Source organism: Adiantum capillus-veneris, chromosome 16 (assembly GCF_014529385.1).
Source record: "Adiantum capillus-veneris isolate H3 chromosome 16, ASM1452938v2, whole genome shotgun sequence".
Classification (NCBI taxonomy): Eukaryota; Viridiplantae; Streptophyta; class Polypodiopsida; order Polypodiales; family Pteridaceae; genus Adiantum; species Adiantum capillus-veneris.
Window position 1 is genome coordinate 135030218 of NC_140946.1, and position 72089 is coordinate 135102306.

Below are 72089 nucleotides of genomic sequence, written 5' to 3' on the forward strand. Positions count from 1 at the left end.
TATTTGTATATGTAAGCATGATAACTTTTTCCACCGCTTCCCTAAGGTTTTTCTAAGCTCTCCTAACTTTCTTATAATTCTCTATATCTTTTTCCTAATTTTCCCATCAACTTTTAAGCTAATAATCTACTTATTTTGGGCTTAATATTTATTGTATTTAATTTCTCTTAAAGATTTCATTTCCTTTATTTGATATCATAGGTTTGCACTTACTATAATTTTCTAAAAACTTTTAACCACAAAGTCTATTTATTTTAATTAATCATTTGTAAAAAATAAGACTTTTGGTCAATTATAATTTACTAACCTCACTAATTAACTATGGTATAATTATCACAAGTAGATAAGGATATTTTTGACTTGTGGTAATTATCTTATTATTTTTCAACTTAGTTATATAATTTCCATCTTCAATTTTCAGCTAAAATTAGGATAATTTGACTTAAATAAATACTTATACTACTTTTTTAGCCTTGATCTATTTATCACGGCCTCTTTATTATGTAAGATAACTGTGAAAAATAGAATGTAATCATATAGCATGATTTACTAATTTCTCGCTTGAGATTTCCACCAAAATTAGTATATTTTGACTTAGATAAAAATTTATACTACTTTTCTAACCTTGGCATAATTATCACGGCCTCTTTACCCTATAATTCAGCTATGATAAATAGCATGTAATTATAGCAAATGATTTACTAATTTCTCTCTTTAGTTTTTATCTAGAAATAGTATAATTTGACTTAGATAAATAGCATGTAATCATATAGCATGATTTACTAATTTCCCTCTTTAGATTTTAGCTAAAAATAGTGTAATTTAACTTAGATAAATATCTATACTACTTTTCTAATCTTGACATAATTATCACGGCCTCTTTGCCCTATAATATAGCTCTGATAAATAGCATGTAGTTATAGCACATAATTTACTAATTTTCCGTATTTAATTGTCTCTAAAAACAGAGTATTTTTTATAAATTAATTAGCAAAATTAGTTATCTGAGCTTCTCCTAATTATCAAAAACTCTTTAACACCTAAGTAACCATTAATAAATATATCACAGCATTTGAATTCAATTTACTAATTTCCCCTATTTAAATTACTCAAAAAACAGAGTAATTTTGCTTAAGTAATTAGCTAGATTTATTTTTTGAGCTTCTCCTAAGTACCACGGGTTCTTGAACACCTAATTAACCACTGATAAATATATCACAACATTTGAAATGCATTTACTAATTTCCCCTATTTAAATTACTCAAATAACAGAGTATTTCTTCTAGCTTAATTAGCTAATTTAATTTTATGAGCTTCTCCTAATTATCACGAGTTTTTGAACATCTATTTAACCACTGATAAATATATCACAACATTTGAAATGCATTTACTAATTTACCCTATTTAAATTACTCAAAAAATAGAGTATTTTTGCTAAATTAATTAGCTAGATTGATTTTCTGAGCTTCTCCGAATTATCACACGTTATTGAAAACTTAATTAACCACTAATAAATATATCACAACATTTGAATTCCATTTACTAATTTCCCCTATTTAAATTACTCAAAAAACTGAGTATTTTTGCTAAATTAATTAGCTAGATTAATTTTCTGAGATTTTCCTAATTATCAAGAGTTCTTGAACACCTAGTTAACTACTGATAAATATATCACAACATTTGAAATCCATTTACTAATTTCCCCTATTTAAATTACTCAAAAAACAAAGTATTTCACCTAAAGTAATTATCTAGATTAATTTTTTGAGCTTCTCCTAGTTATCACAGGTTCTTGAACACCTAATTAACCACTGATAAAGATATCACATCATTTGAAATTCATTTAATAATTTCCCCTGTTAAAATTGCTCAAAAAACAGAGTAATTATGCCTAATTAATTAGGAAAACTTCTCAAAAAATTATAAGATAATTTTTCTAGATTAATAACTATCTAATTCATCTCTGATAATTACTTCAACTTAATCTAATCTTAATTAATATATTTACTATTAATTCATGGTTAATTTGGCTAATTTCAGTCCTATTATAATAGGATAATTAATTAGCATAGTATTGCTAAGCTTGATTTTAATAATCAACACAGACTAATTAATTAAGAGAGGTTTGAGGAGCATACATAGGACTAATCTTTAATTTATTAACAAAATAGCTTAATCTAACCTTGCTAATTAAGAAAGATTAAACTAATTACCGTTTAAGTTAATCAATTAGAGATTAATCTCTAATGATTTCTGTGTGGTGGTCTCTCTAGAGGAGAGAGAGTGTGTCAAGGCTCCAAGTCTGTGTAAAATGTGAAGCTAGGGGTCCTATTTATAGTTTTTTTGGCACTCTTAAGCTCTCACAGGCTTAAAAAAGCAGTTGCTTGCAGTTCAAGCAGCCCCCTACAGGTCCAAAAACGACCCCTACTGCTAAATGATTCCCTGGCAGGTCAGTGATGACCCTCTACCTGGCAGCTTTTAAAATATCAATTATGCTATATTTTGACCTATTTTTGCTTAATTGGTAAATATCTTGTAAATATCTAGGAGGCCTTTAATAAAGTCTATGCTTAAATGATTACTGCAACCCTTCAATTTTACCTATTTTACTCAATTCACAGTGTAAACTTCTAGGGGTCATAACTATGCTAGTTTTTTTCGGAATTCAATTCTAAAAATTTCTAGCCCGGGGTTTGCTGTGCTTAAGATTCCAAAAATACCAATATTTTCCATGGTCGGACAATTCTACATTGCTTTTTCAATAATCATATCAGTTTGATTAAGCTTTATACAACCTTTAAGGTTTCAGAAACTGGAAACCTTACATCAAATGATAGGTGTACTAACTGTTAGGAAATAAAACGTAGCTAAATAGATAATTGAGTAGATTACTTAATGGATTATAGAGTAGAGAGAGCGAGATTATATACATACACCAGATTATAGAGTAGAGAGAGCGACAGAGAGAGAGTACACACGATATACGTGGTTCACCCAATGTGGGCTATGTCCATGAGAAAGCAGCCACTCAATGGCTTTAGTACTTCAAAACAAGAAGTAGTTTACAAAGGGATTATACCCTTAATGGAGCTCCCACCTTGCTTCACTCTCACCACCTCACACTCACCTTGTTGCATCAACTTCACACTATGAAATGTGTGTAGAAATGGCCTCCTTTTATAGGCCAAAAGGGCTGCCCTCTCTCATGAGAGCCAACCATGTGTAGCCGCCCTTGTGTAGATAAGTCCAAATCGGACCCTCCAATCCGCCCATGTGTGGCCGCCCTTGAGAAGACAAGTCCGCTTTTGAATTCGGCCACCGGCCACTGGCCATTGACTTCCGACCACCGGCCACTTGCCATTGACTACCAGCCATCGGCCACCGGCCAACCGACTATTGTTTTCCGACCACTTTCCGGCCGTCGTCCGGCCATAATATTCCAGCGAGGAAAAAAAAAGGTCTCGGGGGCTTCCGCCCCCGAGGCCCCTAGTTTTTGAATGTGAAAATTTTGGTTTCTGGTGAGTGATTTTCCTTCACGCACGATGGCTTCTCCTCATAATGGGGGCCTTACAAATGTGAGCTTTACCACAGAAAATTACAAGGGTAAATCAGGCTCCATACTTAACAATCTCCCACTTGGAGACTGATCTCCAAACCAAACCTGTGACTGCTTTCCATTCTGGCTTCTTATCCTTGAATGCCGATTGAAGATGAGAAAAATCTCAACTTCTCCTTGTTGACCACCTTTGTAAACATGTCAGCAGGATTTTCACTTGTATGCACCTTTCCTAGCTTTAGCTGTCCCTCTTCCAAAAGAGTGCGTATGAAGTGATATCTCACCTCAATGTGCTTTGTCCTTGAATGAAAGGCTGAGTTCTTCGCAAGATGGATAGCGCTTTGGCTATCACTGTACAAGACACAATTGTCTTGTTTGAATCCAAGCTCTTCTAAGAATCTATGAAGCCATAGAATTTCTTTGCTTGCCTCTGTCATTGCTACATACTCAACTTCCGTGGTAGAAAGTGAAACCACTTTCTGCAGCTTTGAAGCCCAGCTTACTGCTGTGCCTCCAACCGTGAACACATAGCCAGTAGTGCTCCTTCGAGTATCTTTGTCACCTGCCATATCTGCATCAGCATACCCTTCTAGAAAAATATCAGTTCCTCCAAAATACAAAGCATTTGTTTTTGTCCCTTTTAGATACCTAAGTATCCACTTCACAGCTTTCCAATGCTCTTTACCTGGGTTGTCCATGAGCCTACTCACAACTCCCACTGCATGTGCAATGTCTGGCCTTGTCCAAACCATAGCATACATTAGAGAACCTACCGCTGCAGCATATGGAACTTTAGACATATAGGCTATCTCCTCTTGTGTCTTTGGACACATATCCTTCGTTAGTTTAAAATGACCAGCCAAAGGTGTAGAAACTGGTTTTGCATTTTGCATTGCAAACCTTTCTAGTACCTTCTTGATGTAATCTTCTTGAGATAGCTTTATTGTCTTCTTCGTCCTGTCCCTTGATATTTTCATACCAAGTATCCTCTTTGCAGCACCTAAATCTTTCATTGAAAAAGATTTAGACAGCTCCTCTTTTAGGTCTTTGATGTCCTGCATGTTAGCACTTGCAATCAACATGTCATCAACATACAACATTAGGATGATGAATTTCCCATCTCCCAAATTATTCGTGTAGACGCAGTGATCCGAGTTGCATCTTGTGAATCCATGATCCAACATCCATCGATCAAACTTCAAGTACCATTGTCTTGATGCTTGCTTTAAACCATACAAGCTCTTCTTTAATCTGCAAACCATTTTCTCCTTACCTTTTACTTCATACCCCTTTGGTTGAAGCATGTAGATTTCCTCCTCTAAGTCACCGTGAGGGAATGCCGTATTTACATCCATTTGCTCGAGATTGAGATCATGAGCAGCCACAAGGCTTAAGACAAGCCTAATTGAGTTCATTTTTACAACAGGAGAAAATATTTCATTGAAGTCAATACCTTTCTTTTGAGAAAAACCTTTTACCACAAGCCTAGACTTGTACCTTTTCTTCCCACCTTCTTCTTCCTTCAGCTTGTACACCCATTTTTTTTGAAGTGCCCGCTTACCTTTAGGCAACTCAACCAATTTCCATGTTTGGTTGCGATGTAGTGAGTCCATCTCCACTTGCATGCTCTTCATCCATTCTTCTTTGGATTCATGTTGCATAGCTTCTTCGTATGATTCCGGCTCTCCAGAATCTAAGATCAAGAGATGGTTGAAGGAAGGAACAAACCTTTCTGGAGGTCTACTTGCTCTTGTAGATCTTCGGGGAATAGGTTGAGGCTCCTCATTTGGTTGGCATTGTTGCACATTGTCACCATTTGCAGTCCTTGAGTCTTCACCGTCCTCAAGCTCCATGTACTCATCACCTGTTTCTTTTGTTTGTTTTCTTTCCAAGTAATCTTTGTACATATTTTGTTCGTTAAAAACTACATCCCTACTCCTTAAGATTTTACCATCTTCAGGATTCCATAGGCGATACCCAAAGTCACCTTCTCCATAGCCAATGAAGAAACACTTTTTGGACTTTGCATCTAGCTTTGATCTTAGGCTTCTATCTATGTGCATGAAAGCCTCACACCTAAACACTTTGAGAAATGCATAATTCACCGATTTACCTGTCCATGCCTCTTCTGGAACTCCCCCATCCAATGCCGTTGAGGGTGACTGGTTGATTAAGTACATAGGCGTACTTACAGCTTCCGCCCAAAGCTCAAGCAGTAGGCCTGCATGTAGCCGCATGCTTCGTGCTCGCTCCATGATTGTCCTATTCATCCTTTCCAAAATACCATTTTGTTGAGGTGTCCTTGGGGTTGTCCTTGGCCTCCAAATGCCATTGCTAGCACAAAAGCTTTCAAAATCTTGGCTGCAATATTCACCTCCATTGTCGGATCTGAGGCATTTAACCTTGGTACCTGTTTCATTCTCCACAAAGGCTTTCCACCTTTGAAATATGGAAAATACATCGGATTTATTCTTCATGACATAAACCCATGTTTTGTAGTCGCATCGTCTATGAATGTTACATAGTACAATGAGCCACCAAGTGATGGTGTACTTGCAGGACCCCAAACATCAGAATGAACCAACTCAAGTTTTTTAATTTTTCTTTCATTTCCTGATTTTTGAAATTTTACCCTCTTTTGTTTACCATAAACACAATCTTCACAGAACTCTAATTCCACTTCTTTCAAACATGGTAGAAGCTTCTTTGTTTGAAGGATTTGCATTCCTTTGGCACTCATATGCCCAAGCCGATAGTGCCACACCGCACTATCAACTTCTATAGATGTTGCACAAGCTGAAGGTTGCGTGCTAACAGTACACAAGTAAAGTGTACCGACCTTTTCTCCCTTGGCAATCACCAAAGATACTTTTGAGATCTTCCACCGTTTGTTTCCGAATGCAATGTTGTGACCTTCATCGTCCAATTGTCCTGTAGAGATTAAATTTTTGCGAAGAGAAGGAACATGCCTAACATCTTTAAGCTTCCATTCATTTCCGTTAGCAGTTTTGACAGAAACTGTACCTTTGCCGAAAATCTCACAAGCTTCATCATCTCCCAAGTATACATACCCAAAATTACCTTTGGTGTACTAACATGCCTAACATCTTTAAGCTTCCATTCATTTCCGTTAGCAGTTTTGACAGAAACTGTACCTTTGCCGACAATCTCACAAGCTTCATCATCTCCCAAGTATACATACCCAAAATTACCTTTGGTGTAGTCTTGGAAATGTTGCTTGTGTGGTGTCGCATGGAATGAAGCCCCGGAATCTACTATCCAGGAATTAGACACATTGTCTAATGAGAGAATTAGAGCATGTTGCTCTACTTTACCTGCCACATTGGCCTCCGATGTTGGCTTGTTGTCTTGAGACTCTGTCTCCTTCTTCTTCTTGGACCAGCAATCCTTCTTGACGTGGCCCTTCTTATCGCAGTTCCAACATTCAAGAACTGACTTTGTGCGTGACTTGCTCCGCCTTGAGCGATCACGACCCTTTTGGTTTTTGAACCTCTCCTTAGGCCTTCCTCTTGTTTCTACAGACAGTGCAGCACTTGATGATTCTCTTGTGCTTCTCCTTCGTATTTACTCTCTTAGGAGAACACCCACAACATCATCAAACTTAAGAGTATTTGTGCCAGAAATAGAATTACTTACAGCCATCACAAGGCTGTCCCAACTATCCGGTAGAGATGATAGTATAAGAAGAGCTCGCACTTCGTCATGGAAATTTATTTTCACCGATCTAAGTAGACTTATGTTTGTGTTAAATTCATTTAGGTGTTCTGCAACTGAACCATTCTCTGCCATCTTTAGATTGAACAAGCGCTTCATAAGAAATACCTTATTGGATGCCGATGGTTTCTCGTAGAAGTCGTCAAGTGACTTCATCAAGTCCTCCGTGGTCTTCATCTCCGAAACATTGAAGGCCACCGTTGACGCCAAGCTTAACCAGATTGTTCCCAGTGCCTTTCGATCAAGGACAATCCACGCTTCATCTGCCATTGTTGCGGGCTTCTTCGCAAGACCGCCTAGTGGCAAATAGAGGTCCTTCTGGTAGAGATAGTCTTCAATCTGCATCTTCCAATGTTGGTAGTTTTTGCAGTTGAACTTCTCAATCTTGAGCTTCCCTTCCTCCGCCATAACTCCCACTCAATTCAAGGAATCCTTTCCTTGAGATAATTTAGCTACGAGCAAACCTTGCTCTGATACCAGTTGTTAGGAAATAAGACATAGCTAAATAGATAATTGAGTAGATTACTTAATGGAGAGAGACATATTTACATACACGAGATTATAGAGTAGAGAGAGAGAGAGAGAGTACACACGATATACGTGGTTCACCCAATGTGGGCTACGTCCACGGGAAAGCAGCCACTCAATGGCTTTAGTACTTCAAAACAAGAAGTAGTTTACAAAGGGATTATACCCTTAATGGAGCTCCTGCCTTGCTTCACTCTCACCACCTCACACTCACCTTGTTGCATCAACTTCACATTATGAAATGTGTGTATAAATGGCCTCCTTTTATAGGCCAAAAGGGCTGCCCTCTCTCATGAGAGCCAACCATGTGTAGCCGCCCCTGTGTAGGTAAGTCCAAATCGGACCCTCCAATCCGCCCATGTGTGTCCGCCCTTGAGAAGACAAGTCCGCTTTTGAATTCGGCCATCGGCCATAGAATTCGGCCACTGGCCACCGGCCATTGACTTCCGGCCACCGGCCACCGGCCATTGACTACCGGCCACCGGCCAACCGACGGTTGTTTTCCGACCACTTTCCGGCCGCCGTCCGGCCATAATATTCCAGTGAAAAGAAATATTCCGGCGAGTAAAAGAAAAGTCTCGCGGGCTTCCTACCTCGAGGCTCCTAAAGTTGCCCTTGGTTTTTGAATGTGAAAATTTTAGTTTTCGGTGAGTGATTTTCCTTCACGCACGATGGCTTCTCCTCATAATGGGGGCCTTAAAAATGTGCGCTTTTACCACAAAAAATTACAAGGGTAAATCAGGCTCCATACTTAACACTAACTCAGGTGCACTCCCTGCAGTTTGATCAAAAGTCAACTTCCACCGCACACCCACATGAAGGTGTTTCTTCTTGATCCACAAATGTCAGTGATTATTAGACAGAAGAACAATCCATCTAGCACATTCGAGAGTTGGTTTCTCCACTGTGCTATGCTGGAAGTAACTGTCATCATCTTTCCATATAAGAACAACCATCACTGGAGTCTCATATGCCTTGATGTTGAGCAGCCAGCAGTGTGGGTGTTCAATTCAATAAAAGGAACCCACCCTGAAATTAGGCTGTAAGTGTTATGTATCAGAAAGTGTTTCTTATAGATATCTATGTAAATTTGAAAGCCTCAAGCTAACATCCTGATACTCCTTTGTGAAGTTGTATAAAGAGATTATTGCTTGCTTATGGCAAGCTATGTGGAAGGTATGAAGTATACAAGGCCGCAATCAAAGATGTGCCTGTACCAAATCAAACCGATGCAAATTCTTGCGGCTAGAGATGTCTTCTCCATGCAGAATATGTCCTGAAAAGCTACTTTGCATTAAAACCTTTCATGACTAAGGTAACCATTTGGCAATGCATTCAGTCAGTTTTGGTTTTCTTTGTACAAGACTTCTCACCATGTGGTCTTTTAATTTTGCAGAGTGCTGTGCAAAAATACACATATGATTATTTGCAAAGATATCAGGCAAGTATAATACAACACCTGCTCACTATGTCGAACCCCAGAGAAGCTGAAGATAGTGGCTTGGATGACCGCACAATTGATATGACAATACATGACGAGCCACCACGACAAGCCCCTCCATCAGATATGTGGAATCACAACGGGCCGAGGGGGTCATACCAGCCGAAGATGAAAGAGCCACGGATGAAGAAAGTTCAAATGAGGCTATGCAAGGTGCTAGTGTACAAGTAGAGGGGCTTATGGAGGAGACAATGAAAGAGATCATGAAAGAGGCAAGTAGGCCAGCGGAGGAGCTAGGGGAGGATCCAAAAGAGCCCATGGAGGAAACCTTGGATGAGGCAAGGATGGATGAGGAAAGGAAGCCTATGGATGAGGAAATCCAGCCAATGGTGGAGCCCCAAAAGGATATGGATGATGCAAGCCGGCCAACGGAGGGAGAGGAAAATACCTTGGAGGAAACCCTGAATGAGGCAAAAAGAGCCATGGGGGAGACCCTTGATGAAGATGAGAACGATGAATACGATGATGAAGCTAAAACAGAGGATAGCAACAATGACAACAACACTATAGAGACCCAGTATGGACCCTTGCTACCTGTAGATACGGTTGTTCCGGTAATGTCTATTCAAGTATAGCAAAATATGTTCATCTTCTAACTACTTATATGTACTTGTCAACTTTTACAGAGGTTGATTATCTTGGACATCAATGGATTGCTACTGATGCGCGTGCCTCTAGGTATAGCAGGTCCCTTCGAGGATTTGCAAACATTTCGGATGGATACTTGTCGAGTCGTGCTTCGTCCAGGAACCAAAGAAATTATTCAGTTTCTTATTCTGCGCTTCAGAGTTGCTGTATGGTCTTCAATGCAAAGGCAAAACTTGTTGTAAGGTCCCTCCCTAAACCCTAGAGCCATTCATAACTTTTTTCAACATAGAAAATAATTTAGAAAAAGCAAGACCAACAAAGAAGTCATGCGGACAACGAGACTTTACTCCAGAATGAAAAGACAAGAATATTTTGGATAAGAAATTACGTCATCCCTATATGTTCCCAGAAAGATTAAGATTATTTTTATACTTCTTCGTTAAAAAGCCACATGGGAACTGATCTAGATCGAGAACTGGGAGAAAAAGGGATTAACTTGATTGAAAGATAAAGTTAAGAGATAAGAACTAAGAAGAAAATTGGGGTCCAATAGGAATTAAGAAGAGAATTGGGGTCCAATAGCATTTGAGAAGAGAAATAGGGTCCAATAGCATTTGAGAAGAGAATTTGGGATCCAATAGGAATTGAGAAGAGAATTGGGGTCCAATACGAATTGAGAAGAGAAATTAACGTCCAATAGGAATTGAGAAGAGAATTCCTGCTACCATTTCCTATATAAGCACCCCCTCTCCTTTGTAATTTGACACACACACATATTGCTAAGTATTAATGATAGTTATGCATCATTAAATTACATTTCAAAGGTAGATTTACACTCGTAAGCTAAGCTTCAATGGTAACTTTTGCACTTAGATGTAAGCTTTAGTGATTACCTTGTATTTTCAGGTTTAAGCTTTAATGGAAACCTTGCAATTAGGGTTAAGTGATAAGAGTATCTACGCATCATAAAGTTAAGCTTCAAAGGTAGATTTGCACTCGTAAGCTAAGGTTTAATGGTAACTTTGCACTTAGATGTAAGCTTTAGTGATTACCTTACATTTTTAGGTTTTAAGCTTTAATGAAAACCTTGCAATTAGGGTTAAGTGATAAGAGTATCTACGCATCATAAAATTAAGCTTCAAAGGTAGATTTGCTCTCTTAAGCTAAGCTTTAATGGTAACTTTGCACTTAGATGTAAACTTTAGTAACTACCTTGTATTTTAGGTTTAAGCTTTAATGGAAAGCTCGAAAACTCATAAATTATAGGATGACCTTCTAGCTTCCTAAAATGGAAAGCTAGGTACCATAAGAAAAGAGTAGTTGTCTAAGTTCGATAGAAGTAGTTCAATTGGTATTGAAGAGTATTTTTAAAGTTTTCAATTTCAAGTTTGTTTGCAAATACGGGATGGGGGAGATAGGGGATAACTTCGCGGAATTGATCTCTATGTTGTTTGAACCGAAAACTCTACAAGCTTCCATGGAGATGCCCCATGGATGATGGCAAAGGATTGCAAAAAACTGGGAATCGTACAAAACGAGGATTGAACTTTAAAAAATTTGGCATTTCCGAAGAGACATTAACCATCAAATGCCTATGGCAAAAACTTGCTTGTATTTTCTAAATAAACTTGGTTGGTAGATAATTAATGAAAGTAGGAATTAAGGTTGATAAACGAATGAACCTGAAAATTACCAACTAGGAGTTTGAAAAAAGGGATCTCAAGAGGTGATAGGGATAGCCCATTGCAAAACATAGATTTAACTAGGAGTTTTGAAGATTGTCTGAAAATGACCGGGAACCAAGATGGATCTTCTTGGGGTCAATTTGATTGAAAGGCCGGCCCATTGAGAGGATTCTCTTGGGGAACTTGTTGGAGATGGGCCCTTTTCGGTTAGGGCAGTGTAACCGGAAAGTTGTTATACATAGGTCATTCATGCCCTGAGGGATAAGGGATGAATGGATTTGTTTTATTTTTGCCCGGCCGGGTGAAGTACCCGCGATATCTTATTGGAAATCTCCCATAATCCAGGTATGGCCTGATGCCAATAGTTGGATGAGAAGGTTATACTCAGGGAGCATGATGTGAATTTAATAAAGGAAATTTGTTCGACTTGGTTTCTTAAAAAGGAACTGGAAAGGCTAGGAATATAGGGGCTATCCTGTGCATCTGTCACCAGATGGTGCTATACCTCTCGAAATAAAATGCTTAGGAAGGAATGATTAAATTACTTAATGAGCCTTTCCCAAACACTTAATTCTAGGAAATATTGTGAAGGTGATGCCATTTTGATGGCTTGTAACCGATTATCTTGGCCTGAATGGGGAGGTAAGATGATTTGGTTGAAACTAAATGTGTTGCATGATTAGTTAGGAAACTAGTTACAAGCTAATTATAGCAGATAAAGGAAAGGAAATGAATTAAAAATTTCTAAATAAAGATCTCGTGGGAATAACCAGATGAATTTCCTTGTAGGAGGTTATGCAACAAATTGCATGCTGCTTGTTGTTTGATGATGTCTGTAGACTACTGTCTTCCTTAAGTCCAACCAAAAGAAACCCCTTAAAGATGGGAAGGTGCAAGGGATAAGCTCACAAATTCTGCGGATCATTCAAAGACTTGATAAGAATAAGAAAGCAAACTTATGAGTTAGCCTAGAACTTTAAAGTGGAAATCTTTACTCAAGACTATTGTAGACGAAAGACCATTTGCAGAAATTAAAAGTACACAGTAAAGAGAGGTCATTAAAAAATCATTAGCAATTGAAGAAGACAGACTGATATTTGAAGAAAAGAAAATACTGATAATACTCAATTTTTTCAAAAGGGTTATTTCTTCAATTAAAGCCAAAAAGGATTACAAGGGAGGGAGGAAGTAATTATGGAGAGGCAAGAAAGTCTACAACTCATGAAGATCCTCTAATATATGGTCACATAACCAAGTATCGCAAGCGCCACACATGTTAGGACGCTCATGCTCATCCTCTGGGATGGTTCTATGAGAAATAGCTTGATCAATTTCTCGGGTATGAGCTGAGAAGAGAAAAGGACCTCTAAGAGGAAGACTCCAGATGATATCGAGACAAATCTTGGAATGGGGGATAAATTACACAAGCAAGAACAACCTTGCGGAGAACCCAAGATCTTGTGTCCTTTTGACGGAGTAGTATCGAGGGCCAAGTCCCAGAGCTTTTGTAACCATAGCAAGTCGGGTATTGTTGTGGAAATGGTCTCTACCCCAGAGAATCACTCTTGTGAGATGTCGCCATGTCTTTCATATCGTTTGGCCGACACAAGAATTTGGCTGAGGGAAGAGGAGATATTTATATCGCTCTAAGAACTGTCTTTTAACTGTTTCATCTGCACTCTGCAAGTGAGAGATGCATACAAGAAGAACCAAGTCTTCTTACCAAGAAGCCATAAAGACTTTTGAGTCAGCGCTAAAAATGGAAGAGAAGTGTATTATTCAAGGTCCATACCAGCTTCACTGTACTTCAATCTAAATACCCTAAAGTTACTGAACATCTTCAATCATAAGTTGACCAAAGATTCACTCTGTCTACTCTCTAAATCATGTCCCGAGCTGAGGACAGCTCTTTCTTTTTGTTGGGGAGTTTGTAAGGTCCCTCCTCAACCCTAGAGCCATTCATAACTTTTTTCAGTCTAGAAAATAATTTAGAAAAAGCAAGACCAACAAAGAAGTTATGCGGACAACAAGACTTTACTCCAGAATGAAAAGACAAGAATATTTTGGATAAGAAATTACGTCATCCCTATATTTTCCCAGAAAGATTACGATTATTTTTATACTTCTTCGTTAAAAAGCCGCATGGGAATTGATCTAGATCGAGAATTGGAAGAAAAACGGACTAACTTGATTGAAAGATAAAGTTAAGAGATAAGAACTACGAAGAAAATTGGGGTCCAATAGGAATTAAGAAGAGAATTGGGGTTTAATAGCATTTGAAAAGAGAAATAGCGTCCAATAGCATTTAAAAAGAGAATTTGGGGTCCAATAGGAATTGAGAAGAGAAATTGGGGTCCAATAGGAATTGAGAAGAGAATTCCTCCTACCATTTCCTATATAAGCACCCCCTCTCCTTTCTAATTTGACACACACACATATTGCTAAGCTACTTCCATATTTGCCATGCTCAAGATTATGCTTAAGTAAATCAAGGTTTCCATTAAACCTTGCACTTGCTCTCTCCCTCTCTTGAAGGCCAAACCCTCAACTCTCTTCCTCTCTTGAAGGGCAAACCCTTGAGGGTTTTGTAAGAAGCTCCTCTCTCCTTCCTCTTCAGCATAAATCCCTTTCCTTCCTCTTTGAGTTTCACATCTCTTCAAGAAGGACTTCAACCCCACTTACCTCTTGCTTAGACGAGATAATCTTCATTTCTAGTAGGATTAATTAATCCATGTGTTTTAATACTAGGAAGGTTTATGCACATCATTTTAGGTTTAAGCTATAATGGTAACCTTGGAATTAGGGTTAAGTATTAATGGTAGTTATGCATCATTAAATTACGTTTCAAAGGTAGATTTTCACTTGTAAGCTAAGCTTTAATGGTAACTTTGCACATAGATGTAAGCTTTAGTGATTACCTTGCATTTTTAGGTTTTAAGCTTTAATGAAAATCTTGCAATTAGGGTTAAGTGATAAGAGTATCTACGCATTATAAAGTTAAGTTTCAAAGGTAGATTTACATTCGTAATCTAAGCTTTAATGGTAACTTTGCACTTATATGTAAACTTTAGTGATTACCTTGCATTCTTAGGTTTTAAGCTTTAATAGAAACCTTGTAATTAGGGTCAAGTGATAAGAGTATCTATGCATCATAAAGTTAAGATTCAAAGGTAGATTTACTCTCGTAAGCTAAGCTTCGATGGTAACTTTTGCACTTAAATGTAAGCTTTAGTGATTACCTTGCATTTTTAGGTTTAAGCTTCAATGGAAACCTTGCAATTAGGGTTAAGTGATAAGAGTATCTACGCATCATAAAGTTAAGCTTCAAAGGTAGATTTGCACTCGTAAGCTAAGCTTTAATGGTAAATTTGCACTTAGATGTAAGCTTTAGTGATTACCTTACATTTTTAGGTTTTTAGGTTTTAATGGTAAATTTGCACTTAGATGTAAGCTTTAGTGATTACCTTACATTTTTAGGTTTTAAGCTTTAACACTAGAATGGTAACCTAACAGAACATAAAAGTGTCCTTTCAGGGTTTTGGGAAAAAATTCCAAAACCATAGTAGATCCACTCATTTTGAAAAATCCTTTCATGAGCTTATAGTTCAATAACTACTACATATGGAAAAAATGAGAGAATTGTAATTTTTCTCATCACTTGGTCACTACAAGCCTCCAAAGTTGATGGACCAGTGCATTTTGCCCAAAACAGCAATTTCGTACAGTTGATTGCATATAAATAAAAGTGGGGATTTTTGTAGGACATGAGATAAAATGCCCCGTTGACTTCAATGGGTTGGTGACCAAAACATATGGTTGCTTTTGCCTCACTAATTGTTTTTTGAGCAAAAAAAATAGGTACAAAAAAGTTGCATTTTTGCCATTCTGCGGACCTATCATCAAAGTTTCTATAGTCACACTCAATATAGATACTATCTGCATGTTTTATTGGTTCCCTTTGGGCCTTTGGATTCAAAAGGATCCATGGAGCATGTCAAAAGGATAATGGATCTCTTAAAATTGGAACCTTGGGGGCAATGATAAAGTGCTAAATATAGCAAACATGAAAAAACTGGGTTTAGCATTATGACCTCTAGAAACCCATAGAAACTACTCAATATCTAGCCAAGTTTGTAGTCTATAATTAGATATGGTTACTACCTACAAAATACACACAATTGGCCTAAGAAACTAGCAATATTGAGAAAGTTATACTTGCTACTCTAAAATGTATCGTATTCTTCAACAATAAAAAAACTCAACCATCATCATATACTATGCTATATAGCATATTAGGTCCCCCAAAACTCAAGGAAGATTAGCTTTATGTTATACATTACACTTACACAATCAAAATTGAATTTGGATATCAAGAAAGCCACCAAAAAATCATAAAAGTGCTAATTTTGGCCAAAAAACAGGATTATGCATTTCTTGTAAATTGGTCATAACTTTCAATTTTAACACTTAGCTATCCCTACAAGCATCCAAACATTTTGAGAACTATGAAGGCCTAACCTCTAGCCATATAAACCCCACAAACATGAAGTTTAGAGTGGTATAGTTGCCAAAATTTGAAAAAAGGCCAAAAACAGGACCCGTTTTGTCACACAGTTTAGGTTCAAAAATGTTGTGCAAAAGTAATGTTAATGGTGAGATCGATACTCCAAAAAAAATGCTAAGTTTTTTTCAGCTCATAAGGCAACTTTGTGGATATATAGCACCTAGAAATTCATTTTCATACTCTTCAAATAATTCAAGAAAAATGGTCACTTAACAGGACACAAAAGTGTCCAAGGACATAAAAGTGTCCTGTTACCATTCTAGTGTTAATGGAAACCTTGCAATTAGGGTTAAGTGATAAGAGTATCTACGCATCATAAAGTTAAGCTTCAAAGGTAGATTTGCTCTCGTAAGCTAAGCTTTAATGGTAACTTTGCACTTAGATGTAAAATTTAGTAACTACCTTGTATTTTAGGTTTAAGCTTTAATGGAAAGCTCGAAAACTCATAAATTATAGGATGACCTTCTAGCTTCCTAAAATGGAAATCTAGGTACCATAAGAAAAGAGTATTTGTCTAAGTTCGATAGAAATAGTTCAATTTTTGGTATTGAAGAGTATTTTTAAAGTTTTCAATTTCAAGTTTGTTTGCAAATACGGGATGGGGGAGATAGGGGATAACTTCGCGGAATTGATCTCTGTGTTGTTTGAGCCGAAAACTCTACAAGCTTCCATGGAAATGGCCCATGGATGGCAAAGAATTACAAAAACCTGGAAATCATACAAAATGGGGATTGAACTTTTTTTTTTTTGGCATTTTTGGTATTTTATAAATAAACTTGGCTGGTAGATAATTAATGAAAGTAGGAATTAAGGTTGATAAACGAATGAACCTGAAAATTACCAACTAGGAGTTTAAAAAAAGGGATCTCGAGAGGTGATAGAATCTCTGTTACATTGACACTATTTCAACCCGACCATCCAACTCTTTGCACAAAATATCTTTTTTCCTATGCCGCGTCAGCTTACGACCAGCTTGAAAAAAGGAAAAATATGAAAGGTCCCTGTCCATTGACTCTTAAATTATGTCATGCCGCAACTGTAGAAGACTGCATAGCTCCCTTATTGTAACCACCAACATTAGGTCATGCTCTTTATCAAACACTTCCACATCCACAGCAGGATTATCTTCCAAACCTGCAGAAACCTGGTCCATAGGAATGTACTTACCTCTAAGCATTTATGATCACATATACCAAAAGGAGACTAACAGTGATTGGCTTGCAATCATGTACTTGACAACTAGAGTGTCAAGCGCGACCTCACACCGTATGCCAATCTCTTCCTTTACATACCATCCTCTGTCAAGAAGTTTGTCACAGCATGACTACTGAAATGACTTGTAGGTGAACATGGTTTTCGTAACACGTATATTTTAGTTATGAAACAACTCTATGAACAGCATCAGGACAAAAGTTTGCAATTCTAACCAGTTTGGTGGGAATAGAACTATGTAGAGACCTCTGTATATCGTTGTACAGCTTACTTCGTAGTGCCTCCACCATTGTTTCCTCAGAAACTGGCCAGTCCACAGTGTTCCAGTCGTTGGTAGAGGCACTTTTACCAATATGCCATTCTTATTCCCTGGGCAGAGTTGGTAGAAGTGGTCATAGAACAATATTCCTTCATCAGCCAGGCTTTTGCTGGTTCTCCCTGAATACTGTAGAGAACCAAGTGGGCATGAGCGACAAGGAAGAGGACTATCATGCACTCCACAGGCTCCCATTGCTCATAACAAGAGGGATAAACATCTGCAAAATATATAACAAGAGTTAAACTAAGAGTATCAATAAGTGAAAATGAAAAATCTAATGTAGTTGAGATGTGAAGAATGGAGCCACTGCTCATAAGAAGAGGGATAAACATTGCAAAATATATAAGAAAAGTTAAAATGAGAGTATCAATAAGTGAAATGACAAATCAAATGCACTTGAGATGTGAAGAATACTTACAATTGCAATGTGGTTGATGTATATCTGACACATTTTCACCGTTTTCTATCACGTCTGGATGGGTAAACACATGCTGAACAAGAACTTCCTTTACAGATCTTTTGCCGATTTCAACTTTGAAATCCAACACTCTGGCCTTCCATGTTGAGCGGTAAACATTGATAGCACTAGACCTCTTGGCTCTTCTTGGTTGCATGGGGACCCATGAACCTTTGTTTATCCTTTGTCCAACCCATTGGTTCTCTGCACTTATTGAAGTTGATATTGTAATTGAGGATATGCTACTACTTGGCCTTCTAGGCAAAGTGCAGGTGTTGCTAGTTGGTGTGAGAGACCATAAACACCTAGAGCTTCTTGGGCGGGAAGACGTGGAAGCCATAGCTCTGAGAGAAAAGCTTTAGTGGAGGTAGATTCACTTTGAAAGCATCTTAATGGAGGGAAAGTGTTTTACAATTCCAATATCTTCTGTCGGCTTAATGGTCACCCTCCAGTACATTAATGACCATAAGAGAATATCAGCAATGGGACCACACAAGCACCTAACAGCTCGGTAAAAGCAAAGAAGTTACGATGCCACAATCCTAGATTCGTGAAAGTTTTTAAAATATTTTCCTATTTCTTGAGTCTTTCCACGTATTTTCCTACGTAACGTAGCCCTCCTTCTCATTGGATGCGCTCTATTTTCTCTCTCTTTCATATGACCCTCCAAATGACCTCCGAAATTTCCTAATGAGGCCTCTACTAGAGTGGCTAGTGGCACGAAATATGTCCTTAACATAGTAAAACATAAAGGATTTGCACCTTGTAAGGTTTCATATTACAGTAAAAATTGTGGAAGTGCAGGGGCAAAGACATGTAGGCAGGTACATAAAAGATGTTTCTAAAGAGGCCTCCAAAAGGATAGACCGTGCGCTAGAGCTAGACATGGTCCTAACAAAAGTGGTAGTGATAAAGATAAAAAAACACAAAGTGCTCATTGTTGTGGAAACTCAAAACTCATAACTCAAAGTTATGTGGTGATAAATACGAGGTCACAATAGCTAAGAATCATAGTTTTACTTCAAGAATGCCATGCTTGAACACATATAAGACGCCAATTCTTTTGAGGAGGCATGTAATAGTTTGGTCTCACTAGATGAAACCTAGGTACAATTGAAGGCATAGCTCAACACTCTGAAGAGGTTGTGCTTGCTAGTGAATGATTATTAAATATAAAGAACACATGTGAATACCTTACATCAATCAATGTTATGACTCATGATGAAGACAAGGTGAAAGCATGCTTGCATAGTTTAGGGACAATGTACAAGTAGTTCAAGACCTCTATTCATCCTCTAGAAGACAGTTTGGATTTTACAGATTTGGTGTCAATGTTGATTGTGGAAGAGAAGAACATTAGTGAGAGGACCCATCTTCACAAAAGTCAAGTAATGGTGAATAGGTTTTGTACAACAATAGTAGAGACAATGGAAGAGGATGTGGTGCATGGCAAGGAGGTTGTCATGGTTGTGGAAATCAGAACAAGGGTGATCAACATAGACAATGAAAGGAAAACTATAGGTGGTGAAGGAAACTAGCAAGGCAGGGGGAGTTAAAGAGGTCGAGAAGAGGTTGTGGAATATTTTGCAATAATTGTGTGTAGAATAATGGCTACAGAGTTGGACATGTGGCAAGAAAGACCAATTCAAGTGTGAATGTCCACAAAGCAGGCACTTAGACAACTCTACAGGTACTAATAAGGTGCGTATGAGCTAGAGAGATTGTTTCTTATGTAGCATATGGTGAATACTATGTTTGTAAATGTATCAAGATGCAGTGATAATCTATGTATGTAGATTTGGTGTATCAAATCACATGACTAGCCATGGTGGATGATTTAAAGACATGCAAACCTTGCATAGTGATGGAAGTGTTGAAACAAGGGATGATATACGACATTCTATTGCACACATAAGGAATTTTTCATTGTCATTGATAGATAGCAAAGTACAATATTTTGTGTATGTATTACACGTGCCCAACTTTACAAAGAATTTGATGTCTCTTTGGCAAATGGTTGTAGGTCAAGCTCAATTCTGATGGCCTCTGTGTAGAGGAATATAGGAGGTATTGGAAGGCTCATTTCACAAGGCAAAAAGGTGGCCCAAAGGTGCACATAATGTTCACTCTCAGTGTAGACATGCTATAGATGAAAGCTGCCATGTTTGCATAAGGGTCAAGATTTTTTGTAAATAGGAGACCTATTCAAGCTACTGAGTATGTGGTATAGGGATAAGAAAAGGAAAATATGTAATGTTTGAGGGATGGTGTTGAGGAATTGGAAGAGCTGTAAGAAAGAACCCTGTGAGTAAGTGATTTAAGCTATGAGGTCAGAGAGGATAAGTAAGGAAGATGTAAGTAATGATGTGGCAATCCAACAAACTTGTAAAAAAGAAGTTAGAATTCTATTAAGCTATGGTTGTCTTGGTTTACTTTTTGGAGTCTTGAAATGTGCCTTTTGGCTTTTACATTGAATTCATTTTTATAATGGTGTTTAGGATTGTTTTCCATCCACCGTAAGCAAGAGCTTGGTGCATGACATGGAGAGGAAGGTCCACTTTTTCACAATGTACAATGTGTTGAGGTTGATATCACAACACATAGTGTACATAGGTGTAGGGACAAACAACATGTAGCTCATAGGTATCATGCTAATTTAAAAAAAAGGTTTCAATCAGATCAAGATACAAGCCATCTTCTTGCAGAATTAATTTCAACACAAAAGCCTAAGACCACACTTCATTAATGATGCATTTTATCAAATGGAAAAGTGGATTTTAACAAAGGATAGAGACTACATATTTTTAAATATATTGTCTTAAGTTTACATTGTTAATATGAATCTTAGCATCAAATTACAAAAGAGTTATAACCAAAGGCATTTGCTCCATAGTTGATAATGTATAGGGTAATTATCTTAAAATTTCTAGCTATGACTCTAAACAAAAAGATTGCTCATATATTTCTTTGAAGCTTTGTGCAGTATGCCATAATATGTGGTGAAAACATGTTTGTAGGGTTTCTTATCATATTATAGAAGGGATACTTCCTCTTATGAAGAGCTATTCTCAATCAAACCATCCATGTAAAGAGGTCTAAAGTTTTGGAGAATGGGTCTTGTGCATCATTCTCTCTATCACATGTCTTTGAGCATATGTAGGTATTTTCTAGGTGGAATCAATATATTGGACATGGAAATGTGCAAAGGTGGAAGACTATGCAAAGTAGGGAGCTTGTAACTGGCTTACCAAGTTTTAAGATGGTTGAAATGCACAAACTTTGTGAGTCTTGTCAATTTGGAAAGCATGCAAATGAATTTTTCCTTAGGACAAGCATGGAAGTAAAAATATTTTAGAGATAGTGCATTTTGATGTATGTCATCTTGTAAGGGTTGTATATATGGATGGATGTAGCTTTTATGACACTTTCATTGCTGACCAACCATACAAGGAAGGTATGTGTGTAATTCATGAAGGATAAGAGTGGGGTGATTACTCAATTTCAAAATTTTAAAGTTGTGGCTAAAAAACAAATAGGGAAGTATGTACAACGATTGAGGTCAGTTGGAGGGGGAGAGTACTTCTCCAATGAGTGTAGCAGTTTCTAGAGGAAGCTTGAAATTCAAAGGTAGCTTTCATGTAGGTATACTAGCAAAATAGTGTTACTTACTAAGTGGAAGAACAGACACATTACAAGAGTTGCAAGGAAAATGAGAAGAACATGTTGTCAAGGCTAGGGACTTGCTACGCGCCGTGTGCGAGCCACAAAGGCTCCTAGCACACAGTCATACAACAGACAAGCTCACAAGGAAGAATGGTGTGTCACTCACCTTCGTGCGTAGTTGCGAATGAAGGATTTCCGCGCCGCGAAGAAGAGGGAGACGCCGCTATGCCGCGCTCAACCGCCTCGCCGCCGTCGTGCCATCGCAACGCTCGATCACACACACACTCTCACACTCTCTCTCTCTCTCTCTCACACGTACACACACACACAAGGAGATGGTGAAGGAGAAGGTGGAGATGGAGCAAGAGCAGCTTCTATTGCACAATGAGAGAATCAGTAAAAATTAGGTTTAGTGGCTTTTATATGAGCTCACCCCATTCACACTTGGGCGCCCATACTTAGCCAACTAACTCCTTGAATATTCCAGTTAGAGTGCGCTTGTCATCGGCGATCACCCTTACCCTGTTTCTATTGGTCCAACAAGCCCGGTACCTGACTCTAAATAATACAATGTTTATAGATCATAGGGTGTCCGTGTGCCGTGAGGGTTAACATGCCCCCCTTCCTGATGTAGATTCCGTCCTCGGAAGCTATCCAGTTGAAGCTCGTTCGTCGAGATGGAAGAGTAGTCGACATGGATGTGCGTAGCCTTCTTCAATCACTGCAAAATCAAACAACATTGCCACAGTAATTGCATTCTCATATACAATTAAAAATCATATGCAATAGACAGACAAAGTGATTGGTAACATAATTTTAGACAATTTTTCAGCAATAAACATTAAATTGCAATATAATCAAATGCATAAACATATGTAAAGGTAAAAAATTAAACAAGTTAGGGGTCTCTAATTTAACGGTCAAACGGCACTAGAGCTCGACTATTAATACCATGGGTAACTTCTCAATTTTTTCTGGTCAATTAAGTTGTTTAATCGCGAGAGCCAAGTATTTGATGTTCGAGGGCTGACTAGAGGCTATACCTAGAAGACCTTGTAGTTAAGCTACGATAAAAGGAATTTCTCATGAAATCATCGCCTGACTGATTACCTTTTCTTTGACCCCCCAAAGTCTTTTCACATTGATTCAATTTTGATGTGTGTGCTTATTTTGTATGCCTTGGGTTTTTTGCTTTTCAAGGAAAAGCGCCCACACTAGGAACCTCTAGGGCTCTAGTACCATAGGCGATACATATGAGTGAAGTACCAATTTAAGCAGGGATTTCTCTTCCAGCTTAAAATTTTACATTGTGGCACTTTGATTTTTTGTTTGTTCATTTTCAGCATTTTAATTTTGTAACTTTGGGGGGTCATATAACACTGTTACCCTCCCCAGGCTCATCACATTAGTAAACTCCCTTTATAATACTTATTCTAAAGGTCAATAGGGTTAAGCCCACTAGAAAGCCCTAGTACATTTCACACAATGCTTCTTAAATTGGATTAAGAACCTAAGTAACCATTGTTTATTGGGAAGGCATTCCCCATGGTATTAAGAGAAGATTTCTAATACCTAGCTTGGTCAAACTAGCTTAGTCGGACTGCTTGATTTTTAAACCTAGACAAGTGATTATGACAAAACAATACATTGAATTAAATGTTTGATACTAAGCAAATGCGCTGAATATTATGCTACCAATCACAATCAAAGCAGACAAACATGGATGCAAAAAGATAAGGGCAATGCTAATGGACATAAAACACTTGTTTGTGTTGATGGTTGCGCTTGATTTGAAGTGTGAACGAGAGAAAGGTTCCATGAAGGTCCAAATCCTATCAATAGCAACACGCTCCTGTACACACTAGGAAACAAAAGGAATACCTCCAGAAGGCACATTAGTGGGAAAAGGTACCAACACTTATTGAACACAACAAAAAACATAAGGAACCCTAACCTAATTATTTGCACTCCCCCTAAAGAGTCAAGGGAATAGGATATTGTAGAGGTTGGGGGGAAACCCTAAAGCTAAACCCCTATCCTCGTCGTCGAGATAAACAAAGTCATCATCCATGAGACCATATGTGCCATCCGTGTAGTCATGTAAATTTTCTTCTTCATCATAGGTGCCCATGTTTACTAAAAAGGTCACTAGACGCCTATAGTCATCTTGGTCAAAAGGGTAGGCTTGTGCGATGGGAGAAACGCTCTCTACTAAGTATGGATCAGACGTGGTCAAGAGACGTATCAGCCATTCTAAATCCTCAAAATTCCTCTCACATGCTAGCGTACCTATCAAATCCCATTCACATGCAAGCACTGAAAAGACCATGTGAAATATTTTTGAGAAGTAACGAGGGTACCTCTCACCCAAGGCAGGAGTGGATGACTCTAGCGTACTAGCCATATCTGTACACGCAAATAGATGATGGTTAGAGTGCAAATATTACAAGGGTCGTGTTTTTGTGCATAATTTGTTTTTATGATTTGTGTGATGGCTCTTGCTCTTTTACTTTTTTATCTTGTTTTTGTGAGTATAAGGCTTTATATATACATTCCCTAAGATCGGAGATTAAGAGGTCAGAGAGAAAGGTTGAGAGGGAAGCAACTGAATGATGGATGTCCACAAACACTCCCCCCTTCCTTGGGTAGATCATACCGTTTGAAATGAGCTTGTCACCCTTTGAAACCAATTGTTCCAATTGGTAATAGGTGAGGATTTTTGCCAGTAGTTTTCTATTACCCTAGGTGCCTCGTCAAGTTGCAAGGGTGGTAAGGTACTCTCCCAGTATCGAACTTGAAGTGGTTTATCAGGTGATTCTTGAACACTGGGAGGTGTGGATTCTTTTGTAGCTTCATTGAGGTCCATTACTATAGATGGAGGCTGTGTAGAAGCTTTTACTTCTATGGATGTATTACATGAGGAGATAGAAGCTTCATGGAACTCCCCCCTTCCTGAGCTAGGTGGAATAAATTGGGTTTGCCTTGGAGCCCAAACTAGCTCTGGACTAGGTTTGTAGCATTCTGTGATCTTTCCCTTTCCACGGTCTGCCATTGGCTTTAGCGTTACACTGTTCGACTCATATGGGTTTGTTGTCGATAGGGAAGGACACATTTTACGTTTAGGTACCCAAATTTGCTCATTTCCATCATAGTATCCTTGGGCTTTTAATAGTCGTTTAGGAATCCAGCGCCACGTTTTCTTACATTTCTTGGAGCGAGTGGGACGTTTCTTATGAGGCTTCCGTTTTTTTAGCATCAGCCATGGTTACTAAAGAAGCTTTAGGGACCCACTTGTATGCTTTCTTTGTTATATTAGGATGGTTCTTGTGTGTCTCAAGCTTTCTTTCAACTACATCAGTTGAAGATTTAGAGAGTTGGGGTATGGGGACGTATGGTTCAACCTCCTGGACATGCAATGTCTTGTGTTTTATTTCCTTAGGCAATATCTCAGGGACTATGGCTTGAGTGGTAGGGATAAGAGTTGGTTTTTGCGTTGTGACACCCCCAGTCCCCCAATCAATAGTGCATTTGGTGGCTATTATCCACGTGCGTCCTAGGTTTATATTACCCTCCATAGTTCCAGTAGGCATGACCAAAAAGTCTTGAGCTACAATTCCATTGTCATAACTGACAGAAGTGTGCCAGATTCCAAAAACCATAGTTTTTTTCTTGTTGACACCCTTGACTTGGATAATACTCTCAGATAGAGGTGGCTTCCCTAACTGACACCACACCCCATAGGATAGCAGATTATATTTAGCACCCGTGTCCAATAAGGCGTTATATAGCACTTTTCCATAGGCACTATTTAACTCAATCGGGTATCGTAGAGGTGTGTCAGAGTCCAACCAATCCTCTTCGATTTCCACGTGGAATGCATTTGTGACTCCAAGGTTAGCCTCTCGTTTTTGCCTTATACGTTGTTGTCGCTCCTTAGCCTCAGCTTGAGCTTGTATCTTCTTTAACTCGGTTTGTGCTTTGGCGGCCTTCTTTTGATGAATGGCCCGTAGTTCTTCTTGGCTTAAAGGATCATAATATCTTTTGAATTTACTCCCATTGAGGAATCCAATGGTTTCAACTCCATCAAGAGTTTCCACACGAAGGGTACCTTGTGAGGTAATTTCACATACTCTATATGGTCCTTTACCAGCATATTTCAACTTTTTCTTCTCTTTACGTACTCCATACATAAGGACTTTATCACTAACTTTGATGTCCTTGTCCTTCACATGGCGATCAAACCACTTCTTTCTCCTATCCTTTTCCACAAGAGCATTTTGCACAGCCAACTGTCTCTCTTCGTCTAGTTTTTCTAAGATATACAAACGCTTGGTTAAGGGGTTACCATTCCATCCTTCTTGCGAAGCTACCCTAAGACTAGGAATGACAAACTCCCAAGGCATAACCGCTTCTTGGCCGTATACCATTTTGAATGGCGTACAATTAATAGCCACTTTATAAGCAGTACGATAAGCCCATAGAGCAAATGTCAACTTCAAATCCCAATCATTGTGATGCTACCGTCTTGGTTAAAATAGAGATTAGAGTCTTGTTGGTGCTCTCGGCTTGTCCATTAGCTTGCGGGTAATAAGGTGTAGACTTATGGTGGGATATCATAAAGGTCGTGGTAAGCTCTCTTATTACCTCATTTATAAAATGGGTACCATTATCACTAAAAATTTCAAAAGGGCAACCAAATCTTGTGATAATGTTCTCAAAAAGAAACTTAGCTGTTGTCCTCGTGTCAGCTTTTTGTGAAGCCTTAGCTTCAGCCCACTTTGTTACATAGTCCGTAGCAACTAGAATATATCGAGATTGAGTGTTGCGAGCTGCGGGACTAATTGGACCTACAAAGTCTAAGCCCCATTTTTCAAATGGTTGGGTTACTTTAATAGGATGTAAGGGCATTTTATCTTTGCGTTGTGTGGTCTTGTAACGTTGGCACTCATCACACCCTTTTGTAAAAAGTGATGCATTCTTAAATAAAGTTGGCCACCAATAGCCTGATTGCAACACCTTTCTAGCAGTCAGGTCTCCTGAAAAATGTCCTCTTGCTATGCCCATATGTGCTTCTTGCAAGATATACAAATATTCATCCTCGCGGGCACAACGCCTAAGAATATCGTCCTTGCCTAATCTATACAGAGTTCCTGCAATCAAACAATAGGGTTCACATTCTTTTACTAGCCTTCGAGCGATATCCTTACGAAGTTCCTTGGGTGGAAAACCATTAACTAAAAAGTTAACAATGTTCTCACTCCATTCAGGCATAGTCTCAACTATGAATAGGGAAGTATCGGGTAATTCATCATCAACTCCTGTAGGGGCTTCACCATTGGGTATGCGAGACAAATGATCAGCCATGACGTGCCTTTTACCAGGTCTCACTACAATCGTGAAATCAAACTCCAGAAGAATTAACAACCATCGTGTGATTCTTCCTATGGAGCATGGCTTGTTTACCAAATACAGCAACGCTTGATGATCCACATAAAATACAAACTTGTTTGCTAGAAGGTAGTAGCGAAATTTCTTTACTGCATAAACCATTGCTAAACCTTCTCGCTCTGTAGTGGTGTAGTTCCTTTCAGCATCGTTCAATTGACGGCTTGCAAAGCTAATGGGATAGTCCAATTTATGTTCTCCTGGTTGAGTGAGAACACACCCAATAGCAAAGTTTGATGCATCAATATGCACATGGAAAATGACATCCGAGTTAGGTGTCCTTAAAATCGGAGCACTTGCTAGTGTTTTCTTCAATTGTTCATAGGCCTGGTCACACTCTTCAGTCCATTTAAATTCAATGAGAAGCTTGTACAAAGGACGTGCTATCTCAACAAAAAATCAAATAAACCGTCGATAATAACCCACGTGTCCCATGAACCTTTGAACTCCCTTGTAATTGGTTGGTGGTGGTAACTCTAGAATCACTTTAATTTTGCTCTCATCGGTTGAGATACCATTCTTAGATACTATATGCCCTAAAATAACTCCATGCTTGACCCGAAATTGGCATTTGAACGGGTTCAATGAGATACGATATAACCTACACTTTTCAAACACCTTCCGCAAACATGATAGATGTTCTTTCCAAGAAGAGTAAACACAAAGGTCGTCTAAGAAAGCTTCACAAAACTCTCTCAAATATTCTTTAAAAGCAGTGTTTATTAATCGTTGGAATGTAGCAGGGGCATTTGTTAAGCCAAAAGCCATCACACGAAATGCAAGCACGCCAAATTCTGTGATGAAGGCATTTTTAGCTTGGTCCTCTAGCGCTATCGTGATTTGGTTGTAGCCCGAGTACCCATCTAGAAAGCTATAAGCTTCCTTGCCTGCAACTCTTTCGAGTACATGTTCGGAATATGGTAGGGGGTAATGGTCTCTTCTAGTAGCTGCATTAACTTTTTTTGAGGTCCACGCACACCCTGAGTTTCCCATTCTTTTTTGGCACGATAACTATTGGAGACACCCATTCAGAGTGTTCAATAGGATATATGAACCCACATTTGATAAGCTTTTCTAGTTCTTCTTGAATGATCCTTGCGTACTTAGGATTCATCGGGTAGGGTCTTTGTTGTACGGGCTTTGCAGTGCTAATCATAGGGATTGTATGTTGGACCACAGAAGGTGGAACACCTTTCATATCATGGTATGTCCAAGCGAATATGTCCTTGAATTCCTTGAGAAGCTCTTTGAGGACCGCCTCTTCAACTTCTGTGAGGTCTTGGGCAATAAAAACAGGTTTTGATTCTTCACCGGGGTCGGCTAATTCTATTTCTTAAACTATTGACGGACCATCATAGATTCCATTATTCCCATCGATAGGTATTCTTTGGGCTTTTGTGTACACAACCTTTGCTTCCCCTGTGGTGTAAGATTTGAAATGTTCTGGTGCAGGATGCAAGTCTGTGGATTCTGGTTGTGCTTTGGTCTGTGCTTCCATTTTTGCTTTCTTGTGTTGTCGAGCTAACTCTTGGTTTTAACGCCTCCTTGCAGTGCGGCTCAACTTTGGCTTGTCTATGATCTCTAATTGGGCTATGTCATGGGGTTGTGGTCTACACCACATAACATTTTGGAGATATTCACCCCAATCATCTACAAATTTTCGATGAGCATCACATGCTCCTATATAACTGAGCCATTCTGCTTAGGATCTCTTCTTTTTTATCCTAGCACGTACATTGGCTCGATATCGACGCCTCTTAAAGTTTTTCTTTTTCTTATTTGAGACCTGATTTTGATTTGCATTTAGATCTGGCTCACTAAAGGAGTCCTCGTTGGTGTCCTCTTCACTCTCGGAGGAGCTATCATCGGTTGATGTGCTCGGTCCTTCCGAATGTTTTGACTCTGAACTTGCTCCACTCTCTAATTCATGAGATTCAGAATCCGTTTCACTCTGGGAGTCAGTGTCTGAGTCATGTTGGTCAAAGTCTTCTATTGAGCTATCGGTGCCACTGTCAGATTGGTCTACAATTGCCTTGCCCTTAGAAGATGCATGTATGGCACTTATCATGTTCAGAGGTGCAATTTGTGGTACCTCTTCCCCCTCTGGTGTGACCCAAGTGGTTCCTCTATTTCCCCAGGTATCTATGGTTGCAGCTAGGTGTACCCAGTCTACGTTGTCTGATTCCGTCATACCCGGTAACACATCCATGTAAGGAGAATCTTGGCCAATGTCTGTATCCTTCTTACAAGTGTAACAATATTGTAGTGGGGATGAGTGAACTGTGGTGTCAGAGCGATGATCAATAATGGTTTTACTCCCTAAGGGGTGTACCTTACCAGTCACCAAATCCACTCTAAGGACAGAGTCTTGGAATTGCAAATAGACATGATTTTTAGACCAATCGTGAACCATTTGTGCTTCCCTCATGAATGGTTGTCCTAAAATCATTTCATATGACATAAGGTGTTTAGAGAAATCCATTACAATGAACGTATGTCGTACCTTGTGTCCTAGAACTTTGATCTTAAGATCCTTGAGCATCCCCATAGGTTTGGCTATGGTACCATTTGCCATCTTTACCACAATGTTAGTAACACTGAGGCGGGGTTTTCCCATGGATTCCCAACAATCTTTTGTAACGATGCTAACTCCCGCACCACCATCAAGAATTCCCTTTATAGTTAATCCCTTGGTAGTGATGGGTAGGGTCTCATTAGACTCGTCGCCTTCAAAATACTGCCCTAATTCGTTAATGGGTACCTCGATCACAGACTCGTGTCCATCTAAGTCAAGTGATTGCACATGATTTTCCTCATCAATCATAATCGAGTCAGGCCTATTTGGTTGCGCAAACTGCGGTAATCCCGTTTGTAGCTCTCCGTTAAGGAATGCTCTAAGTGCAAGGAATAACTCAGGATCTCCATACAGCTTTGCTATGATCGTGGTTCGGACCTCAGAAGACATGAAGTCCACTAGTTTGGCAACATTCATTGGCATTTTGCAGGGTGTAGGTCCTTGACTAGGAACTGGTGAGGATGGAATCTCATATTCGTCAATGGGATCAGGTATTCCTTCATTAAACATCCTTTCCAACAAGAAAGGTGTATGCTCACTTTCTGATGTCCCATCCTCACTCCCTTCTTGGATGATACTAGATATGGCTAACGGTCTATGGTTCATGTGGGGTGGATGAACTTGCGTGGGAAACATTGTGTCATGAATTTTGACATGCATGGGTTCTGGTTCTAGTTTCCTTTGAGTCTCCTCCACTAAACCTCTTAGATGTTTCACCTGCTCAATCTCGTCTACTGGGTTTGGGTACGTCCAAATCTTCTTTTTACGATTCTTCCCTTTTTGCCCCTGCGGTTTATCTTGGGGGTCTTGGATTGGATTTGGAAACACTTGTGGTGTTTTCAGAGGCTCTTTATGGTTTTCTCTTATTCGGTTTTCATTTGGTTCCACGTTGCGGTTTTCTTTGTCGGTCTTTCCCTTTGTGGTATTGGTTCTAGTCTCCATTGTCTCGATTGAATCTGAATCATCCTCGAGTTCATTCATATACACGGGGTCATCTCCGGTTCCTATGTTTGTTTTGGAACTTGGCTTTGAATTTCCCGTATTCTGCGACCTCTTCCTTTGTGTCTTCTTTTTCTTTGCTTGGATAACTGACGCGGTATCTCTCTCTTCGAGGATATGGCCTGGCCCTTGAAGCATGGACCGTGTAATCGCATAAGCGGGTGCGACGGGTGGTATTGGCGATGTCACACTAGCAATTTTGACCAAATTTAGGGGTGTGATTTTAGGCGCATTTGGGTTATAGGGGCATTGGGCAATCAAGTGATCTATGCCACAACGATAACATGTGAGTATTGGCATTGCATACGTGCTCCCTTGATTCATTTGCATCTGTGCAGCATTCTTTTGCAGCCTAATAGGGCACTCCGCTGCCCGATGTGGTCCACCACACTCGTAGCATTGAAGAGGTGGCCTCCTAGCCTGGGTGTTGATATTTTGACCTCTGGATGCGAGAGCAGCAGCTTGATAAACCGGCTTGACTTGCCCCCAACAATCTTCCATGTAGTATATAGGACACTCTTCCAATGTATCAAGTCCGTAGGCAATACTAGTGTCTATTTCCTCCTCACAGCCATCTCCATAAGCATTAGATGGCTCGCAACCCACTTGGTTCATAGGGGCGACTCTTGGATGCGGGGGCTGCGGTCCTAGCACAGGAGGTGGTAGCTGTGTAGCTTGTACAACATTTTGAGATCTAGGGACCATGTGTTGCGGTAGTTGCTCAATAGGTGGAGAAGGCATCAATACAGGAGCTCGAGGTGCATCCGTCTAGGCTACAGGTGGTCTATTTGCCATCATACGTTTGATCATTAAACAATCCTTAGCTTGGTGACCATACCTACCACATGCGTTGCAAGTTCCATTAAATTTTACTCTAAACGTAGGGCACTCACTAGTGCTATGTGGACCTAAGCAAATGGAACACCATTGTTGCTCTCTTCTTGGATACATGTGACTATTTTGAGGGGGTCGATTATCCTTAAGAGACTCTTGGATTGCCTTGGTGAGGTCTTTCAAGAATGTCTCAAATACCTTTGGCTCATTGGCAATGGGCTTTGCAGTCATGGGTTCATACTCAATGGCTTGTGAGCTAGTGGATCTCGTGTCAGTAGACACCCTCATGCCTGCTATCATCAAGTTGTCCTCTAATTGGATTGCATTGGCAGTGACATCTTCCCAGGTTGTGATACCTCTAATCACTAGTCCATTATAGATTCCTTCATTCCTCAACCCTCGAATGAATCGATCAAAGCAGTTGGTTATTGTTGAAGCGCTCATTTACAGGGCAGCGAGAGTTTAAGTGCTTTAGACGACTAATGAAGTCCCTTACTGACTCTCCTTCCTTACGTTCGACCTTCTGTAGCTGAGATGCTACACCCCAAAGCACACCTTCTCGTATGTACTCCTTTAGAAACAACCTTCGAAGGGTAGGGTAGATTGTTTTCTCGTCCACCCTTAGGGTTCTATACCAATCTCCAACCTTCCCACTTAATGTCAAGCTTAAGGCATTGCACTTATGTAGTTCGTTGCGTTCCCCTAAGGAATCACATACTTGTTCAAACACTTCAATGTGTTTTCTAGCATCTTCGTCCCCATTGAATTTTTGCGTGAGTTTGGCAATTTGTACTGCCTTACTTCTAGGCTCTCTATCAGATGCATGACGCATATTTTCCGCGATAGATCGACCTATGGTTTGAGCAAACGCTGCCAAGTCACCTATGTGAGGAGGCAGGGCCGGTGGAGGTACTCTTGGAATCATATGTGGGAGAGGGACGGGTACCGGTCTTGGCATATGTGTGGATGATGCAGGATATGGAACATAACCGGGCATAGGTCCACTCGGATAAGGGCTAGGGAGAGGCACTCGAGGAGCATAAACAAGTGGTACAATTGGAGGTGTGGGGGCCATGTGTGCATAAGGGGCTAGAGGCACATATGATCGAGGCCCCATATTAGGTACTACGACACTAGGTAGTGGCACTGCGCTAACCGTAGATGTCATCGGTACATTCTCTGTCAGGCTTATCCCTGGAGTGAGCACCGTGTTTTCCTTAATAGAGGGTTGAGCCACGTTAGGGAAGCTAAAGTTGTCGCTCGGAGGCTCAGATTGCATAGAGACCCCAGGTGAAATGACGTAAGATGGGTCCATGGGGCTCATTAGAGGAGTCTCCATTTGTGATAGAGTAGGCTGTTGAGCCTTGCTCGTATCCAAAAATCTCATGGGGCCAGTTGAGAGTATATTTACCCCTCGGTTTTGCCTTTCTGATTGAATAATGCCATGGATAACATTACAGATCATTTTCTGTTGATCTTCGATGCTCGTGGCACTAGCGGTGGATTGTACAATCTCTATCCATCCTACATGGTAGGCGTGGCCAGAGTGTAGATCCGTCAACCCCTCAGTGTGGAGGTCGTATGTCCAATGATCATTAATGAACAATCCTTCTAGAGTCGACGTGTTAACGGTTTCTTGTGAGGTAGAAGCAATGTTGCTCCCCGTGGTTTTACTTGTCACCAACGGTACTCTAGAGGGAACTTCTGAAGGAGGCAGCTCAACAGGGCCTTCTTGGTAAGAAGTTGGCAGGATATCCACATGGACACTCTTTGGGGGTGTGGGGTCCACGTGCGATGTGAAAGGAGAGTCCACTTCCCCACCCCCTTCGTGTGCTTCATTTGCATCAGGTTCCGAGCGAGTAGCTCTACCTAATGTTTCCATGAAACGGCTAAACATACTAGTACTAGGCTGTGGAGCTTCGGGAGGTCCATGGCCTTCTCTCTCAGTGTTTTGGGTAGGGTGTGCTTCCATGATTTCTGAGTCGGAGGAGGAATCACTAGCGGCTATTTTAGGGTCTTGGGTGGTGCTACCTTGTGTCCCCGCTGAGGGTCTAGAGCCTATCGTGGATGGGTAATGGGTGTGCGTATGAACAGAGGCACCCTCAATATGCTCGTGTTCTAGCACCCGCCCAGAGCGTAAGTGCATGTGCTTTTGATACCCTAAGGTGTCAAAAAGCTTCTCTAGGAGGCCTTGTGACTAGTTTTTTGTGTGTTTTTTTGCTAGATTTTCTAGAGCGTGTCGTGGAATGGGCCGTGTGATAGCTCAAAACGAGCGTATCGCTAGGAGGGATGCGCTCTGCTTTACAGCCCACCGTTTGGTTCTATTTTGCTCCAGAAAAGCCCGAAACAGTCTTTTCCTAGCTGGGGAACTAGGCTCCAAATAGCAAGTCTAAGGGTGCAAGTGGGAAGAAAAGGGAGGAGAGTGGAGGACTTGCCCCACATGCTCTCATTCTCTCTTGAGAGGGTAGGGTATATATATAAGAGTGAGTCTAGTATATATCGTAGGACTGAGGACTGAGGCCTGGGCCTGGGCTTGAGCTTGGGCTTGGGGAAATGATCCCGATCCCGATCAAAATTTTAGTGATCCCCCCAATCACTCACGCTTAAATATTTTTGATTTTTTTATAACCTCACCCTCGCTCACGTTTTTGTTTTTTGACTTTTTTTTTTCTCGAATTTTTATTTTTATTTTTATTTTTTTTAATTTTTTTAATTTTATTTTATTACTTTTTTTTGGATATTATTTGCTACGCGTTTTGGTGCGCGTTGACCTCACCTAACTATTTATTGTCCCGCCTACCTACTGACCTGCTAATCAGTGGTTCACCTAATTACTAACCTGCTTAATTAACTAACTGTGCGCCTAACTGTGCACAAACCAGAAAATGCAGAAAATTGAAACTTGACAGAATTGTGCAGTGCAAACCAGAAAATGCAGAAAACGCAGAAACGCAAGAAATGCTAACTGTGTAAGTTGAAATCTGAGCTTAATAGAACTAGCAAAACAGAGCTTAACAGAACACAGAAAACTTGAATGCAGTCAACAACATTGTGTCTTTCTCTACTATTTTTATATAACAACAATAATCAAACTTAAGCCGCGCCTTTCCTACATAAAAATAGCTTCAATACAATTTATAGGTCGCCATTGGAGCTTCACGCGCAGCAGCTCCCCGGCAGCGGCGCCAAAAATGTCAAGGCTAGGGACTTGCTACGCGCCGTGTTCGAGCCACAAAGGCTCCTAGCACACAGTCATACAACAGACAAGCTCACAAGGAAGAATGGTGTGTCACTCACCTTCTTGCGTAGTTGCGAATGAAGGATTCCCGTGCCGCGAAGAAGAGGGAGACGCCTCTACGCCGCGCTCAACCGCCTCGCCGCCGTCACCGTCGCAACGCTCGATCACACACACACTCTCACACTCTCTCTCTCTCTCTCTCTCTCTCTCACACGTACACACACACACACACAAGGAGATGGTGAAGGAGAAGGTGGAGATGGAGCAAGAGCAGCTTCTATTGCACAATGAGAGAATCAGTAAAAATTAGGTTTAGTGGCTTTTATATGAGCTCACCCCATTCACACTTGGGCGCCCATACCTAGCCAACTAACTCCTTGAATATTCCAGTTAGAGTGCGCCTGTCATCGGCGATCACCCTTACCCTGTTCCTATTGGTCCGACAAGCCCGGTACCTGACTCTAAATAATACAACGTTTATAGATCACAGGGTGTCCGTGTGCCGTGAGGGTTAACACATGTCTCAGTGTTATTGGGTTGAGGTAGTATCTACAACTGTCTACATTATGAACACAACTCATATACTGTTGTAAACAATATGACACCCAATGAGAAGTTTGCTAGCAAAAAATCCAATTGTGACACCTTAAATTGTTTGGATGTATTTCTTTTATGCATGTGCCAAATGAGTTGCAAATGAAGCTAGACCTAGAAGCTAAAAAATGTGTATTTATTGGGTATTCCTTTAAGCAGAAAGGCTATACATATTAAAACCCTATTACTCATCAAGTGAAGGTGAGTAGGGATGTTGTTTTATGATTTGAAGACTTTTGTATTCTGATGTAAATGATGATTTAAGGTTGATGTAAAGAACACTGTGGCTATAGAAAATGCAAGTGTGCAGTCACAGGTTTTGAGTGGACTGCAAGAAATGTTTAAAACCTATGAAGTGTCAAGCTATGTGAAAGAATAAGGGGCCTACAAATTCCTCAAATGTATCAAAAAAGGGTAAGGAAAAGGTTGATGATACCCCAAGCATGCCAAATTTGAGTGTAGGTCATGATGATGAATTTAACTAGCTAAGAGCAAAGTCTTGATGAGTAGTTTGGTTTAAACTTTGTGAATATTTTAGGTGTAGAAAGATGTAGGCTAAAAATAGAGCACTTGATAGTGGTCTAACACCACGTAGATCTAGGAGAGTGAGTAATAATATGCAAAGGTTAACGTATGACAATTATGTGGCTCACCATCATGCATTTATGGCTAAGGTTCTACAAGATGTAGATCGTTTTGTTTTGAAGATGTTGTGGGAAATCCCAAGTGGGATCAAACTATGGATGAGAAGATGTATTCCTTGAATGCTAATGAGAAATGGGAGTTAGTGCCATTACCAAAAAGAAAGAATGTGATTGGATGTAAATGGGTCTTCAAGGTGAAGGACAATGGAAAGTGAGGAGGTACAAATTGAGTTTTGTAGCCAAAGGTTATGAAAAACCTTATGCATAGCAATGATTATAAAGAGAATTCGAACCCCATAGCTAACATGGCTATTGTCCCCACCATTATTGCAATGGAAACAAGACAAGGTGTCATAAAATCTAATATCTAACCAACCCAAATTATTTTCTCATATTAAACTGATCATTTAATGTGGGAGAATAAACGGGAACAAGGGTTAGGATATAGACATGTGCTTATAGATCTATCTCAACACGGGGCCAATGGTAATGGGGCCCAAATGAGAGACGGTCTATCAAAGAGCAAGGCTAACAAATGGAGCATAAAGACCTTAGGGATCACTTCATTGAAGACCTTCAATAGTTAGTGTAAAAGTCCTTTGACCTTAGGTAAGCTTGGGCTGAGCTTGAGGTGGGAACCCGGCCCAAGCTTAAGGTGCTTGACGTGCTTGTCGTGTTTGATGACTAAGGGCTTGTCGTTCTTGATGAATAAGGGGGTTGAGGTCCTTATCATTCTTGTTGACTAAGGTGCTTGTCGTGCTTGTTGACTAAGGTGCTTGTCGTGCTTTCCGACTATGGAGCTTGAGGTGCTTGTGGGAACACCACCCAAGATTGAGGTGCTTTGTCATGCTTTCTGACTAAGGTGCTTGAGGTAAGGTGTTCCAAAAGGTCAATATTCAATCCCTACAATGAGGGACCAAGCCCTACAAGAGGGAGGATGAGAGAGATAACTCACACACTCACACAAGGCATGCTTGGAATACAAATAAAGCAAAAGGGACACTTGTCAAGTAGTTCCTCATGTTGCCCTCATGGTGTGCCTGAAGCCTATTGGTTGGCCATACAAGGGGTCCAATGATAATTTATAATTTTCTTTGTATTTATCAAGTCCTCTCTCTCAAAGGGGAATGGGGGACACTTGTCCCAAGGCTACCTTTGTTACTTGATTTACCTCATGCTTGTAACCGGCTAGGCTTGGAGGGGTCCAATGAGCTTCAAGCATGAGCTACAAGGGGGGGTCGACCAAGGAAGCTAGGGGCCTTCTTAGGGGGTATACTCTCCCACACACACTCTCAGTGTGTGAAGTGCAAAGTGAAAGAGCTCCCTCTCCTTCTCCAAACAAGCAGAGAGGCTGAGAGCCTACACCAACACTCTTGGCTATGGAATGCAAATCCTACCAAGCGTCATGCTTCAATGCTTAAGCTTTCCATCTTCTCCATATTCATTGAAACAAGTCTCTCTTGATGGGAGAAATCATAATACAAAGGCCTATTAGAGGAGGGACCGGCCCACATAAATCCGGTCCTCAACTGTTGTCATGTTCTCTAAATTCTCTCTCTTGCAAAAGTCTTGTTCATGCCAATTAGCTAATTTCTATGTTTATGTCTCTATCTACAATTATGTTGACCCGCTACGTGTTGAGATGTCGAGCTCTACACCTTGAGTTGGCATCCACTACGGGTCTTGGACGCTTACGACGTTTACTCACTGGCGCGTTAGGTGACCGACACGGAGGATCTCTGCCAGTGATTCTACAGCTGGACTACACTTATAGTGCTAGCCTAGTACGCTTCTAGCGAGTTCACACTTAGTGATCGCATGTACATATGTGCTACTTTTTAGCTTTAGCACTTAGTCATTTTGTACTCTCTTTTCTGTAAAGAAGAAGAAGAAGCTTTCCATCTCTGTGTGCTTTGTGCTTGTCTTGTGTAGCTCTCTTACATCCTCATTCTTTACATGGTATCAGAGCCTGGTGCAGGCAAGAGAGGCTAAGAGAGCAAGAGCATCACAATCCCTTCGTTCGCAATCCACGACCAAAATTTTAGGGGTTTTTCGCACAAGTTTCTGAACAGGCCTCCAAAGTGCAGTATACATAGATTTACTGTACAAGTACAGTGGTTGTATGTACGCTTGATTGTGGACACTCGTTGAGTGTAGAAAGCGTTACAGGTACCACGATAGCAGGTGCAGCAGATTTGTAGGTTTTTGCAGATTGCAGCTATTTTGTCTTACTGCTTCAAGATGTCTGACGGTTTCAGTCAGATTGTTACTGAGAAGCTTGAGAAAAATAACTACCCTGCATGGAAGTTCAGAATAACAAATTTCCTAAAAGGAAAAGGTTATTGGGACTATGTAGAAGGAGACAATGAAAAGGAACCAGAGATTCCCGAGGCAAATGCTACAGCAGAACAAAGGAAAGCTTTGAGGGACTGGCAGCAATGCCAGAGCAAAGTGATGTATTGGCTTTCTATGAGCATCACAGATGGCATGATGGGCTATCTACAGGATGCTGAAACCCCCGCCATTGCATGGAGAAACTTAGGCAGAGTGTTCGAGGTGAACCCCAAGGCCAGGAAGCTTCAACTAAAGTCCGAGCTAAATCAGGTTAAGAGGAACAGCCTCTCAATCAATGATTATGCCTTGAAGATCAAGAGTATCATTGAGGCTCTTGGATCTATTAAAGTCTCAGTGGAAGATGATGACATTGTCCGTGCATGCTTGGATGGTCTAGGAGATGAGTATGTACATTTCAGGTCTTCCATGAATACAAGAGATGACATCCCCGTGTTCCAAGATTTGATTTCTATGCTTATTCTTGAGGAGAAGAACCTTGACACATCTTCTTCTCATGGCAGAAATAATTCTGAACAGGCCTTCTATTCTAACTCCAACAGAGGTAGAGGTAGAGGTCATGGTCGAGGCCCAAGGGGTTGGAGGGGCCAATTTCTGGAATGGCAATCAAATCAAAACAATACAGGTGGCAGGGGAAACCAGTCTCAAGGCAGGGGGAGTCAAAGAGGTCGTGGTGCAGGATCAAGCAGGCAGCAACATACTCCAGATAGTAGAGAATGTTGGACTTGTGGTGAAAGAGGTCACATGTCACGTGACTGTCCAAAGGGAAAAGCAAGTAGAAAGAGAGAACAGGGAAACTATGCATCTACTAGCAAAGATGCAGATGACAGCAAAAACGAGCGCATGTTTGTTATGCAGCATGTAATGAATACAATGACTGCAGAGAATTCCACCCAAGATGATGTTTGGTATGTGGATTCGGGTGCCTCTAATCACATGACGTCTCGTGGAGAGTGGTTTAGAGATATGCGCAAACCAGATGTGTCAGGCTATGTGCAGACAGGAGATGACACAGCTCACCCCATTGCTCATGTAGGGGACATACCTCTAAATACGAAGAGTGGGAAATCAAAGTACTTAGCAGATGTACTTCATGTCCCAAACATTACAAAGAATCTTGTTTCTGTTGGACAAATGGTTGAGCAGGGTTTGCAGGTTCGCTTCAATCCAAATGGCTGTTATGTAGAAGATTTCCAGAATGGTTGTAAGCTGATCACAGAGGGAAAATGTGTGGGCAGAATGTTTACGCTGAATGTAGACATGCCTGAGGTAAAAGCTGCATTATTTGCACAGGGCACAGGTGTTGTGGCTGATGTTGACATTTGGCACAAACGCATTGGCCATGTCAATGAGCAGAGATTGCGCAGCATGCAATCAAAACAGATTGTAAAAGGGTTGCCCAAATTCAAGGTGGATGGTATGCATAAAGTGTGTGCAGCATGCCAGTTTGGAAAACAGTCAAAGGGCTCATTTCCACATGAGCGCAATGTATGTAAAAAGCCACTTGATGTGGTGCACACAGATGTTTGGGGTCCAACCGATACTGCAAGTATACATGGTTGCAGGTATTATGTCTCTTTCATTGATGACCATACAAGGAAAGTATGGGTCTACTTCATGCGTAACAAAAGTGAAGTGTTTGGTCACTTTCAAGACTTCAAAGTCATGATTGAGAAGGAGACAAATATGCAAATCAAGACATTGAGGTCAGATGGAGGGGGAGAGTACTTCTCCAATGATTTTTCAGATTTTCTGCGAATGCATGGTATACGCAGGCAGTTTACATGCAGATATACTCCACAACAGAATGGGGTCGCAGAAAGGAAAAACAGGCACATTGCAGAGGTTGCACGTGCATTGATGAATGAGAAGAACATGCCTCATCATTTATGGACTGAAGCCGTAAATACAGCTCTGTACATTATGAACAGGACACCTACAGCTGCGGTGCATGATGTAACACCTGAGGAAAAGTTTACAGGTACAAAGCCTGATTTGGCACACTTGAAAGTGTTTGGCTGCATAACTTACGTGCATGTACCAGACGAGTTGCGTAGGAAATTGGATCCTAAAGCAAAGAAATGTATTCTTGTGGGATATTCCCTTGAACAAAAGGGGTACAGGTGCTACAATCCTACTACACGAGAGTTACGAGTGAGCAGAGATGTAGTCTTTGATGAGATGAGCAGCTGGTACAGTAATGCACATGGCACTATTGGGACTGATGTAAAAGATGATGTGGTTGTACAAAATGTGAGGCCACAGTCACAGGTTTTGAGTGGACCACAAGAGTCCTCTTCTCGTGGCTCTGTTGAGAAACCATGGAATGGTAGACTACGTACGCAGGTTACTCCACCAACAGGTACAGGGAATGTATCACGAAAAGGAAAGGAAAAGGTTGATCTTATGGCTGATGCATCATCAGGTTTTTCACATGTAGACATGGATTCAGATGGTTCTGAACAAAGTCTTGATGAGGAATTTGGTATTCCGGCTATCAGGACACCTGGTGTAAGGAAAGTACAAGAAGATGCTAGAGGGCAAAGAAGTGACCCAGGACCACGTAGATCTAATAGAGTCAAAAATCCAGTTCAGAAATTGACTTATGATGGGTATCTAGCGCATCACCAAGCCTACATGGCTAAGGTGATACAGGATGTGGAGCCCACATGTTTTGAGGATGCAGTTGGAAATGTGCATTGGGATGATGCAATGAATGAAGAGATGGCTGCATTGGAAGCAAACGACACATGGGATTTGGTGCCATTGCCAAGTGGCAAGAAAGCTATTGGCTGTAAATGGGTGTATAAAACCAAGCATAAGGCTGATGGTAACATTGAGCGTCACAAGGCAAGGCTGGTCGCAAAGGGTTATGCACAAACGTATGGCATAGACTATGAGGAGACCTTTGCTCCAGTGGCAAAGATGACGACTGTGAGAGATGTCATAGCAGTGGCTGCATCTAGAGGATGGATTATGCATCAAATGGATGTAAAGAATGCCTTCTTGAATGGTGAGTTGCAAGAGGAAGTGTATATGGATCAGCCACCTGGTTATGTCGATCCAGGTTACCCAGATTATGTATGCAGACTTCTCAAAGCTTTGTATGGTTTGAAGCAGGGCTCTAGAGCATGGTATGACAGGATTGCCAAGTATCTTGTCAGTATTGGTTTTAGGAGAGCTCATGCTGATCATTCACTCTATGTACGTGAGAGTGATGTGGGGATTGTGGTCATTACCATATATGTAGATGACCTTATTATTGTGGGTGACAATGCTATGGAGATTGACCATGTGAAGGGTCTTCTCAAACAGGAGTTTGAAATGAAAGATTTGGGCAAGTTGCGCTACTTTCTTGGCATTGAGGTGATCAGGACTCCAGAGGGTGTATGGCTGTCACAGAGACAGTATGCTTTGGACATGTTATCAAGGTATGGTATGGCTGATTGTAAGCCAATTTCTATTCCCTTGGATGTGAATGCAAAGCTGAGTGCAGAGAAGGGTGATGTTGTTGAGGATGTCAACATGTACAGGAAGATTGTGGGTAGTCTAATCTACTTGACTATCACGAGGCCAGACTTGAGCTACACAGTAGGCTTGGAGAGTCAGTTCATGCAGCTTCCGAGGAAGCCACATTTGGATGGAGTACGACGCTCACTTAGGTATGTGCAAGGTACTCTTGACTACGCATTGTTCTATGCAACAGATGCACCATTAGTATTGTATGGGTATACAGATGCAGATTGGGCAGGTAGCATTGTTGATAGGAGATCTACGAGTGGCTTCATGTTCACTTTTGGGAGTGCTGCTGTTACTTGGAGCAGCAAAAAGCAGCCTACGGTTGCTTTATCGAGCACAGAGGCCGAGTACAGAGGTGCAGCAGTTGCAGCGTGCGAGGTAGCTTGGCTACGCACATTACTTGAGGACTTGGGAGTGCAGGTGGACCAGCAGATTGTCATTCATTGTGACAACCTCAGCAGCATGCAGTTGGCTAGGAACCCAGTGTTCCATGCCAGGACCAAACACATAGAGGTCCATTACCACTACGTTCGAGAGCGAGTGTTGGCGGGCGATATCGACTTGGTCTACGTCAGCACAGAGGAGCAGATAGCGGATATCTTTACCAAGGCCCTCGGAGCTGAGAAGCTTCGACGTTTCCGAACTATGCTTGGACTCTGCAACAGGCAGAGCTTGAGGGGGAGTGTTGAGATGTCGAGCTCTACACCTTGAGTTGGCATCCACTACGGGTCTTGGACGCTTACGGCATTTACTCACTGGCGCGTTAGGTGACCGACACGGAGGATCTCTGCCGGTGATTCTACAGCTGGACTACACTTATAGTGCTAGCCTAGTACGCTTCTAGCGAGTTCACACTTAGTGATCGCATGTACATATGTGCTACTTTTCAGCTTTAGCACTTAGTCATTTTGTACTCTCTTTTCTGTAAAGAAGAAGAAGAAGCTTTCCATCTCTGTGTGCTTTGTTCTTGTCTTGTGTAGCTCTCTTACATCCTCATTCTTTACACTACGCTCACAAAGTAATTTCTCAAAAGTACTCTCATTAATTTCTGCTACTCTCAAGTTAATAGGCCAATTCCATTACATTGGTATCAAAGTATTTGATTTCTCTTTTCTTGCTTAAGAAGAGAGGTCCTTAAGTAGCCTATAAATGGTTCATTTTGTTAATTATATTAGGGTAAGTGGAACTAGGATCTATTACCGGTTTTGTTGAGACCACTATGTGCGATATGGTGCACATATCAGGAGCTTTGGACGTAACCATGGAGTCTTTTTAGACTTGCCTACGGCTTTACCATTATTGAGCCATTAGAAGTCCAAAAGGAGCTAGCCCTGGGCAACTCAACTATCTTAGACCTACTCCACTACTCTCTATAATTAACCACTTCGAGCCATGGGTGTAGATACTTAAGATCCAATTTCAAAGGCTAAGAGGAGTGGCAACTAAGGTTTTGAATTGCCAAAGCATACACTGAGTACGTACACAAATTTTGTTAACATGGCTGACAATAACCAAGAGATTAGAATGAACATTGATAGCTTTGATTTTTCACATGAAGGTGCTAATGATGATGCCCCCATGTTTCTTAATTATCTCGTTACTAGGTTGTAGCAAGCTATGGGCAACCTTGCTTTGCAAGCCAGAGTTACTCAACAACTTTGCACTCATGGAATTTCCCTTCCTCTCCAAGAGGAGAGAGAGCTTAGGAGGCCCCTTGAAGAGACCCCCAAAAGAAGACTCTCTCCCATACGAGAGGAGGAATCCAAAGAGCAAGAAAGCAATGAAACTTTAAGTTCCTCTGAAGATGTGGCTCCACGAAGATGGTGGTCTAAATGATCACCAACTCTTCCCAAGAGGAAAAGATCAACACACAATCCTTCTCCTCATCGTTTGGAAAGGGAAGAGAGGAAACAAAGGAAGAAAGAGTTCACCCTCTTCTCCTTCTTCTTCACCATCCTCCTCTTCCGATGAAGTTATGGCTATTCTCCTAGAGAATACAGGAGGGGAGGACATCCTCTTCTTCTTCACCATCCTCCTCTTCCGATGAAGTTATGGCTATTCTCCTAGAGAATACAGGAGGGGAGGACATCGTAAATTGTACCTTGCATGGCGAAGGTCACAAAAGCTAAAGAAGCTCAAAGAGGGAGGAAAGAGTACCTCTTTTCTCACCTATGATGGCACCTTTGGTGCTACCAACAAAGTGTTGGCCTTCATTCTGCAATTTGATGTGGCCTTTGGAGACGAGGGGAGTAAAGAGAGAAGCAAATAGACCATACCTGCAATTTGAAACAACAACAAATGGTCTCTCCTTCTCCTCCCTCTTTTATATGTAGAGAGAGAGGGTAAAAGGAAAAATATTGAAAGAGATTCAAACCAAGAGAGATAAATAGTGTATGTAGAGAGAAACAGTGTGTGTAAAAAGAAAGATAAGGCTAATTTTAAAAAAGGTTGAGGGTGAATTGGAAGGAAGTCACTATGTGTAGCGACATCGCTAGTGCCTCCTATATCCTTTTTTTTGGGCTATCTCTTGTCAATCTTTCTTTCTACACCAAAAAAACAAAAACGAAAGGCCATGAAGGACACTAGCGATATCTCTATAGCCCTCAAACCCCACTCTCTCTTTTCTTTGGTATAACATCTCTCTCAATCCCCCCTCCCATATCTCTCTTACTCTCTCCTCTCCACCCCCTATCCTCCTCTCCCTCTCTCTTCCTTCTCTTCTATCTCTCTCTCTCTCTCTCTCTCTCTCTCTCTCTCTCTCTCTCTCTCTCTCTCTCTCTCTCTCTCTCTCTCTCTCTCTCTCTCTCTCTCTCTCTCTCTCTCTCTCTCTCTCTCTCTCGTTAAAATCTAACTTGTGTCAGTGAATTTAAGGAGATGCAAACAAAGCAAGAGATTATATTATATAGAGATAGATCATTTGAGCTTTTTTTTCCCCCTTTTATAGTGCTCAACCTTTCTTTAGACGTCCACATATCGATCTATCCCTTCCCTCATTTGTCTCTCACCCTCCTCTCTCACCCCAATTTTTATTAATGCTCAGCCTTTCTTTAGACCTCCACATATCCATCCAATCCTTCCCCCATTTTTCTCTCACCCTCCTTCTCTCTCACCCCAATTTTTATTAATGCCCAACCTTTCTTTAGATGTCCACATATCCATCCAACCCTTCCCCCATTTGTCTCTTGCCCTCCTTCTCTCTCACCCCAATTTTTATTCTCACCCCCTCTCACCATTGTCTGTCACCCCCTCCCTCCCTCCTCAACCCCCCTCTGCATGTCTTCCACTCTCTCTATCTAGTCTCCTCTACCTTCACTTTCATCACATCCCTCACTATCACCTCCAATCTCTTTCTTTCTCCCCTTGTCCCTCTCTACCTAGCAGGCAAATCTCTCCTATATCCCCTCTACCTCATGCACACATGTGTCTCCCCCCTACCTGTACCTCACCCTTATCTAATTGCATCTGTGTGTGTGTGTGTGTGTGTGTGTGTGTGTGTGTGTGTGTGAAAAACTCTGGCTTTATTTTTCATATGGGTAGTGTAGGGGTGGGTGAACCACGACATATATCATTGGAAGGCAATCTATTAGTTCTTTTGAGAGCGGGCATAAATACTCTAACTGGTTTTAATATGTCTGCTTTAACCTCCATGCAGATGTAAAGAAGTCAGCTATGGGTGGAATGGAGCAATCAATGGATGGTCACATGTGTACAAAGCCAACTACCACAAACATCACATTTTCGACAACCATAGATGATCCTTATTATTTTGCTTCATGTACAATGGTTGATAAATCAAATGACATATGGATGTGATATATAGGCAAATTGAATGAGAGACCAACGCCAAATAGTGACCCCATCACGTATGGAACCTTGAAGTGATTTTATTGTCAACATATACCTGTTATTCACAAAAATTACAAGTGTTAGGTATTCTACAGTATGCCATCTGACAGACACTATACTCAAGCCATGGTGCACCAAGGGTTCCATGACCATGAAGTCACACTAGGGTCATCCAAAAGCACCATTAAAAGGGTGAAGACATTGGTGGTTGAGGCCGTGGATATGCTTGGCATCCAAGCGAACCTGAGAAAAATCCAAATGGAGATGGTAAAGGTCATTTCCCTAATCTGGGCTTCAACCTTCTTTACATCAATGCACGTTGCTTGGACATGTTGAGTTGTCAGTTTTGCTGCAAGAAATATGAGAAGGTAAAAAATGGGAATCTAGGCCCAATGGAGTACTAGTTAAGTTGGTGGCATGTGAGGTACCCTCATTCAGGGAAAGAAATCATTAGGGTAAGTATTGATCAATGTGTTTTAATACCTTTTAGGATGTTTGTGTAATTAAGCCATGTATCATGTCAATGGGATAACAGCTCATTGTTTTGCAATCTCTAAATGACCACTACATCGAGGTAATACCTCCAACGAATCTATAAGAGTCACATCACGCGTCATGGCTAGTAGGTAAAGGCCACAAGCAAAAACTTAGTACATTGGAACCACACTCCTTCAACAATCCAAACAAATAGCATATACGGAGGGTAAGTATCTAGGAAGCGTACTAAGAATAAGCAAGATGAGAGAAAAAGTAGCTTAATGAAAATTCCACACACCTAGTCCATCACAAACTAGCCGTATTTTGTGAACGATGCAATAGGAGGCACTAGCCTTCCAAGGATACTTGAAGTTTTTGGAGACAGGATTATAGTGACGAAACAACATAAGACATTCACCCATATTAAAGACGTGGAGGTGAATAGTTCACACATGCTATAGTATGTCAGAATGTTGTCCATCAAAGAAAGGCCAAGAACTTTTCATTAGGAGAGTAGCACAGACAAGAAAAGTACCTCATGTGGATGAAGAGAATGTTGGGGTGATGATTCGGGCCATGAAGGTTGACATAAATGACATCATATGGGTCATCCATAGGTGCAAACCGGGGAGTAGGTCACCTACCATGGAATCGTCAAAGGAGGAAAGTGAAAGAAGAATGTGAACGTATGCAGTGAGGGATTAGTTGGCCCAAGTTTTTTTGGATAAAACGTAATTCCAAGGGACGCAGCACTGTCTCATGGGTATATTTTTGTAGCGATGATGTAAAACATGTCTAGAACGTATGTCCAAACATTGTAATGCGGCCGCCAAGGCCTCTACTAGAGTGGCCAGTGGCACAAAATATGTCCTTAACATAGTAAAAAATAAAGGCTTTGCACCTTGTAAGGTTTCATATTATAGTATAAATTGTGGAAGTGCAAGGGCAAAGACATGTAGGCAAGTACATAAAAGGTGTTTCTAAAGAGGCCTCCAAAAGGATAGACCGTGCGCTAGAGCTAGACAAGGTTCTAACAAAAGTGGAAGTGATAAAGATAAAAAAACACAAAGTGTTTATAAAAACTCATAACTCAAAGTTATGTGGTGATAAATACGAGGTCACGATAGCTAAGAATCATAGTTGTACTTAAAGAATTCCATGATTGAACACATATAAGACGCCAATTCTTCTAAGGAGGCATGGAATAGTTTGGTCTCACTAGCTGTGACCTAGATACAATTGAAGGCCTAGCTCAACACTCTGAAGAGATTGTGCTTGCCAGTGAATGATTCTTATATATAAAGAACATATGTGAATACCTTACATCAATCAATATTATAACTCATGATGAAGACAAGGTGAAAGCATGCTTGCATGGTTTAGGGACAATGTACAACTAGTTCAAGACCTCTATTCATCCTCTAGAAGACAGTTTGGATTTTACAAATTTGGTGTCAATGTTGATTGTGGAAGAGAAGAACATTAATGAGAGGACCCATCTTCACAAAAGTCAAGTAATGGTGAATAGGTTTTGTACAACAATAGTAGAGACAATGGAAGAGGATGTGGTGCATGGCAAGGAGGTTATCATGGTTGTGGAAATCAGAATAAGGGTGATTAGCATAGACAATGAAAGGAAAACTGTAGGTGGTAAAGGAAACTATCAAGGCAGGGGGAGTTAAAGAGGTCGAGAAGTGGTTGTGGAATCTTTTGAAATAATTGTGTGTAGAATAATGGCCACAGATGTTGGACATGTGGCAAGAAAGACCAATTCAAGTGTGAATTTCCACAAAGAAGGCACTTAAACAACTCTAAAAGTACTAATAGAGGTGCGTATGAGCTAGAGAGATTGTTTCTTATGTAGCATATGGTGAATACTATGTTTGTAAATGTATCAAGATGCAGTGATAATCTATGTATGTAGATTTGGTGTATCAAATCACATGATTAGACATGGTGGATGATTTTGGGACATACAAACCTTGCATAGTCATGGCTGTGTTGAAACAAGGGATGATACACAACATTCTATTGCACACATAAGGAATTTTCCATTGTCATTGATAGATAGATATTTTGTGTATGTATTACACGTGCCCAACTTTACAAAGGATTTGATGTCTCTTTGATAAATGGTTGTAGGTCAAGCTCAATTCTGATGGCCTCTGTGTAGAGGAATATAGGAGGTATTGGAAGGCTCATTTCACAAGGAAAAAAGGTGGCCCAAAGGTGCACATAATGTTCAGTCTCAGTGTAGACATGCTATAGATGAAAGCTGCCATGTTTTCTATATAGGGATAAGAAAAGAAAAATATGTAATCTTTGAGGCGTGGTGTTGAGGAATCGGAAGAGTTCTAAGAAAGAACCCTATGAGTAAGTGATTTAAGCAATGAGGTGAGAGAGGATAAGTAAGGAAGATGTAAGTAATGATGTGGCAATCCAACAAACTTGTAAAAAAGAAGTTAGAATTCTATTAAGCTATGGTTGTCTTGGTTTACTTTTTGGAGTCTTGAAATGTGCCTCTGGGCCTTTACATTGAATTCATTTTTATAATGGTGTTTAGGATTTTTTTCCATCCACCATAAGCAAGAGCTTGGTGCATGTCATGGAGAGGAAGGTCCATTTTTTCACAATGTATGATGTCTTGAGCTTGATATCACAACACATAGTGTACATAGGTGTAGGGACAGATAACATGTAGCTTATAAGTATCATGGTAATTAGAAAAAAAAGGTTTCAATCAGATCAAGATACAAGGCATCTTCTTGCAGAATTAATTTCAACACAAAAGCCTAAGAACACACTTCATTAATGATGCATTTTATCAAATGAAAAAGTGGATTTTAACAAAGGATAGAGACTACAAATTTTTAAATATATTTTCTTAACTCTACATTGTTAATATGAATCTGAGCATCAAATTACAAAAGAGTTACAACCAAAGGCATTTGCTCCATACTAAATAATGTATAGGGTAATTATCTTAAATTTCTAGCTATGAATGTGAACAAAAAAATGGATCATATATTTCTTTGTAGATCTTTGTGGTATGCCAGAATATGGGTATAGGGTTATTATCTTAAAATTTCTAGCTATGACTCTAAACAAAAAAAAAAGGCTCATAATTTGAAGATTTGTCCAGTATCCCATAATATGTTGTGAAAACATGTTTGTAGGCTTTCTTATCATATTATAGAAGACATACTTCCTCTTATGAAGATCTATTCTCAATCCAACCATCCATGAAAAGAGATCTTTTTGGAGAATGGGTCTTGTGCATCATTCTCTCTATCACATGTCGTGGAGCATATGTAGGTATTTGCTAGGTGGCATCAATATATTGGACATGGAAATGTGCAAAGGTGGAAGACTATGCAAAGTACGCAGCTTGTAACCAGCTTGCCAAGTTTTAAGATGGTTGAAATGCGCAAAGTTTGTGAGTCTTGTCAATTTGGAAAGCATGCAAAGGAATTTTTCCTTAGGACAAGCATGGAAGTAAAAATGTCTTAGAGATAGTGCATTTTGATGTATGTCATCTTGTAAAGGCTGCATATATGGATGGATGTAGCTTTTATGACACATTCATTGATGACCAACCATACAAGGAATGTATGTGTGTAATTCATGAAGGGTAAGAGTTGGGTGATTACTCAATTTCAAAATTTTAAAGTTGTGACTAAAAAACAAAAAGGGAAGTATGTACAATGATTGAGGTCAGCTGGAGGGGGAGAGTACTTCTCCGATGAGTGTAGCAGTTTCTAGAGGAAGCTTGGAATTCAAAGGTAGCTTTCATGTATCTATACTAGCAAAATAGTGTTACTTACTGAGTGGAAGAACAGACACATTACAAAAGTTGCAAGGGAAATGAGAAGAACATGTCTCATTATTATTGGGTTGAGGTAGTATTGTGGGAGAAGAGGGGGAGGTTGACTGCTTAAGCTATTCAACACATGCTCCCAAACATCACCATCAACCTGTCCACCTCTTTTCCCAATTTCCAAGCACACACACACACACACCTACACTATGACACACACACACACACACACACACACACAAAGAACATAGAATTGACATAGACATGCTTGTAAGAGAGTGTAAGAGATGTGTAAGAGATGGAGACTAGATTAGAGAGTACACAGCAAATAGCACTTGGCATAAGAGAGTAGAGAAGAGAATCTGCAAGAGAAAGGCCTAAATCTAGCCCCAAACTCCACGGAACCTCTTTTGTGGAGTTGGTATTTAATATATTATTTTTGAGTTTAAGCTGCCAAATATTGAGGCCCCTCTTTTTACAACCACTTCACTTTTGTAAATGAGTGAAGCTCATTAGTTCTTGCATGACCCATAAGGGGAGTTCCCACTACAAATATTTACAGAGCCATAGTGGCTAGCTTATTGAAATGGGATTCTAAAATATTGTGCAAATATAAAATGGCCAAGAGTAATTGCCGACGCCTCTTCATCAACTCCCCGCATTCCACTCTACAAAATCATCATCATCAACTCAATTACAAAATAAATAGACAGCACATAATTAACCATTACTCCAGCTATCCCAACTGTAACTAACCACTATAACAGGAGGGTGCCTAGTCTCGTAACATCCCTTCCACTAGGGATAGCAACTATCCTCAGTTGCTCAATAGAGAAATCAACTGGACCGTGAGTGATGGAAACTGTGGAGAAGGTTAGGGAAGTAGCGAAAAAACTTTTCAGGCATCCATTTGGCATCCTCTCTAGGGTGGCCCTTGAAAGTCAAAAGGTTGAAATTCAAAAGGTAACGGTTATAAACCATGCCATTGCGTGTAGTGGTGGTCTCGTGATCAACTATTTTGTCAGGGATGAGTTGCTCTTCTTGGTCTACAAGTGAAGATGGGTCTTCATAAATGTGGTGGGGTCCTCTGAATGGGCTTAAAATATAATGTGAAAGGCATTGTGAATGTGCCAATGTGCAGGTAGGTCTAAACGGAAAGAAACATCATTAACGACAGCTGAAATTTTAGAAGGTCCATAAAAACGAGGAGCAAGCTTAACAAAGACATTGGTATCAACACTTTTGATCCTTCGTTTTTTGATGCGAAGTAAAACATGATCACCTTCTTTGAATTGGTGTGCATTGCGGTGCTTGTTAGCATGCTTGGTGTAAATTTCTTGTGAGTGTTTAATGGCAGAATGCACACTTGCATAAATATCATGAAAGTTAGTAGTGAAATCATCAGCGGTAGGCACAACATTAGAAAGACGTGAAGCAGGAGTAGGAAGAGAGTGACCATTTACAACTTCAAGTGGAGATTTACCCGTGGCAGTGTGAGTGGGTTTGTTGTATGCAAACTGTAGAATATGCAGGTAATCATCCCATTTCTTAGGTTGAGAAGAAACATAAGCCTTTATAATAGTGCGCTTGGTGACTTTGGTTTGACCATTAGATTCATGATGAAATGCAGAAGTGAAGTCAAGTGTAGTGCCAAGATTTTCAAACACAGTAGTCCAGAAGGCACTGCAAAATTTTGAATCTCGATAAAACATAATCACTTTAGCCAAACCATGATGTGGAAAAATAGTCTTAAGAAACAAAAGTGCAGGTTGATGTGCTGTGAGTGTTTTCTTACAAGGAATGAAATACGCTTGTTTAGAAAAACGGTCAATAATAGTCCAAATCATGTCATGTTTGTGCATTGTGAGTGGGAGACCAGTAACAAAATCTATTGAAATGTATTCCCAAGGTCTTTCAGGAATGGGGAGAGGATGTTAAAGTCCCAATTTTTTACCTGTAGCTTCTTTGATTTTTTGACAAATCAAACAAGTTGAAACATACTGTTTAACATCCATTCTCATAGTAGGCCAATAGAAATCACGACATAAATTTTGAAAAATTGCAACAAATCCTCTATGTCCAGCAGAGGGTAGTTTGTGCAATTCTTCAATAATTAATGTACGAAAAGGTTAGTCACACACAATTTTCTTTTTATAAAGGAAGTTTTCTTGAATAGCGTATTCGAGAAATGTGTGTACAAAATTATCAAGCATATGCAACCATGTCGTTTTGAAGTCATCATGATGTGCATAAGTGTCAGGAATAGTGTCAAATGAAGTTCCCGTAATGGTTGATAGATGATTAATGGACAACTGTGTCAGCAATAAGATGTTGGTCCACTCCATCATCATCCACAAATCCCATGTCTGCCTCACAAAAATTCACAATTGTAGCTAGGCAGTAGTCCTCCCGTATATTCAGCTCATGCATGATATCTGTGAGTAGAACGTAGTGAGTGTCGCCCGCCATAGCAAAGCTGGGAGCACAATTCAGAGGCAAAGTCACTTCCTTATTTAGGCTTTCTTCCTTGCACCCTATTGCTGTATCCGCAAGAGAAGCAATATTTAAGCCCGCTTCAAATGTTTCCTTTAATACCTCTACCCGCTCTTCTTCTGGGTCCAACTGCACCTCCACATACTCTGCCTCTTCCTCCGGCGCCAATGGACAACTACCGAAAGTTGTTGACTGGGAAGTCTCTGACTCACCATTCGTCTGCAAATATAAGTAACAGACAAATCCGTGGTAGAATTACACTAAGAGACACTTTTTGAAGTTCTTCATACACCTGTCTTGTACAAGCAGTGCATTGGAGGGACACTTTTCTAGACTGCGATTCAGTCTCCTTGAAGCATTGTTGTCAAGGTCAAGGTCGGCTGGGTGCACATATCTCATGCCATCAACTGTCATGGAATTGTCACAAATGACTGCCTCATACTGTTGCAAATGGGTTTGTAGGTACTCAAATGATCAATCTATAATCCTTTGTATAGAAAAATTTGCATTAAACATTCCTGATAGTTCTGCTGCACGGTGATGAGCACGGGCGTTGTATAAGAAAGTGAATAGTTTTTCTTCACATGTATCCTCGCCCACAACGTCTGTCTCCAGGACTATGATCCCCATGACTAAAACAAAAAGCAAGCCAAAACTACTATTCAAAATTGGTATGTATTTGGTGTCATAACCAAGCGAATATTGAGCCTCGAGTATCCCTCAAGGTCTCTATTCGCTTGGTTCTGCCCCGTGCGCTAATGTCATAATATGTGATGTCACTTGAGTCAGAACTAGGCAAATAGGGACCCAAAGAATCTTGAAAGGGCCCTATTCGCTTAGTTCTGACCCAAGTTGAATTTCCGTTGCACCCACAATGTCTGTCTCCAGGACTATGATCCCCATGACTGAAAGAAAAAAAAATCCAAAACTACTATTCAAAATTGGTCTGTATTTGGTGTCATAACCAAACAAAAATTGAGGCTCGCGTATCCCTCAAGGTCTCTATTCGCTTGGTTCTGTCCCATGCGCTAATGTCATAATAGGTGACGTCACTTGAGTCAGAACCAGGAAAATAGGGGCCCCAAGAATCTCCGAAGGTCCCTATTTGCTTGGATCTGACCCAAGTTGAATTTTCATTATACCCACAATGTCTGTCTCCAGGACTATGATCCCCATGACTGAGAGAAAAAGCAAGCTAAAACTACTATTCAAAATTGGTATGTATTTGGTGTCATAACCAAGCGAATATTGAGCCTCGAGTATCCCTCAAGGTCTCTATTCGCTTGGTTTTGTTCCGTGTGCTAATGTCATAATAGGTGATGTCACTTGAGTCAGAACCAGGCCAATAGGGACCCCAAGAATCTTCAAAGGGCCCTATTCTCTTGGTTCTGACCCAAGTTGAATTTCCACTGTACCCACAACGTCTGTCTCTAGGACTATGATTCCCATGACTGAAAGAAAAAGCAAGCCAAAACCACTATTCAAAATTGGTCTGTATTTGGTGTCATAACCAAGCGAATATTGAGCCTCAAGTATTCCTCAAGGTCTCTATTCGCTTGGTTCTGTCCCCTACGCTAATGTCATAATAGGTGACGTCACTTGAGTCAGAACCAGGTGAATAGGGGACCCAAGAATCTCCGAAGGGCCCTATTCGCTTGGTTCTGACCCAAGTTGAATTTTTGATGTACCCACAACGTCTGTCTCCAGAATTATGATCCCCATGATTGAAAGAAAAAGCAAGCCAAAACTACTATTCAAAATTGGTCTGTATTTGGTGTCATAACCAAGAGAATATTGAGCCTCGAGTATCCCTCAAGGTCTCTATTCACTTGGTTCTGTCCCGTGCGCTAATGTTATAATAGGTGATGTCACTTGAGTCAGAACCACGCAAATAGGGGCCCCAAGAATCTCCAAAGGGCCCTATTCGCTTGGTTCTGACCCAAGTTGAATTTTCATTGTACCCACGTCCATTTGGAAAAGGTGGATTAGAACAGAGCATTTAATGTTATCAGTAGTAGATATATAGGCCTACTCACTCACTATGCCCAGACATAGCATTGAATAACAACTCAGGCATGATCACTTATTTTAATTATTTTAACCATGCGATGCAACACTTCTAATCTTACCCTAACAACCACTCTTTGGCCCTTGGAGTGTTGTTCCCATTGTGCTCTAACCTCGTAACACAGTGGCTTCGGTGCGCACACAGTTAACAACACAAAGGAAGGAGAGAGGGAGAGAGAGGGAGGGAGAAAGAACCTATCTCTACAATATCCAATGGTGCCAAGTTGGATGATGATGTCACAGGTCGCTAAGAGCAAGAACCAGAAGGTGGGAAAGAGAAAGAGGAACAAAAGGTGAAGGCAAGGGCGATGGCGACGCAGCAGCAAAGGACTCAAACCAGTGGAGGTCACTCAAGGCAAGATCACAAGAGATGGCCAAGGGGAAGAGCACAGAAAAGGCAAAGGCAACGGCGATCTGTTTGTTCTACTTGGAGATGGAGATGGCGACTGCAAGGGCGATCGGTTTTTGACTCTAAATGCAAGATCACGAGAGGTGGCCAAGGGGAAGAGTGAAGAAAAGGCAAAGGCAATGGCGATCTGTTTGTTCTACTTGGAGATGGAGATGGCGAATGCAAGGGCTATTACACTTTTTTGAGGTCGGTATCAAGCAAATAAGGGAAGGCAAACTCTATTCGATGCACCTATTCTCTTGGTACTGACCTCAGAAAATATAAGTGATGTTTGCTATTACACTTTTCTGAGGTCAATACGAAGCAAATAAGGCAAGGCAAACTCTGTTTGATGCACCTGTTCGCTTGGTACTGACCTCAAAAAATATAAATGATGTTTGCTATTACACTTTTCTAAGGTCAGTACCAAGCGAATAAGGGAAGTCAAACTCTGTTTGATGCACTTGTTTGCTTGGTACTGACCTTTTCTGAAATCTTAATTCCCTTGTGCTGACAAGTGACATGTCTTTTTTTGTTATGCTATTTGTAGAGATGCCTTGTGCAAAGGCCACGCCGAGAAGGGAAACAGTGGCTCTTTGAATGCTCAAGCAAGAAGATCTGATATGAGGCACACAGAGGTGTACTGCAAGATCTACGAAGGATCGAACGACACGTGCAACCGGCTATTCTACGTCTTCCTTTCCAACGAGTAGTGTGAGATATTTGCGAGCATTGGAGAGTCAGCATGAAATGGGCTAGTAGTTCACTTCGCTGCTTGCAAGAAATTGCAAAAGACTACCTCGTTGAATTCTTCAGCAATGGATATATATTGGTTGCCCATGCACACCGCATAACTATCATGCCGCGGGATTTTGACACTCTTCGGAGGTCGCGCTTCTGCTATGATGGGCTCCTTCAGCTAGTACCTATCAGGGATATGAGAACAACGGATATTCTTAACATCCCCCCTCTCCATCCTCGTGCACGATAGACAGAGCCTTCTAGGACTGAATTAAATAGCAGAAGGACACAATCACGGGTCGAGAGAAACGACACAGATGGGCAGGCTGAGCCAGCTGCAGAGGGGCATGACCAAGCCAGGGTGGACCCCGAGGCAGTCATGGAAGAAACAGAGACAGTTATGGAGGAGCTAGCTAGACCCCAAAATGAGCAAGGCATGGAGGATCCCGAGCCAATAAGGGAGGATAATGATGAGGGGCATGAGCAGGCCAGGGTGGACCCCGAGGCGGTCATTGAAGAAACTTCTAGGGTTGGATTAAATAACAGAAGGACATGATCACGGGTCGAGAGGAATGACACACATGGGCAGGCTGATGAGGGGCATGAGCAGGCCAGGGTGGACCTTGAGGCATTTATGGAGGAACCAATTATGAAGGAAATGAGTAAGGTATGGAGGATCCGGTGCCTGTGCCTGTAAGGGAGGATCCTGTGCCTGTAACGGAGGATCTTGTGCCTGTAAGGGAGAATCTTGTGCCTGTAACGGAGGATCTTGTGCCTGTTAGGGAGGATCATGTGCCTGTTAGGGAGGATCTTGTGCCTGTTAGGGAGGAGCCTGAGGCAGCCACGTATAAAGCTCAAGAAAGGCAAGGGAAAGGCTATGCTTCACAAGGGCCATCCAACAAGGAGCCTTTATCACATGAGTCGATTATTTTAAAGAAAATCAACGAAAAGGAGTTGCAAGTTCTGATTAGCGCAACGCCTCTGCATGCACAGATACTGTTGCTTGGAAGGTTAGAGGAGGCCTACATTTTTAACCTCGATCAACTAGACTTCCTGTGCATGCGCAGTTTCACCAACTCCAACGCAACAAATGGGGTCGTCAACATTTCTTTGTGGTACTTCTCAAGCTCTTTATAAGTCACGGTTGGTTCATTAAATGGCTCACTACCAAGACATGGGTCAATACCAAGCGAGTCAGTGGCTTATGGAATTGAATAGCGATACCACTCGCTCGATATTGACCTATGTCTTCGCTGCAGTCGTCAACGTTGATGTGTCACGCTTGGTTCATTAGATGGCCCACTACCGCTAAGACATGGATCAATACCAAGCAATTCAGTGGCTTATGGAACTCAATAGCTACCCCTATCGCTCGGTATTGACTCATGGGTTTGTAGCAGTGACAGCCCACTGAAATATCTTAAGTCTTATCTCTGCCGTTGATTCATTTTAGACACGGTATTTTGCTTTTTCCCCCTGAGGTTCAAAATAAAATATACGTAATAGATCCGTTGATATCGCCTCTGCTGCAGAACAACGGAGTTTCCTTTTTGGCTTTGATGGGCTGGTTTAACAGAGTTAATTTTGATCTAGCACGCTTTTTGGTCACTGCATACAATCAATCGTGAGTTTTCTTCTTGCCTTGTAAAAACCATCTTGGATTTAGGATCTTTCTCCTCATCTTTGATGGTTTTGGTGTAGTGATCATTGAAGTCTATTGTTATTTGACATTGAAGATAAGAGTGTCTACTACACAAACTCCGAGCAAAGCAGGGTGTTTCACGGTCGTGTAAAAGCGTAAGGCACATCTGGGTACATTTGGAAGTAGTGTCTCTTTGTAATGTGTTACCAACTCAAGTGGTTACCTATGTAGTGCCGCGAAAAACTTGTATGCTGTGTAGAGCATGTTTTGTTAGAACATGATCTAGGGAATACCATCCGGCACGAACGGGTAACCATGCCCACACAGGTTGATGACTATAGTTGTGGCTGGCGAACTTGTTTGAATTCTTTTTTGCTCCTCAGTCAAATTTTGGATGTACCGAATGTAAGTAATCATGTTGTTTCATTGTTTGTTGCAACATTTGTATTAAAAGAAGCAACATCTTTACTTACTTTCCTATTATCACACTTCTACAGGAACTTCAATTACATAACTACATCCCCAATGATGTGCGACATTTTTCTGTAATGGCCATCCAGCATATTATAATCTCGGTGAATAGACGTACAAGAGAGGAAGGGGCGAGAGCTAAGGAGTTCGAGCAGGCTCGCGTTAACAAAATGACGTAGAACTACAATCAGACTCAAGAAGAGGTTTGAAATATGCAAGAAGCAATAAATCAATATTATGCGGACGCCACAAAAGTAGAGGAATTGGCTACACGTCAACAGCAAGAGCAAGAACAGAGGGAAGCTTCACAGGTTCAAGATGCATGGGAAGCCATGGAAGAGTCCCATGATTTCGAACAACGGAAAAGGATGTCGTCAAGGGGTTCACTATGTGTAAAACTACCATATCACGTGCGTTCAAGACATGTTTGTAAAACCCCTTATCTATGAATTTTGTTAAGAATATAATATACCCTTTTCTTTTAAAATTTGTAAGTTTTTTTCAAATTTGAAAAAATAATACCCTTTTGTATATATATTTCTGTAAGTTTCAAGAACTTTAAATACCCTTCTGTTGAACTCACGTGATAGGTTACATTTTTATTAGGCCCACCTACCAGGGAGGATGCTCGAGACCAACGTCCCTAAAGGTAGAAGTAGCAGCAAGTGGGGCAGAGGGCAAGGGAGCGGTGGCAGCAACCGGGGGAGATGGCAGGGGACCAGTGGAAGCAACCGATGGAGAGGACAGGGGACTAGTGGCAGAAACCGGGGGAGAGGATAGGGGAGAAGTAGCAGGGAAAGGGAGCAATAGCTTGTATACATCTTGACAGAAACAGCACAATTTGTAAAGTTTTGAGACAATGAAAAGTGTACATTTTTTCAACATTGTTTTAGCGGCACAAAATGTCTCTGTATTAGTCATTTTGAAGAGTACATCATGGTTTGCATCGCATCAAAGCTCATTGCATGCACAAGGTATGCGACCTAGCTTTCGATGGAAGCAATTTAGTGAAGTGTATTTGAGAGTGACTCCTTGCACAATGTTGTTTTCTCCTTGCGTCTTGGGATCTGAAAAGAAGAAAAAGTTAGATTCTATGTCTTAATGTATTAAAGACAAACATAATTCATCCATTTAGTAAGCACCTTTCTGTTGTTGAGACTGAAAGCATACAATTCTGGCAAAAGTGGAAGTTCTTCACATGTAAGATCTAGCCTGAGCTATGCAAGAGTTGTGCTTGACATTGTCTCCATCACAGTAAGTAGGTTGTCTTGAAAGTAGAGATCCATTGATAAAGGTTTGTTCTCGAGGCTAGACTCTGTATCTTGGTGGTGTGGAATAAGCTGCCCACTAAGAAGATGATATCTAAAATAGTAAAACAACACTATGAAATTTTGAGAGCTTATAATGAACTTGCAAATTATGGACTTCTTTTGCAAAATACAGATTTTTTCCCTATGATTGTTTCCTATCCCAATTATCATCTAAAAAGTCCATATAGCTCTCAGACTTGCAAATGAACATTGTTGCGGTAGTTCTTATTTGCTCATCGAAGAAGAAATCTACAAACACTTCAAGAGACATAAATAGTGCGAGCCAAACTATTTTTGTGGCAATTGAATACTTGAGGGACTTTTGTCTATCCTGAAACAACTTATTCCTAAAGATTTCACTAGTTTGCGAAGCTGGCCCAAAGACCAATCCTTGCTGTCAAAGGATGGAAGTGACAAAGGAGCTACACGACTCCAACCAATGGAAGTTCTCGATTCCAAATATGACATATCATAAAAGAATATTCCATTATCTGCAAGTTCCTTGTGTTGTCTTTCTCAGTACATTTGCTCACCAATAAATGCATGGAAAGCATCAAAAATCCCAACTATGCTGTTGCCAATCTTTCCTATTTGATGGATAAATATCTGAAACATACCAAAGACGATATCCACCACTTAACCTTTGAATCATGCACTAAGTGAGATTCTCAAAATAACTTATAGTTGGGTCGATGCCGTGGAAAACTTGGAGGAGATGTTTGCAACCTTAAGTCTGCATGCTGGAAAGCATGTTGTATGAGGACCTCTTTCACCCGCTTGCTTTGTGCACCCACTTTAAACTCTTTAACTTGTCCCTTGAAAGCCTCCACGAAATCATTGCGTTGCCTCCTCTTCCTCCTCCTAGTTTGCAGTAGAACCTAACTTCCAATAGTTATTCGAGATGGTATCCATGCTTGATCATCTGTAGTATAACTGTTAAAAATGCTAACAAAGTCAATGATAGTGCTAGGCCTTCGCGAAGTAGTCATGGTGTGCACTAGAATACACAAAAAGGTTAGCGCAAATATGAAAAAGGGAAGAAGTTTTGAGAGGGAAGTAGAGCTACTCAAAGTCATATTTGGGTGGGAACATAGATACTAGATAGAGTCTTCAATGAAAGTTCTAAAATTCGTCGGTATAGAGTTACTATGATTTATGGCATTTATGCCTTGAAAGCATGAAATTGTGCAATTTGATGAATAAAAATAATATTTTCTCCCTTTTTCCTAAAAGAGCTTTGCTCTAAAATGTCGATTTTCAACGTAACGTTAGCCTCTTCCTCATTGGTCGAGCGTCACTCTCTCTCTAGAACTGAAAGGCCCAAAAGTGAGTCCAACTTCCTCCTAATGCATGCCTTTTGGATTGATTAATGCACCAACTATGTTCAATTGTCTAATGGAGAAAAATTTTAGACCTTACCGCAAATTCACTAGAGTGTTCTTTGATGATATCATCATATACTCCAAGTCTTTGGAGGAACATAAGCAACATCTCCAAGTGATTTTTTAAGCATTGAGGGAGAATAAGCTTTTTCTCAACCAAAAGAAACTCAAAATTTTCCTTCAAGAGATTCAATACCTAGGTTATATTATCTCTCAAGATGGTATCCATATGGATCCATTGAACATGAGCTAAGAACCTTCATTGGTATGTGCGCATACTATAGATGTTTCATAGCAAAATTCTCTCAAATAGTAGGACCACTACATGACTTGACTAAGAAGAACATTAAGTATGTATGGACTACTAAGGAGAAAAATGCTTTTGATAAGCTCAAAGAAAAGCTTACCTCCCAACTAGTCCTCATGCTTCCGGATCTCTCAAAGCCATTTGAGGTCCAATGTGATGCTTGTGGTGATTGCCTTGGAGCAGTTTTGCTTCAAGAAGGGATTTCCATAGCATATGAGAGCCGGAGGCTCAATATGGATGAATGAGTCTTGGGCATTTATGAGAAAGAGCTTTTAGCTGTTGTACATGCCCTAGATACATGGAAGCACTACTTATTGGGGAATCTATTTATTCTACGAACCGACCACCAAAGTCTCAAGTATTTCATGACACATTCCAACCTTTCCGAGAAACAAATGAGGCGGGAAAATTTTCTTTTGCAATTTAATTTCCATATTGCTCACATTGCTGGTAAGCACAATCAAGTGACCAATGCACTTTCACGACGACCAAAAGTTAACGCGGTGTCTATGGGTACTCACAATGATCTATCTTCTATGACAGATAAGTATGCTACTGACCCTAACTTTAGAGACATAATGTCATCCCTTGCTTTGGGAAAGAATGAGGAACCATTCAACCTACATGATGGTTATCTTCTCCATAGAAATAAGCTATGTGTTACCCATTCCCTTCGTGAGAAATTTATGTATGAATCCCATGCTCTTCACTATGCGGGGCATAGAGGCATTCGACCTACTCTTCGAGGAATAGAAATGTACTTCTATTAGACTACCATGAAAGTGGGCATACAAGAGTATGTTTCAAAATGTATAGTATGCCAAAAGACCAAGTATGATAGAGGGAAGAAACCTGGATTACTCCAGCCATTGGCAATCCTGCATTCACCATGGGAGAGTATATCCGTGGATTTCATCTTTGGATTGCCCAAGTCTATCAATGGGAATATGGGAATATGGACAATAGTTGATAGGTTTACCAAGCAAGCACACTTTATTCCTTTCAAAAAGACTATTAAGGCACATCAAATGGCAACTCTCTTCATATCTCATATTTTCAAACACCATGGATTACCAACATCCATCATGTCAGATAGAGATCCTAGAATGACCAGTAACTTCTCGAAAGGTCTCTTTGAAAATCTAGGAACACGATTGAATTTCTCTTTGGCCTATCACCCACAAACGGATGGCCAAAGTGAGATAGCCAATCTTACAATACTCGATCTACTCAAGACTTATGTTACAGAAGTAGATCAATACTCACAATGGGAAAAATACTTACCTCTTATAGATTATGCCTACAATAATATTATACATACTTCTACAGGAAAAGAACCTTTTAAGATCATTGAGGGAAGACCTAAAAGTACCTTTCTACTCAAAGTACATGGGAAGATCTTCGCTGCCGATGAGTATAACCGTGACCTACAAGAATCTTTTCAAAAGATTCAGGAGGCTATATCCATCTCTCAATAAAGGCAAAAAGCTGATGCTAAAAAGCACAGAAGGGCCTTAACATTCAAAGAAAATGATTGGGTCTTACTTAAGTTTCCTAACGCTCGAGTAAGGCAAATGACGGGAAAAAATCCTACGGGCCATCAAAAGTAATATGCTATGCTAGCAAAAAGATACTATGGTCCTTTCCAAATCTTGAATCCGATCAGTGAGATGGCTTACCAAATCAAGTTGCCTAATCATTGGCTCATACACAATGCTTTTCCTGTGAACCTACTCAATCCCTACAAAGAAGAGCTACCAAGTGAACCAATTATTGAATACCCTCCCGAAATTGAAGACCAAGAAGAGGTGCTACAACCTGAAGCTATCCTTTGGAATGAAGACAAGGTACTACGACATGGTAAGCTTTTCCGACACGGTATCATAGTAAGTTCAAAAATTATCCTTTTGAAGATGATAGATGGATGCAAGGAATACAGTTTAAGGATAGTATGAACCTTGTCAATGATTACAATTCTACATTAGAGTAAGCAAATGTAAAAATTTCTTTTGAATGACCCATGTTTTTGTCTTATAAGACTAATGCTCTTTTTAATCGTGCACAAATTTAAATAGTATGCATGCTTAGAATCATGATTGTGATGAAGACCTCTCTCAAACACCAAGTAGAATTTGTCACTCTACTTTGGGAGAATGAAATGGACTAAAGAGCAGACATGCTTGCGCGAGCTATGTCTCCCAAGCACCAAATGGATTGGTCATCCATATTGAACTGACTAATGACTAAGGCTTTATCTCTTCCACCTCATAGTCGAAGACGACTGTGCTTTCAAGAGAGAGGTAATGTCATAAAATCTAATATCTAACCAACCCAAATGATTTTCTCATACTAAACTAATCATTTAATGTGGGAGAATAAACGGGAACAAGGGTTAGGATATAGACATGTGCTTATAAATCTATCTCAACACGGTGTCAAGAAGTTGGCGGTCTTGCCAGGAAGGCATCGGGCCTCTTGCTGTGAGAATTTGTGAGGAAGCTCAAGGTTATGAGAAGGAGCTAAGATGTAGATAACATAGCTTCTAGAGCTAAAGAAGAAATGTAGCCAAAGAAGCCGCTCACTTTCCCTTACAAACACACATAATGGAGAGAACTCATGAAAGATAGTCAAAACAAAACAAAAATGAAAACATCGAGATTACGATCATATTGTATCATGGGTAGGATAAAAGGGTTAATGTATGAGTTAATGATATTTAATCTTTGTTGTCCAAATAAGCTACGGATTGCTCTTTGGAACTGTAGCTTTGTGCTTACTATAATGTATATGTTTTGTCTAGCGATTGGGATTAGTTGTGAGTACAAATCCTCTTGATTCATAATAAAATAACCACATTCACATCAAAGAGAAGTTATAGTCACTAATAGGTAGTATGATGGGATCTGGTGAGAGAAGTATTTCACTGAGCCTTTCAGGACCAAATAGAAACACTATGCGTTGCTGAAAGTGAATCTTTCAACTAATCCAAATGTTGACCCTAATAGATTGCACAGAATGGAAATGAAAGAAGTTGCCTCTATGTGGATTATGGTTATTCATCAATGATATACTTAGTATGTTCAAAGATAAAGGTGTGAAAGAAGTGAAAGGAGAAGAAGAAGAGAGTTTCTCTCCCAAGCCCTATTGTTGCCCTTAGGCAATAAGGATACTACGGGGAGAGAAGTACCTATAGCAAGGAGATTCTAGAGTTTGTGGAAGAGAATGAGAACCTTAAGAGAGAGAGATGCTTGTGAAAGATGAAGATATGGTTACTAACCTTGTGCACATAATTGTTTCCCGCAAAAATGTTGTGCCCGTTACATTGACAAGATTGCTGCTTGAATACCTTCCAATGAAACAATTAGGACACAACAAGAGAGATGAAAGGAGGAGTAAAGATAGGATTAGAGATAGATCTAAGCGTGGTGGTGGTATCAAAGATAGATAATGAGTGATAGAGATATAATTAGAGACAAGTATTGGACTAGCTTTGCAAATGAAAGAAAAACTAGCAACATATATCTTACATGAGAGCAATCGTCACCACCTTAATGGAGAGAGAAGATGAGGCAAGACTTTGGTCGTTCTTCAAGGGAAAGTATGGCACTAAGATGAGTGTGTCACTATGGAATTGAGCTATTCTCACTCACTCATAGATTGCCCACAATGAAGAGAAGGTTGCCCTTTTTATAGGTGAGGGAGCCATGTTTTACATAATCACTTGATTAGGCTAAAGAATTACCCCAAATCAAATGTTCTTTGGATATTTCTTAAAATGGGCAATATTAGGACTCAAAACATCATGAATTCAGCATTTTTGGTCGTTGAGGCTCCATGTGGGTGCATGATGTATGTGGGCCCCACCTAGGCATCTTCTGTGTGGCTCCAGCAGGGGGTCTCAACTTGTGTGTCTTGTCCTTCAAGGCATCTTTGAGGTGTCACATTCACATGGTTTTGTCTTTTATCCTCCAAATATCTTATTTTATGGAAAAAGACCAAGATTACCTCGTTTCACTTGATTCACCTATTTACCATCTCTTCTTGCAGTGTAGTTGTGAGAGGATTTTTCATTGTTTTCCTTGTAACTTTTGACCTGTAACTCGGATTGACATGCTTCAAAAAGAAAAATTGGCCTACTAAAAGAGCTTGACTTGGTTTTGGCCTTTTCTCCATGCTCTTAGGTCAAAATTTTCAAATTGAGATGGTCCAAGAAGCTTTGGATCTTCCTTTTCATAAAGTCTCCTAGTAGGCCCTTCCCTCTTGTATGTATCCAAGAAGGTATGCATTATTGAAGGGTTATATTATTAAATAAATGTGAAAAAATAATAATTTATATATGGTAGGGTATAGCTGAGATATTAGAAGAAATATACAAATGCTTTTCCCCCAGACAAAAAGAGGCACAATCATTGATACTTCTCTTGCAGTACTTTCTAATAGTAATGTACATTTATATTGCTTCAAAGGTAAATACTAAGGTATGGTAGAAAGATTTTATTTATGCATATGAGTATTATATGAAGTATAATTATGCGTCAAAAAGTCACAAGATAAATCGTTTAATGCCCGTTCCCTCTATATACGTGCCACAACACGACATCCACCCCCTCTAAAACTGCACATCCTCCGGTATGTGCCACATTGTCTCTTTGTAAGATCATCCCTCTTGTACATATTCCTTGCTTTCTTCTTCACTGGTTGATTCCAGAACATCATGTTTACTTTGATCTTCACCTATGTTTTTCTATTCTTCCTCATGAACATCTTCTAGATCATTGTCTCCTCTTCTCTTAAACATTTTGATCTTTTTTCCCGCAATGGGAATCTTTACTTCTGTACCATCTAGCTCAGACAAGCTGTAAGTAGCATTTTCATGCACATGCTTTACAACATACGGTCCAAACCATCTTTTTGAGAACTTACGCATGATTGTGTGCTGGTTATCAAGGCTTCTATCATACACTAAAACCCAGTCACCTTTGTCAATTGCTTTGCTCCTGAGTCGATGTCGCTTATCAAAGTTGTCCTTGTTTTTCAACCTTGCATTTTTGAGTCGTTCTTTTGCAGTTTCAATGTCTCTAGGTCTTCTCTCTAGTTGCCTTATACACAGTGCAAGGAGACCTTCCCTACTAAGCCCCCCTTGCCAAGGTAGTACATTCCATGTGGGAATTGTATCTTCAATCGGCATCACTGGCATTTGACCATACATTAGCTCCGCATGCATATAGCCAGTTACTGAGCTATGTGTTGTACGATCAGCCCATAAAGCATATGGTAACAGTTTTGGCCACTCACCAACTCTTCCTTCGCAAGCCTTGGCCAAAGCTTTGATGATAGGAGGATGCCCTCTTTCACTCTTTCCATTGCCTTCAGGGTTGTAAGCTATAGTAAGAGAAAGCTTGATTCTTAGTCTAGAAAAGAACTCCCTTTCTTCTTTGGCATCCAGTTCACCTCTATCTGCAGTGATTTTTCCCACACAACCCATAACGGCAAATCACCTCATCAAGAAGGAATTTGCACACAGCTTTTGTGGTTTTAGCTCTTAATGCTCTTCCTTCAACCTGGTTAGTTAGGTCCTCTCATGCAAGAACCAAGTATTTCATCCGCCAGAGTTCTAAAGGCATTGTGACTAGATCCACAACCCATTTATAGTGCATGGCTAGTGGATATGTAGGGTGCAATCCATCATGATGTTGGATATTTGAATACATTTGACAAGTTACACACGACTCTACAAACTGAGATACATCTTTATACATACCCTTCCACCAGTATTTTTCTTTCAACTTGGAGAAGTTTGCCCACACACCTCTGTATCCAGCCCATAGACTCTCATGAAACTCTTGCATGAGCTTTACTTGAGTCTCTTTTTTACATATAACCCGTTGTGGTGTAGCACCCTTTTGTTTGGGATGCTTCCACAAGTAACCATCCCTCAAAAAGTACCCATATGCTTTCCTGTGTATCCTCTTGAATTCTTGTTCTAGCCAGTCATCCTGTTTTGTTAGAGTACTCAAGTAGCTTCCAATAAGAAGCCAATCACCTTCATAAAGATCTTTCAAGAACAATTCAAGTGAATTAGTCATGCAGACATTGTTACCTTTGACATCAGAGATAGAATAGAACTTTGTGCCTACATCATCTCCCTCATCAATCATTTGTGACTCATCTTCATACCTTGCCCTTGATAGCATATCTGCCACTGTATTGTCTATACCTGCAATGTGCTTAAACTCGGGATTTAAGGACTTAATTTAGGCAATCCACTGCAACATAGCAATGTCTGGTGTTGAACAGCTTGTAATCATCCCAAGAAGTGGTAGACAATCTGTTTCTACAACCACACATGCACCAATTAGGTACTCTTTCCCATTTTTCAAGGCTGTAACCATACCCTATAGATCTCTCTTTATTTGTGGATAGTTTCTTTGGCGAGCACTTAGTACCTTTGCTCCAAATCTTACCACATACCTGCGTCCTTCTTTGTCATCTTGCCCTATTGCCCATCCAATCCCTGTAGGACTGGTGTCTACTGTCACAATTACTGGCCTTTGACACTCATAGTCTACCTTTCTCAAAGTTGGTGCTAATTGGAGCAACTCCTTTAGCTTTTTCATGGATTTTACATGTGCTTCTGTCCATTTAAACTTTTGATTCTTTCTAAGCAACTGATAAAGAGGATCAGCTACATGTGCATAATGTGGAATTCAAATAACATAGAAGACACATGCTCCCAGAAACCTTCTAACCTCAGTGATGCTAGTGCATGTTTCTTTCATTCTTTGGATGACATCTACCTTTGCTGGACAAGGTTTCCTACCATATGGCCCGCACATGTGCCCCACAATGAGCACTTCATTGACACCAAACATAGACTTTTTCCCTGACAATGTAAGATTCACTTCTTCCAACCTAGACAAAATTTTATCACAATAATTTATGTGATTGGGCCACAAACCTGCGACATCCCTTGAGATCCAAAGCTTCATCTTTGTCACTTTCTTCGCATACTTTGATAGGAAAATCATCAATGAAAGGCATTGTGATTTGAGGAATAAAGTCATGTAAGACCTTATTCATCCCATTCATCATATGTGCAACCGAGCTGGTTGGTCCATGTGGCAAGGTACACATCCTTACCAAACCCAAAGGTGTCCTCATGGTTGTCAAGTCTCTGCTTTTGATTGCAAGTTGAAATTGATCATACCCTGAGTAGAGATCTCCCATTGAGTAGATTGCCCTCCCTGCAAACGCCTCTGCAAACTCATCCACAATTGGACCTGTACCTACATTTTTAATTGTCACCTTGTTCATTGGTTACATATCTTGGATGAAGCGTAGAGACCCATTCTTCTTTGTAACTGTGAACCACTTGTTTGAGTATGGAGCACAAGAAGGCTCCAAGATTCCCATTTTGATTTTCTCATTCAGTAGCTCTACTAACTTTGGCAAATGATCCTTTGGAACCGGAATAGGCCGCAGATTCCAAGGCACATGAGGTATTGTGAAAATTACCATAGGAGCTACAATAGAAGGATCAACACATCCTATCTCATGTGGCTCAAATGCAAAAGCCTTACCATGATTTGAAAGTATTTCTTTGAAGCACTTTGTCTCCTCCTGTGTTAGAAACTCCTCGTGACCAATCTGCAACTCTTGGAAAGACTCCTTTGTGAAGGTATGCCCAATCTTTTTAGGATTCCTCAAACTTGGTTGTAAAGAAGCCTGCTCAATCTTTTCCCTATTGTTGGGTGGTAAGGGTGAAGCTATTGGTTTCACCTTCTTTGCTACACTCTTGTATTTAGTTTCAACATGGACTTCTGGGCCAACTGTTTGGTTTTCTTTAAAGGCTTCTATTACTTGATACATTTCCATAGAGAAAACTTCCACAACTTCATTTTCAAGATGCAAACTAGACCCCATTATAGCATCAAGCTCACCCATAGTATCTACAAAATAAACTTGTTCACACAAACCCAAAACATTTTCAGTAGACTCAAGCTACCCACTCTTTTTCATGCCTATTTGTATATTATGCACATATTGCCTCTCACATCTCTTCAAATCTTCAAGTTTTGTAAAACATACTGATCCATTGCTTGTTACCAAGGAGCTCTTTGAAAAAGTTTCACCTATTTTTGGATCAAGCAAGACCCTTTTTCTTTCTGCACCACTGCAATCCCACTTTACAATGGTACTTGGCCAAAACCCATCATTTCTCTATAATCATGAAACTCTTTGCTGACCTTTGGTAGAGTATGTTCTCTGAGGTTGTCACAATTTCTTTCATGGTTTACACAAACTGTGAGAAATTGGACAGCTCGTTTACCATATTTGCTACGCATCGTAGCATATGTTGAACCATCATCCATTACCTTTGTTTCCATTCAAACTCTCACAATGTAGGCTTGTCCAAGGATGAGATGATATGAAGATGTATCCTCTACAAAGAAGTTTTGGTCAATCTTTACATCACCTATTGTCACCTTCACACCTGGACATGCTAAATACAATTCACCGGATGAATTTTTTTCCACTTTCACCATCCAACCATGATAGAGCTATTCTCAATATGCGACAATGGCGATGGATAGAGCTATTACAGGAATATGACCTTGACATAAAGTATAGACCAGGGAAGGAAAACGCAGTTGCAGATGGTCTTAGCCGAAAATCGTTTCTCGGAGCTATCTCTATTCCAAATAACCCTATCTGGGATAGAATCAAAGAAGCATCCCTTGAAGATCCAGAGTACCAACGTATGGCTTCATTAGTCTAGCAGAATAAGATGCCTGAAGCGAAAGATTACTCTCTTATGGGAGGATGTCTTTACTACAGACATAGACTCTGTGTACCCAGAGACCCAGTTTTAAAGAAGGCCATTCTATATGAAGCACACGATAGCCCTACATCCGGACACCCAGGCTATGCTAAAACTCTTCACGCCGTCAGAAGGAGTTATTTCTAGTCTGGAATGAAAGGAGACATACTTCGCTATGTGAGACAATGTCTTTCTTGTCAACGGATAAAGGCCGAAAGGATCAAATTACCAGGGCAACTTCAACCTCTTGACATACCCCAGATGAAGTGGGAATGCATCAGTATGGATTTTGTTACAGGGTTACCTTCTACAGGAGGTTATGATCCTGTTTTCGTGGTTGTTGATATGCTCACAAAAGTGGCTCATCTAATACCCGTAAAGACAACCTTTACTGCTTCAGATATTAGTCGGGTATTCATCAAGGAGATTTTTAGGTTACATGGTCTACCCAAGCGTATCGTCAGCGATAGAGATGCCAAGTTTACATCAAAATTTTGGACCTCTCTTTTCCAATCTATTGGGTCACAATTAGCCTTCAGCACAGCATATCATCCGTAGACTGATGGGCAAACCGAAAGAGTTAATCAAGTCATCGAGGACATTCTCAGAGCCTATTGTTCGCAAGAACCAAAGAAGTGGTTACAATATCTACCTTTGGTAGAATATGCTTATAACTCTTCCGAACACAGAAGCATTGGAATGTCACCTTTCAAAGCTCTTTATGGACAGGACTGTTTATCACCACTGAACTTTTCAGATCCAACCATCACAGTAGAAGCCTCTAGAAAGATGTTAGAAGATATGGAAGCCCAGACTAGAGCCATTCGCCAGGACATTCAGGCAGCTCAGGATAGACAGAAGCACTATGCATATAAGAATCGTTCGGAAAGGACTTTCAAGGAAGGAGATAAGGTTTTTCTACGAGTCCGACCTAAGAAAAGCAACTTATCACTAGGCAGATATAAGAAGCTTAGCCCAAGATATTGTGGACCATTTGAGATCGTCAAGGTTATAACTGACCAGGCCTACAAGCTAAAGTTACCTGCAAACTTGAAGGTTTATGATGTATTCCATGTCAGCTTACTCAAACCCTATATTCCCAACCCTGATCAATTCTTGGACTCAGATCAGATAGTCATGCCAGCACAAGGAGTTCTCGAGCTCCAACCTGACTATGTACTTGAAACAAGAGAAAGGAAATTACGCAACAGAACTATCACAGAACATCTGGTAAAATGGAAGGATTACCCTGAAGAAGATGCAACTTGAGAAGACGAGTCGACGCTCTTAAAAGATTACCCAAACTCATTCTTCAGATGAGGACATCTCAAATTTTTCACGTTGGGGAGGTTGTAAGGTCTCTGACCCGATCACAAGAGCACCCTTGTACCACGAAATGAATACAATGGAATAAGTTACTATTTTTAGCAGTTTTTCAGATTCTGTCAGTGCCATGATGTTTAGAATGTTATAAAGCTTCAAAATGTGAATTAAAATAATTTTTGTGAAAATTTTCCAAAAATAGTAAGTTTTTGGTCACCCGACCCGTCCAGTCTTGACCGTCTCGAAAATCTGTACCCGTACCCCGAATTTGAAAAAAAATGCATTTTCGGACCCCGGGGGCTGCTAAATATGGCAGGTGCTCGGGCCAATACGCCTTAGTTAGATCTTTGTATGGCAATTTACGACGTCAACATCCGATTCGTATGACCCGTTTTAGCCTAGAACCAAATTTCCTAAAAATTGTCCGGGGAGGGATCGGGGGCCCGGGACTGTGTGGGAACAGGTCCCAGGCCACTCCATATCAGCTTTAGCAGCTAGGGGGCGCCCTCTTGCTTTGTGGGAGTCTTGGGAAAGCTGCCAAGCCTGCAACTCAGTCTCAGAACCAGTTAACCAAGCCAACCTGACACTTGGTGGGCAGAGAACTGGACTTGCCATGCTTAACTGGAGAAGCTCCCAGATGCATTTAGCAACCCAGATGGATTTTCAGCCTGTAGGAGCCTATTTAAAGAATTGCATACACACACACACACATATGATCACACACACTCACACAGTGCATACACACACACCCACATACATTGGGGAGGTGCTGCCGAATCACACACCTATTGAAGAAGAAGCTAGGAGGGAGGTGCTGCCAAATTTTCATCTCAAGAGGCTCGATTAGATCAGAAAATCGAGAATATTACCAGCTCTTAATCATGGTAACGACAGTTTAATTAATGCCATCTGAAAATCCCTTTTCCCACCATCAAAATTTCTCGTACATTATGTCTATTCCTAGCCGAAAATCTCTATGACTATTCTCTAAATGCT